Raw genomic sequence first — 72,089 nt, 5'->3', positions numbered from 1 at the left:
AATCCCTGTCCCTATTCCGACCCCTTCCCCAAACCCTTACCCACTCCGCAGAGCAGCCAAACTGCTGTTTGGTGGCAGCCAGTGGGAAGCGCTGGGAGGGAGGTGGAAGAGCGGGGACGCGGCGTGCTCAGGGGAGGAGGTGGAATAGGAGGCAGGGCCTGGTGGCGCGGGAGGGGAGCTTGGCTGCCAATGAGTGCACAGAACCCACAAATATTTCCCCCTGGGTGCCCCAGCCCCGGAGCATCCATGGAGTCAGCGCCTATGGATGTGTTCGGGTGGCTGGGAGACACGGGGGCAGCAATTGCAAGTCCAGGTTTACAGTGCAGTGGAGTGGCTCACACGTGGGCTTGTAAACACTGAATTCATGAGCCCAGGTTCCACAGCCCTGGGTTTACAATGCAAGGTAGAGTCATCCAGAGAGCCTCGGCTGGCGGTAACAGCTCCTGGGGGGAGATCCGTGTCCAGGTCCCTGCTCTGAATCAGGAGGAAGGGGCATTTGAAAACATGACCAGGGGAGGGCCCTGATCGCTGGGCAATCAGGTATAGCGGCGTGTGCCTCTCCCTCTGCTTTTCGTACTGGAAAGGGCTGACCTGGCCTAGGTGCAGGAGCACTGGACCCTCTGTAGAAATGTGTGGGCAGGGGCATGAGGCCCCGTCTCCTGTGGCCCCACCCCTTTGTGGCCACGCCCCCCACTCCACTTCTTCCCCCAAGGCCCAGCCCCCTCCATGTTCCCCCACCCCCCACTTCTCCTTTTCTCCCTGAGACCCCACCCCCCCGGCGAGGGGCCAGCACCGGGAAGAGGCTGATCAGCGCCCCTGCCATGAAGTGCAGCTCCTGCCTGTGCCACTCCGTGCCTGCCCAAGGCTTGCAGGATTTTTTTTTGGGGGGGCAATGCAGCCCCCTGCCCCCAAACTACTCCCATGTTAAAAAGTGGGGTCCCCTGGCTCCCCCTTTCCGGTGCCCCTGCCTAGGCGCCGAACTCCAGGAGAGTGTTCACGGCTGTGAACCCCAAGCAGAAATAGGCCCCACCTTCTAGCCTGGATTTAGGCACCTAATTCCATCAGAGGGGCGCCGCACCCCTCTCCGCAGCATTTCCAGCTGGCTAGCTGAGGCGACTCTGCGAGTGTGCTGGTTTCTGTGGATCCCGTTCTTAAGGACCTACTTGGGGCTGTGAATTGCACTGGGGGGCTGACAGATGATTGCCATGCCCATGTCCCTTTGCGGCTCGAGCCCAGAGTGACTTATACGGGGCCATGCAGCAGGACATTGATAGGAAGGAGACCCAGCCATCCTTACCCCCGGTCAGACCTCATCCAACCCATGAGACATCACTTATCCCTCAGAGCTAGGTATGGAATCCAGATGTCCTGTCCACTGACTAGGAAAGGGGGACTGGGAAGCAGAATTCTTGTGTTGTGCAGCCAGCTCAGGGACGGGAGAGGGGCCTAGGAGTTAGAGCAGTGCGGGGCAGGGAACTAGGGCTCCTGGATTCTATCCCTGATTCTGGGAGGGGAGTGGGATCTAGGGGTTAGAGCAGAGAGGGCTGGAAACTAGGGATCCTGGGTTTTATCTAGGAAGGAAAGTGATATCTGATGGTTAGAGCACTGGGACACAGGACTCCTGAGTTCTGTTTTTTCTGACCCTCTCATTCCACTAAGCGCCAATGGCCACTGGAACAGAAGCTGATGTTTGGGGAGCTGGATGCCAAAGAGTTAGTACAAATCGCCAGCTACCAGCCTGAGCTCTGTCTCTGTGTAGCAGTCTACTTCCCAGTGGTTGTTCGAGAAAGACATGCCGTCTCATTTTGCTCTGTTACATTGTCTGGAATAAGCTCTTTCCATGATGAGATATGGAACGTGTTGCCTCTGTGCTAGAAGCACATGAGGGTGATTAACCAGCAGAACAAACTCTTCAGGGAAGCAGTGGATTTTCCATCTCTTGATGGCTTCAGACCCAGCCTGGAGGCCTTTCTGGAAGACAGTTTAGTTAACACACAAGTCACTGGGCTCAATCCAGGGGTGAAATTCGCTGGTCTGGGTTATCCTGGAGGTCACATTGGATGATCAAATGGTCCCTTCTGGCCTTAAACTATTTATCTATACACTGAGAACCATGTCATGGAAATGAATGAGTCTGAGACAAGGTCAGCCATGGTCCCGTTGGACAAGTGTCCCCTTTGGCAAACCCACCTCAACTGGCATTTATAGGACCCTTTGATGGCAGCCTCAGAAGAGAGGCCAACTGACAAGCCTGGATGGGGGAAGTTAAGTCTCTTTGGATAAGGTGCTTGGCTGGGACACGGGCGTCAGTCCTTTTCTCAGCCACAGACGCCTGACCCTTGAGGCTCAGGGCAGTCAGGTGCCTTTGGAAATCCCAGCTGTAGGGCTCAATCCCTGAGGGGGGCTTAGACTCAGAATTGTGGTGCCTAACTGGTTTAGGTGCCCTGTGGAATTCACAGCCTATTTGATACCTTCCCTCCAAAAAAGAAGCAGTGTCTTGCTTTCCTTCCATAGCCTAATGGTTAGAGCACATAGCTGGGGTGTGGATAGCCAGAGTTCAAATCTCTCCTCTGCCTGATTTGAAGTGTAGGGGTTTGATTCCAGGTCTACCATATCACAGGCCAGTGCTTTGGGTATTCAGGGTGATCCATCTGGTGGCCTGCAGGCTGATTTCATGTTGCTCCCAAAAGCCTCCGCCCCACCCACCCAACAGCAGCAGCTGCTGGAGACACATGGCAGTTGCAGACCCTTGTGGCATAATACATTCTCTACAAAATGGCATCCTCCACTTCACGTGAGGTCCTGCCGCAAGGAGGTGGCCATTTTGTAGCCCATGTGGAAGTGCCCCAAAACTAACATCCAGCCCACTGCACTGGGAAGATCAGACCATCCACCCATCTGGTGGAGGTGGTCCACTTTATATCACACAATTAAATATTCCTTGGGCCAGAAAGATGGGAAGAATAAATCTACAGTCAGGTGAGTAGTGCACTCATCTGGGTGTGGGTAGACATGGGCTCCGCTTGCTGTGATAAAGATTATTTAACTAGTTTATAAAAGGTGGAAGTGATCAACAGAAGAGATTGAGAAGTGCCCATTTCAGAATACCTCATAGCCCCCTTGTTAGGGATCTCTCCTCAGATACAGGCTTACCTGGGTCTGAATTCCTGCTCCCCATTAGCTGGAGGGATGATTTGAACCTGGGTGTCTCAAATTATAGGAGATCATTCTCACCCCTGGTTAAAAGGTAGGGAACTGATTGGTTAGGCCCATGCCCACCTTTGATTAGATGTTGAAAGGTGTCTGGCTGCGTGTGTGTGTTCCGTCTGTGTGCCACCCCAGCCCTGTGCAGACAGCTGGCATGGCAGACCTCGAGCAAACCATCCAATGACTACAAGATCTGTTAAGGGACGAAGGCACCCAGCCAGGTTTATTGTTGATGAAGTATGGTACTAGTTTCAGAGTAGCAGCCGTGTTAGACTGTATCTGCAAAAAGAACAGGAGTACTTGTGGCACCTTAGAGACTAACAAATTTACTAGTATCTCACAGACTATCGGACCACTAATATATGTATGCCCGTAACAATGGACCAGCTCAGTGAACGGCGGGACTTTCCATTCTTTCATGGGCCAGACAAAGATACTCCCTCTGAGATACGTCTATTTACACCGATACAAATAAATTAGTATTGCCCTCTGACCTAGTCAGTTACGATCCCTTGACATGGATAATTATCACCCATCACCTTGTACATGTTGGTTCGATTGAACATCTCTATTCTGAACTGTCATCCTGATGTTATCTTTTAGGAGGGGTTGGTACGTTCCTGTTATCCTCGGGGAATGTTTTTGTACCATCCTTGATATTGGGATGTTCTGGTACCACTTAATATCGGGATGTGTTTGCATGAGTACTCTGTGACTAGCACTTCTTAGGAATGTGTATTTCTGCAACATCAGCCCTGTTCTTGCCAGTTTCTGTGAGCAGGTCCTGCCTCATACCAGGCCTTTAATACAAGGTGGGGAGGGCCAAAGCGGAAGCCCAAGGGATTCAGCCCCAGCCAGGGGGCTTGTAACCTGAGCCTTACCACCGAGTTCACTGGTTTCAGTCCCAGGCCTCAGCAAGTCTAAGCCAGCCCTGTTGACTCCATTTAAATGGGGTCCTGACCCACAGTTTGAGAACCGCTGATGAAGCTAATTGCCGGTGATGTTTGCCCGAGGACTGTGTGCTGTCTGGAGGCTACCCAAAAATGTATAAAAGGTTCTTGGGCCCTAATCCATTTAATCTCAGATCTGCTTATGCTTCATTGGGGGAGCTTGAGCTGCAAGACTAAGATCTCCAGTCCCAGCTGGACAGCCCTTATATTGAATATTTGGACAATTGGACTATAACCTGATTAACTGATTCTGAAAAGGACTCTTTGCAATTCTAAAAGGACTCTTCACCATCTCGCCTATGAAACTGACCTAAAGACTCTATTCATGTCTGTATGTACAACAATCTTTTAACCTCTCTCTTTCCTTTTAAAATAAATTGTAGTTTATGTGGGGAGTTATTACTATCTCACATCGAGTCTGCCTGGTAGATGCCAGCAGAGACGCACACGGAAAACCCCAAAACCACAAGCGTGCAGTTTTTTACTGACAGAGGCAGCCAAGTGCTCAATAACAACCCCTTATATGGCAACGATGGTGATGAGTGAGGGTAAACATGAACAGGGACAGGGAGTTTAGCAGAGAAATTAGAGGGCAATTATTGGGCCAAGACTGAGACCAGAACTGCCCATCTGGGGAGGGGGAGGGCTGATGATTACAATAAAGGGGAACCGAAAAAGGCTGCAGTATAAGGTGGGTAGAAAGCTGGCTAGATTGTTGGGCTCAAGGGGTAGTGATCAATGGCTCCATGTCTAGTTGGGAGCCGGTATCAAGTGGAGTGCCCCAGGGGTCAATCCTGGGGCCGGTTTTGTTCATCATCTTTATTAATTATCTGGATGATGGGCTTAATTCCACTCTCGGCAAGTTTGCAGATGACACTAAACTGAGGGGAGAGGTAGATATGCTGGAGAGTAGGGATAGGGTCCAGAGTGACCTAGACAAATTAGAGGATTGGGCCAAAATAAATCTGATGACGTTCAACAAGGACAAGTGCAGAGTCCTGCACTTAGGACAGAAGAATCCCATGAACTGCTACAGACTAGGGACCGAGTTGCTAGGCAGCAGTTCTGCAGAAAAGGACCTAGGGGTTACAGTGGATGAGAAGCTGGATATGAGTCAGCAGTGTGCCTTTGTTGCCAAGAAGGCCAACTGCATATTGGGCTGTATTTAGTAGGAGCATTGCCCGCAGATTGAGGGAAGTGATCATTCCCCTCTATTTGGCATTGGTGAGGCCTCATCTGGAGTACTGTGTCCAGTTTTTGGGCCCCACACTACAAGAAGGATGTGAACAAATTGGAGTCCAGCAGAGGGCAACAAAAATGATGAGGGGGCTGGAGCACATGACTTATGAGGAGAGGCTGAGGGAACTGGGATTGTTTAATCTGCAGAAGAGAAGAATGAGAGGGGATTTGATAGCTGCATTCAACTACCTGAAAGGGGGTTCCAAAGAGAATGGATCTAGACTGTTCTCAGTGGTGGCAGATGACAAAACAAGGAGTAATGGTCTCAAGTTGCAGTGGAAGAGGTCTAGGTTGGATATTGGGAAATACTCTTTCACTAGGAAGGTGGTGAAGCACTGGAATGGGTTACCAAGGGAGGTGGTGGAATCTCCTTCCTTAGAGGTTTTTAAGGCCTGGCTTGGCAAAGCCCTGGCTGGGATGATTTAGTTGGTGTTGGTCCTGCTTTGAGCAGGGGATTGGACTAGATACCTCCTGAGGTCTCTTCCAACCCTGATATTCTATGATTCTATGACCTTGGGGCTCACTCTTCGGGATGTGGGGGAGGTAAATGGGTGGTGCAGCTTTGCTTCTGCAGGATGTAGCTGAGCTTCTGCTACAATAAACCGAGTCATAACCAAAGACTCGAGTCTCTGTGTGTTCCTGTGTGTCCATTGGTCATGTCTGAAGACATAGGATACCCCAACAGTTTAGTTAATAAGAATTGGCTCTACGTATGTATTTGGGTAAGATCTGAAATACTCAGTGACCTGGTGGGTGATGTGTCTGATCCTTTGGAATTGGTAGAACTTTTTATATGATGAACAAGAGTTTCAGTAATCCTCACCATATTTGCTTGGCTGGGAGGAAGCCCAAGTACGCAAAAGAATGCTGCCTCCATTCCAACAACACTAATGTGTTTATAGCATGCTGCTGAGCTGTTTTTAGTTAAAGTCTGCAGCTCTGGGGGCGCGGCCCAGACCCTGTATTTTTGGTGCAACAGGCTAGCATGTCTGAATCAACAAGGCAGGGTTCTGGATTCCCAAGCTGGCAGGGACAACAGGATCAGAGGCAATTTCAGAGCATCAGGTGCCAGTCCCAAGGAGATCTCTGTGACCGAACCTATCAGAGACCCCACCTCCTTGCCATTACTGAATATCCCCTGGTTTATGCATCCAAGGATGGTATCTGCCTGCTTAGCTCCAGCATTCCACTGAAATCTCCTGTTTGGATGGGTTCCACCATGCTCCCTTTTGTAGTTCCTGCTCTCCCGGACACAGCTCCTGTCCTGCCAGTGTGAATGACATCCCTTTTTCCTCTATGTTTGACCATGCATTTCTGTAGCTTGGAGACAACTTCCACCCTAGCAATCTTTGTGTTCTCTGCAGACTTTGCCAGCAACAAGTTTACATGAATTTCCAGATCATTGATACAGATTAACAGAAGATACTGTTAATATTGTAGCAGATTATTAATAACAGAACATACTGAAGATATTGTAGCAGATCATTGATACAGAATAACCTCAGTCCCAGAACAGATCTTTGTGGGGCCCACCAGCAACACCCCAGTGGATGCTGATTCCCCATTGAGGATCATATTTTGAGGCAAATCAGTCAGACCATTTTGGAGCCATGTTGAGTGTTTAGAGAGCTACTTTCTCAATTTGAATGTTGGGTGGTAGTTGGGCAAACTCCTTATGGGAATCCACATATATATCACATCAGCATAGTCACCTTAATGAACCAGACTTTTAATGTTGCTCAGAAATGACAGAATGGTCATTGAACATGGACTGTTCTCCAAGAATCCATGTTGACTAGCATTAACTCTATTTCCATCTTTTATTATCTGCCTATTGGCAGATCCAATCTCATTCATTCCATTATTTGGCTCTGGATCCCTGTCTTGGAATTGGTATATCTGATGAATGAGGCATAGGATCTGTCCATCCAGATATCAGTGTCACTATCTAGAACCATTCCAGAACCTCCCTAGATCCATTCAAAAGCAATACAGATGCATGAATACCCAACTAACTCCATTTAAATTCATGCTAGATTCACTTCAGTTGATGCTGTTCCATTTTAGATCTATCCATACCCACATAGCCACCTGTAGATCCCTTCTAGATTGATGCACATCCTTGTACATCCATTTTAGACCCCCCCATACATGCATACTCGATTCATCTAGCCAACCTAGCAGTACTGGATGCACTCTCACTCTGTACCCTAATGGTAGCTACAGTAGGGGTCACCGACCTGACTCAGGGCCAGCAGAGGGGTTGCCTGGGAGCATCGATGTCTGGTCCCTGAAAAGGTGGGATGCAGGAATGACTGGACCAGTGATGCTCCTGGTTCTCTGTGTGTGAATCTTGATAGGGGGTCAACACCTCCCCTGACAGGCCAGGGACCCCGTGGACAGGGATGGGGCTGAGCCCCCTTGGGGGCTGATAAACTCAATGAGGATGTCACTTTGGGTGTCACATACACAATGTCTGGGGTGGGGAGCTGGTATCAGGGTGATCAGAGCCACCCGCCTCTATCTCACACACAGGGGCACAGGGGTGTGTTTTCTCACCCAGCACCGATACCGATCAGTGTTACCCACAGCCCACGTACACAGGAGAGCTGGGGAAGGGCAGAACTTGGTGCTTGGAACAGTGACAGCAGCACAGAGATGACCTAGAAGGGAAAAATCCCTGGTCTCATTCTGCACCCCCTGAACCAGCCAATCCCCTGCCATGAGCCTGTATCAGACCTAGCCCCCGGCCCAGGGGAAGGGTCCCAAGTCCATTCCCAACTCCCCTGAGCCAGCCTGTCCCCCATCCTGGGGCCAGCATTAGTTTCACCAATGCTGCATAGAGAGGCAAAATCCCTTCCCTGATCCTATGTCCCTGTTTTTACAGCCCGGGTCCTATCCCCTCACTCCATGTGCCCTGTGATCTGCTCCCTGCCCCATTTTCCTAGCACCCTCATCTTCCCCATGTCCCAATCCCCCCACTGTTTGCCCACACCTACTGCTTCCTGAATCCCACCCCATCTCTCCTGTGTGTCCTGGTGTCCCCTTGGGTTCTTGCCCTCATCCCCACCCTGTGTCTGGTCCCCTTGTATTGTCCTACCTATTGTTCCACCTGTTAGTGGGCTTATTCCTTCACCCTCTCACTTCCCTGGTCCTTCTCACATGAACAGAGAGCAACAATACCCGACGTCCGAAGGTGCAAACAATTCAATGTTTATTGGGGTGAACTTCCAGCAGGCATGATTCCAGTTTCCTTCCTCAGTGTCCCCTTCCCAGCTCTGACACCACAGAGCCTTGCCTGTGTCCCTGTTCCCATTCCCCCACAAGCAAAACATGATTCCAATTCCCCCACACCCATTCCCTGTTCCCATTCCCCCCCTACTTCCTACACCTAAATACACCTACATTCTTAAAGTATAGGCCTTTGCAAACGTGCCTAAGTATCTATAGCCTAACACCACCCATGTATTTCATTCCCCCTGCCTCATATTGGGGACCTTCCCTTTTACTCTCGAGTGCTCTTTGAATTGACACCCAGAATAATTTGCTCATGGTAGGGTTTCAGGAAACCACAGGAGGTTGCTCTGACTAATGCATTCTAGCAGGGAAACTGAGGCTCGGGTCTCCGGGATTCTCCCCTCCAGTTGATCTGTGGCCAGTGAAGCAGGGTCCTGTCTGTGGACCAATCATTTCAGTTGGATTTGAAAATTTAAAAGCAGCTGGCTCTGGGTGATGGACATGGTGATGCAGAGAGGCCATAGCTAAGAGGAGTGAAGGCCCCTTAGCTAAAATATAAGAGTTACGGGGTGCGGAGGAGAGTGGAGCTTTGCATTTATCTTTATTCTTAAAATCTTTCCCATTTTTTGGCAGATAGTGCAGTAAAACCATCTCAGTTCTTCCCCACCCCAGTCCTATTCTGTCCTTTGGACTTTAAACTTGAGATCCAGTCATTTTAAAAGCAAGAAGAATGAAAAAATAAGTTCCAAACCAGAGTCCCGCTTGCCAATTTTTGTTGGTTTAACAATCACATTTCCTGTTGTTTGCAAAGCACGCTGCTCTTTCCCCTTGAGAGTAGATTCTGACAATCTCAGGAAACTGACTAACCATTCAGCCAATATCAGAGGGGGAGCCGTGTTAGTCTGGATCTGTAAAAGCAGCAAGGGTCCTGTGGCACCTTATAGACTAACAGACGTATTGGAGCATGAGCTTTCGTGGGTGAATACCCGCTTCGTTGGATGCATGAACATTCAGTCAGTGATATTGTTTCTTCCCATGGAATGAAAGCACAGAAAATAAAATCAATTCCCCCCGCCCTTTTATCTCTGTCGTTCTAGGAAGCTTTAATTGTATTCATAATAACAGATGTGAAGCAATCTGACATATGCTTACTCAGCTAATGGCATCCCAGATGTGACACTAAGGGCTTTTATACACACATAAGTTGTGTATAACTATCCTGAGTGTGTTCAAGCAGTGCAGATCCAGTTATACAGTTATAGACTTGGCAGCATTCGGTTTCCATTTGTTCTTTTATAACTTTGGCCAATAATATTGATGGTTTTTTTTCAGCATTTAAAATTTTGTTATCAATTTAAATTTTCAGTTGTGTGAAATGATGTCTTTTAAGTTTTTAAAATCTATTTAAATCATCATAGTGGCAGGAAATTATGAGGAGGCCAGACAATAATTATTGAATGATACTGAGATTCAAAAAGCTAAAGCTTTCTAAGCCAGTTTTAGCAGCGATGTATTCAGCATTTATTCCAAGAGCTTTGATATGCATTAAGTTGGGACTCTAATGAATTCTCCAGCAGCACTTTGCCTACCTGTAAGTTTTTATTATTATCGCTGGAAATATGTTTTTGCAGGTTCATGTGCGCACGGTGAAATCAGTGCTTACCACCATTTACCAATCAAAATAGAATTTTTCCATGCCTCAGTACTGTTGTGTATTTGGTTGTCATGGGTTTTGTTACTATGGCAACTGAGTTAGACTATTAAGGGATAGCTCAGCTGGTTTCAACCGGCTGAGTGAGCTCTCTGGTTCTGTAAATAAAATGGAGGTTTTGGTTAGCTGTCTGCTCTCTGGCCTCAAGTGATTGCTTCCTACACCGGCTGCCCCAAGGATACAACACTGGCGACGAGGATGGGATCCTGGTGCTGCTCCAGTAACAGAAGGAAGTAGAAGTCAAGGTAAAGACCAAACAAAGAAAAAAAGCTGCTTGTTGCACTGACTGTGAAAGTGAAACTAAAAATCATGGCTACTCTGACCAGGCCCCTGGAGCCTTTTGATGAGAATACAGAGCAGTGGCATGTGTATACTGAGCGTTTTGAGCTTTTTGGTATTGCAAATGACATTACAGAAGCGAAGAAGGTGCCAATATTCTTAACTGTTGTAGGGGCTAAAACCTACTCTCTGCTACGCAGCTTACTACACCCTGTTAAGCCTGAGACTAAATCTTACAGTGACATTGTGGAAATCCTGGGGTCTCATTTCTCCCCAAAACCACTGGTAATTGCTGAAAGATATAGGTTCCACAAAAGAGACCAAAAGGAAGATGAAACAGTTGTACAATTTGTAGCCATTTTAAAAAAGCTAGCAGAACACTGTGAATTTAAAGAGATGTTAAATGATGCCCTGCGTGACAGGTTAGTGTGTGGCCTCTGCAGTGAAGCTATACGGAAGCGCCTACTGACAGAGGCTCAGCTTACATTACAGAAGGCTGTTGATATTGCTGTCTCCATGGAACTGGCTACAAGGGAGGCACAATACATCGGTGCATCCCCTAGGGTGCAAAAAGTGTCACAAGAACGGACCCACAAAATGGTGCAGAGTCAAGAATGTTACCGCTGTGGTAAGCTGGGTCACCAGGCATCAGAATGCTGGTGTAAGGACCTGGTGTGTCGACACTGTGGCAAAAAGGGACACATTGAGTGTGCCTGTAAACAAAAGAAAAAGAGGCCTGTGGTCTGGCCGACAAAAAGAGGAACCTTGCATACTCTAGAGCAGACCCAGGATGATCAAGGTGACACCTCCTCACAAGAGGAAATGCCACTGCATATTTTGTCTTTGGCAGCGGGCTCACATGAATACTGGGTAACCCCCTTATTGGAGGGCAAACCTATACGCACGGAACTAGACACCGGTGCAGCTGTCTCGCTGGTTCCGGAGACTGTGTATAAGGAAAAGCTACAGCATCTTCCGCTTAAGGCAACAAAAACTGTTCTGAAGACGTATACAGGTGAAGCTGTGCCCATGTTGGGCACTATTGATGTTAAGGTGGAGCTCAATGGACAGGCGGCTAAATTGCCACTGTTTGTGGTGAGAGGTGACTACCCAGCCTTAATGGGTAGGTCTTGGCTTGGGAAGATTCAGCTGAACTGGGCAGAAGTGCACCGGATGACTAAAGAAGAAACCAGTCTAACCCCTATACTAAGGAAACATGCTGCTGTTTTTGGAGATGATTTGGGAAGTATGAAGGGAATCACTGTGACATTGAACATTAAACCTGGCAGTCCACCAAAATATCTGAAAGCCCGAACTGTGCCATATGCCATCAGGCCAAAAGTTGAAGTGGACCTGGAGCGCCTGGTCACCAATGGAGTCCTAATACCAGTTACCCATAGCTCATGGGCCACTCCTATCGTTCCAATAGTGAAGAAAGATGGCTCTCTCTGGATTTGCGGTGATTTTAAAGTCACTGTCAACCCAGTGTTGTGTGCAGAGCAATACCCGCTTCCCCTCTTCGCAGGCCTGGCTGGGGGACAAAAGTTCAGTAAGATTGATCTGAGTCAAGCATATTTACAGATGCACGTCGATGAAAAGTCCCAAGAGCTGTTGACTATTGTGACTCATATCGATAGTGTCGCCTACCCTTCGGAATCACATCGGCTCCCGCCCTGTTCCAGAGGGCTATGGACCAGATCTTGTGTGGCTTGTCAGGAGTTCAGTGCTATCTGGATGATATCCTGGTCACTGGAAGAAATGAAGAGGATCACTTAAAGAATTTAGAGGCTACCCTACAAAGACTGGAAGAGTATGGCCTACGAGTTCGCAAAGACAAGTGTGAATTCTTCAAGCCCTCTGTTGAATATTTGGGACACATCATCGATTCTGCAGGTCTTCATAAGGCCCCTGCAAAAGTTAAAGCTATTGTGGAGGCTCCCCCACCTCGAAATGTAAGCCAGCTACGCTCATTTCTAGGACTACTGAACTATTATGGAAAGTTCATCTCACAGTTAGCCACACTGCTAAAACCACTTCATGAGCTCCTTGGGCAGAACAAGGCCTGGAAGTGGACTGAAGCCTGTGATGTTGCATTTAACAAAGCTAAGGATGCATTGTTAAATTCTGAAGTTCTAACGCACTTTGATCCATCCTTACCCCTGCAATTGGCCTGCGATGCTTCCCCTTATGGAGTGGGAGCGGTCGTGTCACACATTATGCCTTCGGGAGAAGAAAGACCTATTGCTTTTGCTTCACACACTCTATGCAAAGCAGAAACTAACTACGCCCAAATCGAACGTGAGGCATTAGGAATTGTTTTTGGAATTAGGAAGTTTCATCAGTACCTGTTTGGGTGAAAGTTTACTCTTCTTACAGACCATTGACCTCTGACATCAATTTTTGGACCCTACACAGGCATTCCCCCATTAGCTGCTAGTCGTATGCAACGTTGGGCATTGATACTTTCTGCACACACATATGAAATCAAATATCGGAAATCCACTCTGCACGGCAATGCAGATGGCCTCTCAAGGTTGCCTTTACCGGTCAAACATCAAGATAGTGCCCAAAAGGAAATCTTCTACTTTGAACAGGTAGAGAATACATCCATCACTGCTGCTCAGATAAAGAAGGCAACCCGCGTTGACCCAGTATTATCCCAAGTTATGGACCTGGTGATGCGTGGAAAAACTCGACAAACCTCTCCGGTCTCACCCGACCTTGTTCCCTACATGTCCAGGCGGACGGAGTTATCGGTCCAATCTGGTTGTTTGTTGTGGGGGAGGCGTGTCATTATTCCACCACCCCTGAGATCACAGATGTTAGAACAGCTACATTCCGGTCACTGTGGAATAGTGCGCATGAAGGAAATTGCACGAAGCTATTTTTGGTGGCCTACATTGGACAGTGTTATTGAAGAGAAGGCAAAAGCTTGTATGTCATGTCAGGGTGTAAGAAATGCACCCCAGTGGGCACCCCTACACCCATGGGACTGGCCTGAAAACCCGTGGCAACGTATTCACGTTGACTTTGCTGGCCCCCTTGAAGGAAGCATGTTCTTGGTGGCAGTAGATGCCCATTCTAAATGGCCGGAAGTCTCTATAATGCAGTCCACTACTGCAGAGAGTACTATCCAAAAACTACGAGGACTCTTTAGTCGTTTTGGTCTGCCAGAACAACTTGTGAGCGACAACGGACCGCAGTTCGTCTCTCAGGAGTTTCAAAATTTTATGAAGGCAAATGGGATACACCACATCACGTCAGCACCATATCATCCGTCCACCAACGGATTAGCTGAAAGATTTGTGCAGACAATGAAAAACGCTTTGAAATCAGCAAAGGGACAACACTCCATTCAAAAGCGTCTGGATACCTTCTTACTTTCCTATAGAAACACACCTCATGCTACGACCCAGGCTTCCCCAGCCTTTCTAATGATGGGACGACAGCTGCGCACTTGCTTTGATCTGCTGAAACCTTCTGAACCCAGACAAACTGTGCAACATCAGCAGCAATATCAAGTCATCAGACGGGCACCCAGAGCAAAAGACCGAACCTTTAGCCCAGGGCAGCCAGTTTTGGCTCGGAATTATACTTCCAGATCTAAATGGGTCCCGGCCACAGTCATCACTCAAACAGGACCTGTTTTCTATACAGTCCGGACTGCAGAGAATCTTACCTGGCGGCGACATGTAGATCAGCTGTTGCCAGGTCATGCCAGTCTTCAGGACCCATCTGCAGTTGAGGGGTCTGACTTCACCCCTCCTGGTGAGACACCGAATCATGAGTCACCTGTTCCTGACTGTTCTCCTCCATTACTGCCGGCAGCTGAGATACCCCTTTGCCCAGCACGAGCTGATACCACCTCCTCACCTATTTGTGCTGCGGACCCTGAGCCCCTAGTACTTTCGGGTGCAACAACACCAGAAGTTCGCCGTAATCCACCTAGAGACAGAAGGCCTCCTCATCGGCTGGATCTTTAGTTAGGGCGAACCCACGGTTATGGGGCAAAATAATCCCCAGGGTTTAGCCGGGAATGGAGGCAGTCTACCCTCCTTCTCTAGTTTAGTGTGTGTTTTATTTAGTGGATGTTCTTATTGGGGGGGAGGAATATGTTGTGTATTTGGTTGTCATGGGTTTTGTTACTATGGCAACTGAGTTAGACTATTAAGGGATAGCTCAGCCGGTTTCAACCGGCTGAGTGAGCTCTCTGTCTCTGTAAATAAAATGGAGGTTTTGGTTAGCTGTCTGCTCTCTGGCCTCAAGTGATTGCTTCCTACACCGGCTGCCCCAAGGATACAACAAGTACACCTATTCCCATACTGGAAGAGGATTACCGCCTCTCTTATACCTGTAAAACTGACTTCACACGAGGGGTCTGTATTGATATAATTATATCAAAGAAAAAATCATCCAGCCCCAGCTCGCATTGTTATACCAGGACACACACTGTGTGTAGAAGAGACCTAATTTTGGGACAGAAGCAGCTGACCCTCGTAACTTTTAATTTCCTGGCTCTCATTGCCTTGTTTTCAGAACAGCGACACTAGTTTTTGGCAGAGAGTTTTGGCTCTATGAAGCAAAGCCATGGTATTGCTAGCAAGCTGGCCAGAGCTCATCTCATCCAGGTGAGAGAGTTCAGCGTGAGGATTAAGCATGAAAATTTACCAGCCCTGGCAAAAATAAAACCTTTCTGCTCAGCATACAGAGGGGCGGGATAGGCCTAAAATATGTTGTGTTCACTTAAAATGACTTTCCAGTAGTTTGTGCAGAGAGGTTAGATGGTGCGGTTTAGTGGTAGGGAGCGACACATGGCATCAGGTTTCATTCTAACCTTTTTGCTTTTCTGTATCTCATTTTCCTCAGCTGTAAAATGGAAGTTGAGACTTCATTTAGGTTGTATAAGAGCTTTGATACTTTCTAATGAGAGGCCTGTCAGGAGGGATTTTTTTGCTGTATTTGTTTTATTTTTCCAGGCCTTTTATTATGATTTATTGTGTGTTCTCTGGTATCATTTAAACATCCCTATCGCGGGCTAGGATCTCATTGTGCTGGGTGTTGCAATGTGTGAAGTGCAATGTTTCATTCCCAGCCCTGAGCAGCCTCCCTCCTGTCATTTCATCAGCTTCCGATTTTGTTCCAGCTGCTTTTTCTTCTGCCGCAGCTGCCTGGAAGACCCGCACAAAGCAGCCAAGTCAAAGAGGCTCTCCTACATTTCTGCTGAGTGCACTAACCGCCAGGATAGATGGTATGCTGTGGCAGTGCCCTCTACATCTCTCCTCTTCTATCTGTTCCACTGTGTATAAATAATTAACCAGCTGACACAGCAGGGACCTGGCCATGGGCTGTCTCCTCACAGGGGACTGCCCTGACCACTGGTCTATATAGTCAATTACTGCCTGGCTACTTATTTAATTATTTATACAAATGGAAAAGCGCCTACAGGAACAACTGAATGAGGTCAGCCCCAAACTAGCCCAATGGTTACAATATTTTCCTGGGAGGCAGGAGAGAGGATTTCATCCAGTTACCTGTATTGAGCCCCATGATTTGTGTTTGGTTAAATCATTTCCCAGAAAGGCAGCCAGTGTGGATTGGAAGCCACATGAGATGCAAAGTTCACCACTTCCCTTAAGAGTTATCCAATGGTTATCCACTGGAAATGGGTTCCTTATTTGAATTTGAATTGCTAGATCAAAGAGACCTATTTTTATAAAACCATCCTCACTGCCATTAATTATATTCCAATCATTTAATTCTTTATCAATTTTCCAGGGATCAATGTTAGGCTAACCAGCCTATTTAACTAGGTGATCTCACTTTCCATATTTGAATATTGTCACAATATTAGCAGCCTTCTAGTCTTCTGGAATTTCCCTTGGATTCCAAGATTTATTAAAAATTAACATTATTGAGCCAGAGACTTCCTTAGCCAACTCTTTTAGGACTCTTGGGTGCAAGTTATCCAAGTTTACTGATGTAAAAATCTTTATCACTATTAGATAATGTTTAGCATCATCCTTCATTACTAAAGGACTGGAAAGTAGTTCAGCATCCTCACAAAAACATTATCGAACTTCTTTCCAAATTCAGAACAGAAATATTTGCTAGGATTTCTTCTGTTCCTAATATACTTTAAAAAGTCCTTATTTTCTCTAGTCCTACCATTTGTGTAGTTTTCCCTGATGTCTTTAGCTTTCCTTATCAGTGTTCTACACATCATAGTTTTTATTTTATATTGATTGTGCTTACTTCCCCTTTTTACATTTGTTCTATGTTGCATTTTTTCTATTGCTGCATTCAATTCACCACTCAACCATAATGGGCTTTTAGCTAAGGTTATCTTCTTTCTTTTGAGACATAATGCTTTACTGATTGATTTAACGTAAGTTTCAGAAACCTCATATTTTACATCTATAAAGGAATGATCTGTTTATTGCAGAAAAAATGATCTCCACTGAGAAGTTAGGAACAAATTGTAGCAAAGAACTAGAATTAGATTTCTGATCCCTTAGTTGAATTGTTAGAAATTTGACTGCTTTGGAAATTGAAGCTATGCAGTTTGTCAAGACACAAGCCAACAATTGCTTATCTAAGGAAGTATCACAGTGGAACAGCTGAACATGAGCCATTCTGGAAAAAACACTAGTTTCACTTTTCATTCTTACTCACGGTCCGTAATCGTTCACATATCTGAATGTACTCACTCAGTCTTCAGACTTCACTATGTCCTTTGGGCTGGGAACAATCTCATCAGAGGTGAAAATAGCAATTGCCAGAAACTTCATAGAAATATGGAAAAAACATTTTAGTCTTATATCGACGTCGGTATACTCACTTATTTTGGTAGTGCTTGAAAAGATAATGGAATCTGATTTTAAATGCCCAGAAGAGCTGCACTTGAGACGTTCGTACGCCGCTTTACATTTCATTGCACCAGCTCTGACTTTTTTTATATTAGGCATAATTTTCCAGGCAGCATCTGGAAACAAATTCTACTACCCTTGCAACAAATGCAAAAGTTACTGTACAGATAAGCTCGTGGATTGTAGCGGCTGCTGCATTTTCTTAAAGGCTTTTTTTCCTGCTGTCTTGTGGGTAGTGATCCTTCTTCTGGATGGAAGATATGTTAGCTGCTTCAATAAGGGCATCACAGCATATCAGTATTCCCAGGTAAGATTCACCTCCCTTGAGAGATGAAATAATGTTGCTTTCATTCAGCCAGTTTCTTGAGTTGCTCCAGAATTTAGCCACTTGTGTTTTATATTATGCAGGAAAAATAGTTTCTATTAAAAAAATTAGAGGAAGCCAGGATCTGCCACCAGTTGCTACACAATGTGAGCCGAGGTTTCATTATTTCTTCAGCTTTCTAAAGGGATGCCCTTCCTTGATTGTAGAACTCAGGCAAAGAATAAACAATATATATATGATTACTCGTTACAAAAAAACATCTGAGAGGTGGAAGCTAGACAGTGAGTGCAATTATCTGGATTCATTTCGCTGGGGGTCACAAAATGTACGGAATTCTTTTTCACTAGTTTCTTTTCCTGTATGGATGGGAAATGTCTCGATAACTAAAGGGAAGTTAGTGGTTTTTCATTTCCTGGGGCAATCCCATATGTTTGAGTCCTTGAAGTAATGTAGGTCCAGATTCTCAAAGAGACATGGTGGATGAGGTAATGTCTTTTATTTGATCAACTTCTGTTGGTGAGAGAGACAAGCTTTCAAGTTTACACTGAGCTCTTCTTCAGATCTGTGTAGCCCGAAAGCTTGTCTCTTTCATTAGCAGGACTTGGTCCAATAAAAGATATTCCCCCACCCACCTTTTCTCTCTTATATCCTGGAACCAACGCAGCTAAACAACTCTGTAAAGAGATTGTTAAATGTATTCAGGCACCTTTGAGGAGCTGGGTGGGTCCTCTTTGTCAGCTTTTGTTTGCATATTCCAGGGGAGTTAAAATGCCTTATTTCCAGTCTGAATTTCTCTGTCTTCTATTTCTGGCCTTTGGATTTTGTTAGGCTTTTCCCTGCTAGATTGAAGAGCCCATTCTGAAATATTTGTTCCCCAGGTAGGTACTTACAAGTGTGATCAAATCACTCCTTAATCTTCTCTTTGATAAGCTAAATAGAGTGAGCTCCTGGAATCTCTCACTATAAGGCATGTTTTCCAATCCCTTAATCATTTTTATGGCTCTTCTCCAAACCCTCTCCAATTTATCAAAATTTGTCTTGAATTGTGGGCACCAGAACTGGACATAAGATAACAGGAGCGGTTGCACCAGTGCCACATACAGAGATATAATAACCTCTCTACTCCTATTCGAGATTCCCCTGTTTATGCAGATAAGGAAGCCAAATGTAATGGTCTCTTCTGGCCTCAAGTCTATGATGATCATTGTAGCTAAATATAAATAAAAGGATTTGTCCTCTAGACCCTTCTGGTGAGATATAAACAAGTTATAAAGAAAAAGTCTAATGTAAGTAACAGGTTTTAACATATTGATTTTTTTTCAAAGATTTCTGGACTCGTTATCATTGTTCTTGTTGTCTTGATCGGTTTGATATACAAGTGCTGCTGCAAAAAGGGCTACAGGGGAAAGATAACAGTGGATGAAGCTGAAATCGAGAATCTAGCAGAGCAAAAAGCTCATGAGTATATTTTAAAACGGAAGGAAGAGGCTATCTGGCAACTCCTAAACGATGAACACTTAGCTGACCCAGAAACAATTTTGGAATCTATTGACAAGAAATCAGTATATCGTATAATAGATAGAGTTTGTAACATTTCAAGAGAAGGCTCAGGTGACCAAGGAGGAATGGCCAACAGTTCACCTCAAGGGACCTCCAGTCAGTTACCTCAAGAGACCTCCAGTCCGTTACTTGAAGAGACTTCCAGTCCATCACCTCAAGAGATACCAGAAAACAAGTTGTTCAAGGGTATGCATTTTTCTGTATTTTAATATGACACCACAGAAAGTCTGGTAACTGATTAATATACCAGTAATAACACCAAACCATGACTACACAGCAACTGCAATCTACTAAATGCACAAATACCAAAGTGGAAAATAAGGAAGGACATGCATCCCCAGCAGTTCTGCTCCTCCAGCCTCCCCCTGCAGTTCTTGGCTTCCTCTCCCAGACTAGGGGGGCTGTAGTGGGTTCCCCTCCCCCATTCCAGGCTGGGGAGGGTGGCTCCAGGGGCTCTTCACCCTCCTCTGCCTGGCTGGAGCTCCAGGGAGGGCAAAGTGGAGGAGCTGTCCTGTCCTGTTGTTCACAGGAGGAGAGGAGGAAATGGCAGTGGAGCCATCTTGAATTGTTGAGCTCTTAAGGTCCCTCTTCCCCTCCCATGAGAATGGTGTCTGGATGCCAAGGGAGTGGGGAGAGGGAGAGAGCTCTGAGTGCAAAGTTCCAGATTCATAGCAGCACTACAGCTCTGCTGGATGAGATTTCCTGAGGTATGTGTAAACATGTGACACAGGGTTCAAATGTGTAAGTCTTACAACTCAGGTGTGAGAACTGAAGTGTCTGAGATCTCCAGTCCTCCATTTCACGAGGTCTCCAGCTCTTCACCATAAGAGATCTCCAACCCTTCACCTCAAGGGTTTTCCAATTCTCCACTTCAAGAGGTCTCAATACCTTCATCTCAAAGGATCTCCAACCTTTCACCTCAAGAGGTCTCAAAACTTTCATCTCAAGGAACTACAGAGTTCTGATTTCTAATAGTCATGTAATCTATAAGGGAAAAGCTACAACACAACCTCATAACCTGCTTCTCTCAATTTCAGAACAGCAGAAATGGAAAACAAAGAGAAATTAAAATGAAGGCTGATTAAAACTCTGTCCATATCTAGTTAAACAATGGCCATAGGGTGACCACTCATCATTAAATGTCTTCCGATGGCCAAGTACGTTTTTGAAATGTAAATAGAAGTTTTCTTCTGTTCAGGAAGAAAATCCGAGAGACTGCCAATAATCCGCTCAAGATGCCTGCAGCTGTTAAATAATTCAAATACAAGCAAACGTGGCTCATCTGTTTTTCACATGCACTAGATTTGGTTTAGAATTTACGTTCATATTTTTACGTGCAAGGCATTTAAAAATAAAGGCCCCACTCTGAAACTCAACCCTTGTCTCACTGGTTTGGTTTGGCTTGAATGATCTCACTCAAGGAACAACACACATAGTCAAATTCATGGAATAGCCAAAAGCTGATTACAATGCCCAGAGCAGGTGGGTTGGACTAGTCTGAGCCCAGTCCTCACTCAGCTATACTGGCCAGGGGGAGTTAACTTACACTGCTGGAGTGTGGGAGGCAGTGTAGCCTAATGGATAGTGCACAGGGATGCAAGACACCTGGGTTCTAATTCCAGCTCTGCTACTGGCCTGCTGGATGACCTTGGGCAATTTGCTGCATCTCTCTGTTCCTCAGTTTCCCCATGTGCACAATGGGCATAATGCTACTGACCTAATGCACCCATAATGCACCCTTTATAAAGTCCTTTGAGACCCATGAATGGAAAGCACTACACAAGAGCTAGGTTTTATCCTTATCACAGTAGGAATTGGTTTTTCCTGTGCCACAGAAATCTTAGAGATTTCACCAAATTTCACCATCAGGCGAAATCTTGAAATTTTTCTCCAACCAAAAATCTGGGGAAAATTATTGCTTCATGTCGATTAAAATGTATCAGACATTTCAAAACATTTTGTTTCAATTTTAACCATTTTACATTTTAAACCTTTTTTCTATTATAGTTAGCTTCCATTCAGAAATGTATCTGAATTGCCTGAAAATGTCACATTCCAGTTTCTCTGTCATGTACACTTGTCACAGAATGTGGGGGAGTCAGGGCCCTGCACCCCCCCACTTCCTGCAATTCACTGTGACTCTCAGCCAGCCAGTAAAACAGAAGGTTTATTTAGACAACAGGAACACAGTCCAAAACAGGGTTTGCTGATACAGACAACAGGACCCCCCTTTAGTTAGGTCCATCTGGAGGCCCCGAGGAGGCCACAGCCCTGTTGATCGGGGTGGCCCTCTCCATTTCCCAGCCAGCTCCCAACCTGAAACTCCCTCCAGCCTCTCAGCTTTCCTTCTGCTCCTCTCCAACCCCCCTCCTGGGTTCTCATGTTACATGCTCAGGTGTCCTCCCTTCCTCAATGCCGGCAGTCCCAGCCAAACTCCCCTGCAACCTTCCCAGGTCAATACTCCCCACTCAGTATTCAAATAACACATCAAGAACATTCCCACTTTGTCACAACACTGGTCTATATTTGTATGCCACCCCCACACAGTGTGGGGCTCTGCCACCCTGTGGTGGTGGCATGACCACCTAGACATCGATGAGAGCACTACAACCTAGGTTGAAAATCTTTTAGTTCAGGTCGTAATGGCCCCTGTGCTAGGATCCAGACAGATGGAAAGACTGTGCGTTACATATTAATAGATTTGTAGATTTCCCAGTCACATAGGCCACTGGCCATCTGTTTCTCTTCTCTGATTGGATGAGTGTAGCTCCCAGAAGCAGTGTTCTGCCATGAATACTCAGTGATGAGATCGAAATTCACTTTCCCTACACGTTCCTCTCTAGAATGGAAGATAATCTCAAAGGGCAATCAGATTCAAAACACAGAGGATTTCCCTCTGGGCAAAACTTTAAAGTTACAAAAAGAAAACCAGGAATACACCTCCCTCTCAGCACAGAGAAAATCACAAGCCAAAATAAAAGTAAGCTAATGCATTCCCTTGCTAGTACTTACTAATTCTAATGGATTTTGATTGCTTGCTTTCTTGATCTGTCTCCGGCAAGCACCCAGAACAGACAGAACAAAGCCTCCTATCCACCCCAGATTTGAAGTATCCTGTCCCCTTATTGGTCCTTTTGGTCAGGTGCCAGCCAGGTTACCTGAGCTTCTTAACCCTTTAAAGGTAAAAGGATTTTGTGCCTCTGGCCAGATAGGATTTTATAGTATTGTATACAGGAAGGTTGTTACTCTTCCCTTTATATTTATGACAGCCCCTATTTAGCTGGGCACTGCACAGACCCTGACTGAGATCAGGGCCCCGTTGTTACATGCATTGCACAGACCCCTATATGCATTTAGATTGTTTTGAAATACAGTCTGAAAAATCCCTGTATGTTTTTTATAAATAAAATGGTATGGGTTGATTTTTAAAATTTATGTTTATTGGAAGTATTGTACAATTTTTTTCCTATGCCTGGTTAAAAACTAGGTTGGTTTGCTGTATTTTTTACACTTTGGTTTTATTGTGAAAAAGTTTGCTTGTGCTGCACCCATGTGGTGGAAGCGGAAATTGCGCTTGTTTACATTAGTTGTTTTTCAGCTGATTATGTGTAAAGGTTTTGAAATATACATATGCAGGGGTTTAAAAACTAGTTTTGCTTGCTATTGTTAGGAAAAACACACACGGGTTTATGTTTTAAAAGCATCTTTCTTATGAGTATTGGCAGATTTATCAAGTGTTATTCTGCAAGAAGAAAGATCGGAGGGGAGGGCTTTGAAAAGGGCCAAGTAAACTTTGTCTAAAGCAGCTGCAGTTTCCAAGGGTGGGAACAAAGAAACCATTTCCCCTGGTTCTGAGGAGCCCAGAACATCCAGAGCCTTTATTATACAGAACGACCCATCATTAAAAAGAGCTCACATCCCGGTAGCAGTTGTACTATCCGGGGACGTGGGTAAGCGACACAAAGAGGCCAAAACCTCCGATTCTGAACAGCTCAAAGCCTCCACTGCACATAAGAAACCAACTTTAAAAAGGGCAAACAAACCGGTGACAGCAGCAGTGTCTAGGGCTGGGCGTGAGCAGGGCCAAAGATTCAACCCCCCTGATTCTGATCAGCCAAGAGCCATTGCTACAAATAACAACCCACCTGCTGGTTTTGTTGCATCAGTTGCTGTTTGTAATGAGCTGTTTCGTACTTGTGCGTCTCTTAGGCGTTTAATGGATAAAAAGTTTTCAAAGTTACATCTTGAGGCATTTCAAAAACAGCCTTCTCCAGAAGAAAGGGAGGCTTTAGACCAAAAGAATAACAGAGACACATGCGATGATTGTAAAATTGGAGAAAGCAGTGAAGGGTGAAGGGTGGCTGTGACTAAACATGAAACCTAAAAATGTAAATGGGGCTGAGAAAAGAAGTGGGAAAGATCTAAAAGACTCAGGAGGTTTTGGGCAATGAAATTTTAAAAGGCCAGAGCGTTTTTAAGGAGGGAAATGGACATAGACCCCCCTATCCCCTCGTCTGACGGTGCAGGCAGGGCTGGCTCCAGGCACCAGCTCAGCAAGCAGGTGCTTGGGGTGGCCAATGGAGAGGGGCAGCACATCTGGCTCTTTGGCGGCGGGTCCCTCAGTCCCTCTGGGAGTGAAGGACCTGCCGCCGAATTGCTGCTGAAGAATAAAGCGGCGGCGGTAGAGCTGCTGCAGATCGCCATCGCGACTTTTTTTGTGTGTGTGCGCGCACTGCTTGGGGCAGCAAAAATCCTGGAGCCGGCCCTGCTCAGAAGCAACCCAGGAGCAGCCCAAAGCAACTAGGGGTTACCAGGGAATTAGGACCTAAAAGTTTTTAAAAACAATAAAATGTCTGTGGGGACCCTGGTTACAGGTCTGTACTTAAAGAGATTCAACCTCTGTGTCATTCCAAGACAACATAACCTGTGCAACCTTGAGTGTATTGCCAGTTACACACAAAACTAAGATGCAGTAAAGGCTGATAGTGTGTATCAGTAATTTAGAGTAAACTATATTAGAAGGAATTTGTAATTACCCCAAAAGAAAGCACTGGAAACCAGGAAATTGACAGTTAAGGTGAAACTAAAAGGGAATACAAGGCACTAGGACCATTTCCTGACATTTTGGAATTGATTGGGTGTGATTTTCAAAACTTGCCATGTTAGATAAATACAGACAGACAGTCAAGGCTGAATCCCCACTCTGGAACTTTGAGTGCAGAAGGTGGGGGCCCCCAAGGACTCTAAAAATTAACACTGGCCACTCCAGGCTTGTATTAAACTCCCAAGGTTACAGGTTTTTTCTGACCTTGGATTGGTAAATGCTGCCACCACCCAAGTGCAAAACCCCTCTGGGAATCCAGGAAGGCGCTTGGGAATTCTTCCCTGTGGGGTACCCTCAAGCCCTTTCACCTCCGACTACGGGGAAGAGCTGAGAAAGAAACCAAAGGAAATCAGCTGTTGCCACCAGATAATTAAATAACGTGCACAAACCTCTTCGGACACAAAAGTCCAACCCTGTTCTTAAAAAAAGGGAAATTTTATTAAAAACAAAAAGAAAGAAAACATCTGGAACACAGACCGAAACCCTTGGATCATAAGAACAATGAAAAATCAATTGAGTTCTTAAAAGGAGAATTTTAATTAAAGAAAAGGTAAAGGAATCACCTCTGTAAAATCAGGATGGTAAGTACTTTACAGAATAACAGAAGATTCAAAACCACAGAGGATTTCCCCTCTAGGCAAAACTTTAAAATTACAAAAACAGGGATAAATCTCTCCCTTAGCACAGAGAAAATTCACAAGCTAAAACAAAGGACAATCTAATGCATTTCTTTCTATTACTCACTATTTCTGCAATATTAGATGCTTAGTTTCGATATGTTTTAGGAAGATGTATTTTTCCTGCCTTGTTCCCTTGTTGACTCCAGGAGACACAGGTCAAAAAAACTTTCCCCCACAGATTTGAAAGTATCTTCTCCCCTTATTGGTCCTTTTGGTCAGATGCCACCCAGGTTATCTGAGCTTCTTAACCCTTTACAGGGTAAAGAGAAATTAACCCTTTATAGGGTAAAGAGGGATTTTATGCTACCCTTAGCTGTATGTTTATAACAGGGGCTTTGTCATATATAGGTGCCTATTACTCTCCACCCTCTGCCCCGATTTTTCACACTTTCCATCCTGTCACCCTAGCTGCGAGGAAGGCAGAAAACTCCCTGGTCCTCCACCAAATGGGAGAAAAAATACATTTCTGACCTCCAAATGGGCAATGGACTAGACCTGCAGCATCTGCCCAGCCAGGTTCCCATTCCTAGCTCAGGATGGGAAGGGTGGGGCTGCTGGAACAACATTAAGAGGGTCCAGGTGGCCCCCACTCTGGGTTAAATCCTTGGAGCTGGGACATGCTGGCCAATCTGCACCCTCGTCCCTAGCTGGCCAGTGAGTGCCAGAGACTGCCGGGGGGAGGAGCTACCTAGTGTCCATTAGCGTGTCCCCCTTCACTGCTGGCCCCATCAAGTTCCCCCCACCTGTTAACGCAGGTGCCAGTAATTCCAGCACAGTCAGCCTTGGACAAGCCAGGCCTCTTGCCTGAGCCAATCAGAAGCTATTGTATAGACACGTGGTAGAATTGCATTTCCCTGAACCAATCATAGTGTGCCACAAGGCTTGGCTATAGACCGCTGTCTTATTTCATAAATGCCTCTCTGGAAACAAAGGAATGAAAGCCAAATACGATACCTAACACAAGTTTATGTAGAAATATGACAGCCTGAAAAAAATTAGTGTAAGCTTGGTTTTTAAAGTTTTACCTAAAGGAAAACAGCTCTAAACCCGTATTCATTGTAAACACTAAAAACAGCTTTAGAATTACACACTTCTGCAAAACACACACATGGAGGTTAATTTAAAAGAGAAACCAGCTTCTATAAAACAGTTGATAACATTTTTACAAGACATGTGCAGGCTACTTCTCCGCCACGTTTCCCCCCCCCTAAATTTTTAAAAACCTAAATGCTGTTAAAACAAATCAAGTTTTAACAAACAAACTTTTAAAAGTTGAACATGAATAAAAAACCAGTATAGGTCTTTTTTGACTGAGATGAGAAATACTGTAACATAACAAAAAGATCTGTCTTTACAATCAAATCAATATTTTGTAAAGATACAGCTAAGTAAAAAATGTTTAATATACATTACCCTAGCCTTTCAAATCATAGCATTAGCTTAATTTTAAAGTGATGCCTACAAAAAAAACAAAACCCACAGCATAATCAAACAAACATTTTTCTGCTTGTAAACTGTAAAGGAAGTTTTAGATGGCAGGGTAGAATATACAAATCCTCAACTGAAGGAGTTTACAGTGAAATTTTATTTAAAGCACAGAGGGAAATCTTACTATTGAGAACCCATATTTACATATGTGTTTCAATTAAAAAATAAAGTTGAAAAAGAGAAAAGCCATGCATGAGCATGAAGGAATTCTAGCAAAGAGAGAGAGCTGAGCATGGGGTACAATGGAAGGAGCATGATTTCCCATGGTCCCTACTGCTTTTTAAAAAATTGAACACCAAAATGTCACCATCTGGGAGTGATCAGTTCAGGCTCTCTGCAAACTCAGGCAGAGGCCACTATATTGTGTACACCTTTTCAAGATTTTCTTCCCAACAATGATGCACTGAACTGCTATCTGAATAATCACAAGTTAGAAATAACACAAGCTCCAAAGTTCAAAGCAACCTGAACTCTGGGTTTTCATTCTTTAATATATTTAGTAAGACTTAAAAAAAATCTGACCATTTCTAACATCTCAGTTCTGTGCTCAGGTATTCTGCTGGTGATTTGAGTGAACACAGACTATCAGGAGAAGAAGAGGAAGAGAGAGAGGAAGAAGAAGAAGAAGATCTGAATGTTTTAATGTAATCTCCTCACTTCTGTTTTCAGCAGAGATGGACTCAGGAGGCAAAATCCAGATCCCAGTTTCCCCAGAATTCAGACTGGAGATTTTAATGCATCCCCTTAACATGGAGGGACAGCAATGTCTCCAAGGTTGCACTGAGACATGGATTTGAGTGGGGATTGTTGAGACAAGCTAGCTGCCATGTTTCAATATTAAACTTTTTCTGACCTCCCCCAAAGGGACACAGATCTGAGGTTTTCACTCAGCCCATCACAGAGAGAGGGGCTGCAAGGATGTTTCAATCTGGAATTGGGGAAGTTCAAAACCAAGCAAATGATCTGCTGACATAAAGTAGCCAGAAAACACTGAAATCAATTCCACACTTAATTTCTATAACTAGAGTGGAACAGTCAGAATATACCAGTGAGACTGGCCCATGGTCCTAGAAACCAAACTGGGCTAAGATATTCATGAGGAACTAGTGATTTGAGGATCCCAACTTTAAATACCTTGAAAGTGCTTGATTTCCAGAAGCCAGGTCCCCAGAACTTTCAGAAAATCCAATATCTCTCTCTCTCTCTCTCTCTCTCTCTCTCTCTCTCTCTCTATCTATCTATCTAATAAATTAACACAAATGCATGTTTATTTCAGAAATGCTCCACAGAGATCCAGCTTTTTATAGGTATAAATCACCCCTTAAGTGAATTGCCCAAATGAATCTGAGGAATATCTGCACCAGAGCTCTTGCAGTCTTCATCAGCCTCTTCTTCTTTCTTCATTACAAAGAAAGTTTGGAGAGTTTGCGGGCTAGAGAAAATTGTTCTTGGCAAGTTAAATTTTACCATGTCAGAAGCCAACTCTACACTTAATGAGCCCCAAGAGGTCCACTTACAATCTCAACTTCCTGAGAAGTTAGCTGTTTTCATTTCCTTTAGAACAATTATTTCTCCATGAGTTGTACCAGCTGGTATATATCCCCCAGTGTTCCAGGTGTTTTTCTTTTCTGGGACAGAATAAGGAGCAAGCTGGGTAAAGTCAGCTACTGAAAATATTCCCAGCTTATTTTGTTAAGAGCTTTAGTGAGATGCCTATTTCTGAATGATATTTGAAGATGAGTCTCCCACCAGCAAGGATTCCTAGGTTATCAGTTTATTTATTTATTTGTGTGTGTGTGAAATAGATTTTATTTAATGTATCTATTTATTTTGTGTGTATGTTTGTGGTGTGTGAGAAATAGATCATTGGCTTTTTAACAGGTAGGACTTGTGTTTGGAAAATATATCTCAGTTAGAGTGTGCATATGTTCAAAGCTAAATTATCAATATGTTATATTGTGATTTCCCTTTTATATAATTAGATTGTTGTTAGGAATGTAGGATGACAGATTATTTCCTCAGTTATCAGTCGAAATCTGAAAGTGGTGAGAACATGCATGGTACCATCACTGAATCTATCTATCTATCTATCTATCTATCTATCTATCTATCAGTAATGGTACATTATTATAATACCAGATGATGGAACCTGACCTGGTCATTCCTGTGGAAACATCTACTTTTTAAAATTAAGGAAAAAATATAAATATAAACTCACCATCTTACAGACATGTATCAGAGGGATAGCTGTGTTAGTCTGGATCTGTAAAAGCAGCAAAGAGTCCCGTGGCACCTTATAAACTAACAGACGTTTTGGAGCATGAGCTTTCGTGAGTGAATATGAATCCAACGAAGCGGGTTGTTAATTAAGTCTATAAGGTGCCACAGGACTCTTTGCTGCTCTTACAGACATGCTCATTGTACATCTTTGGAAGGTCCTGGCAGAGGGAACGTCAGCCATGGCTGGGAAGAAGAATGATTGGTGAGAGAAACCATATTGAACACAGCCTGTACCTTGCTAGATTAAGTTTTAGACTTTTAGATGCATGTTTTCACTTTTATTTCCTGGTAACCCTTTCTAACTTTACCTCTTATTCTTGAATTCACTTAAAATCCCATCTTCCTTTGTTGATGAACTCATTTCACTGAACTATAAACCAACTCAGAGCCGTGTTTAAATAGAAGGGTGTATTTACCCCAGTTATGTTAATAAGCTGTGATGTGCTTTTGTGTCTTTAGTGGAACAAACACACTTTATTATTTCTCCAAATGGCTCAGGAGGGCTGGGCACTTCAGGGCACGTAGTTTTGGGAAAATTCAGGCCTGGAGTCACCTCACTGGGTGTAACCATGGCTGGTGGAAGCTGCAGTGGGGCTGCAACTAGGGTGGTCTAAGCACAGACACTCATGGTGTGACCTGCATACTGGTAGGCTGGTTGTGAGCATCCCAGGCTGGGAGCTACAGCAGCAAAGCATCATGAGGCATCCAGGTGGCAGGATAAGTGTGACACAACCACTCAATATAGTCATATTGGCCCCCCCAACCATAACTCGCAATTGGAAGTAAATTACCATTAACCCAATTTTTTAGATTGGGGAGTAACTGAGTCACAGAGATATCAAAGTCTCATGGTGTCCAGGGCCCGTATTCCAGCCCCTCTCCCCTTGTGTACTATCGCAATGTTTAGTACAGATGATGTTGATGGCTCTCTCTCCCTTCTTTCCTGGAAGGCAACAAGGTATGGTGCTGGCCAACCAAAGCTCCGTGAGAGAATTTGTCCTTCTGGGGTTCCCTCACCTGCATCACCTGGACTTCCTGCTCTTCCTGGTGCACCTGATGATTTACCTCCTGACACTTGCCGGGAATGTGTTGATCATTGCCATCACCTGGGCTGACCACCGCCTCCACACCCCCATGTACTTCTTCCTCAGGAACTTCTCCTTTCTTGAGATCTGTTTCACCAGCGTCATCGTCCCCAAGATGCTGGCCAATTTCCTCTCAGAGGACAAGACCATCTCCTTTGCCGGCTGCATCGCCCAGGCCTTCTTCTACCTCTCCCTGGGAGTCTCTGAGTTCCTTCTCTTGGCAGCTATGTCTGTGGACCGCTACGTGGCCATTTGTTACCCACTGCACTACATGGCCATCATGAGCGGCAGGGTCTGCACTTTCATGGTGCTTACTTCTTGGTTTGGTGGCTTCTTCTTCATCATTGGCCTCATCATGATGATCTCCCGGCTCTCCTTCTGCGGCCCCAACGTCCTGAACCATTTCTTCTGTGACCTGGGGCCCCTCGTCAGCCTCTCCTGCTCCAACACACACCTGGTGGAATCAATGGACTTCCTGGTAGCAGCTGTTGTTTTACTGGGTTCTTTGTCCATCACCGCGGTCTCCTATTCCTACATTGTTGCTACCGTCATCCGCATCCCCTCAGCCAAAGAGCGACGTAAGGCCTTCTCCACCTGCTCCTCGCACATCACCGTCCTGAGCATCTTCTATGGCAGTTGCATCTTCATGTATGTCCGTCCGAAGCAGCGTGATGGACTGGATATCACCAAAGGGGTGGCCATCGTCAACACGGTCATCACTCCCATGCTCAACCCCTTCATCTACTCGCTGAGGAACAAGCAGGTCATACAGGTCTTGAAAGACACTCTGTGCTGGATAAAATAGATAGTGCTGCATATGGGGAAAATAATGATTCAGAAGGTTTGGAAGGGGGTTTAATTAATACACTAAGGCCTGGTCTACACTAAAAAGGGGGTTCGAATTAGGGTACGCAAATTCAGCTACGTGAATAGCGTAGCTGAATTCAAAGTACCCTAATTCGAACTACTCATCCGTCCAGACGCGGCGGGGTCAAACTCCGCGGCTCCCCCGTCGACTCCACCTCCGCCGTTTGCAGTGGTGGAGTACCAGAGTCGACCACGGCGCTTCCCGAGTTCGAACTATCGCGTCTAGATCAGACGCGATAGTTCAAACTCCGAGAAGTCAAACTCACCGCGTCGACCCGGAAGGTAAGTGTAGACTAGCCCTAAAATGTACTCAAAGTCTTTGAGATTCATGAGAGATTAGGGAGGTGCTTAATTAATAAACTGAAATGTGCTTCAGACTTTGATATGCACTGGATTACAGGGAGGACTTAATTAATACAACGAAGTTCAGCCAGAACTTCAGGATGTGCCTGAGGGTAGTCGTGGCTTCCAACTCCCAGCCAAGTTAGAGAAAGTTGGAGGAACAGTTCTACAGCAGGTGCCCACTAATTCAGCTTGAATTCTTCTGAAGGATTAGCTGTGCTTCCCTTTGCTATAATGCAGCCTTCTCTTGGTCTGTCTGACCTATAGATGAGTGACACAAACAGGACAACACAAGAATGCTTTCACTTAAAGCTAAACTTTACTCGTATCAAGCACTTACACACGTCTGCAACAAGTTAGTAAAACACCGCAAACCCTTGATAATTACCCCAAAGCTGAGTGTGGCTTTCGTGTGATACAGCAGCAGCCCATCTGCCGCTGGGGAACACAAGATACATCCAGAGAGAGAGGCCAGTCCCAAAACGAGTCCCACCTGTCTCAAGCTATTTCCTCTTATTTATACAATAGTAATTAAAGAAACCTTGTTAAGTAAGCAGTTTCAAGCAAGAGGTTCCTTCTGATTATTGATTAACCAGGTGTGGGTCTTTCCAGAACTTGCAGCCTTGAGACCTCAATAGATATTCATGAGGGTACATCCTGCTCTTTTCAAATGCATGTATCAGCAATTTTAATACCATTCTTATCGGGGTGGACACGGGGTCAAGCTGCCCTTTCGGTGGCACCCTAAATCCCCCTCCCCTCCTGCCTTGGTCAAGCTGAGACTTGCTTTTAACAGCTTGCTGACTAGGCTGTCTTTAGCAATAACCAAAATAGTGGTTTCAGGCACTTTACTGGTTTGCGAAAGTCTCCCCGTACACTGTTATGGGGGAAATAATGATCGACTGAAAGATGTTTTAACTCATTGAGAACTGTGGGTTGTCACAGATGTTTGTGATGATGACTGGGTTAGAGATTCCTTTCCACTCACCAGTCAGCTAAACTGAGAAGCATAAAAGAAATTCCATCAGCAATTAGAAAAACAGAACAGATGGTAAAATTAAAAAAGGGAAAAGATTTTTCCCTCCAAAAAGAAGTTTCTTTGTCTCACACAGTATGAAAGACAGAGGGCTTGAAAATTGGTCTGGGTAGTGCAAAATTGTGCATCCCATCAGTTACCTAGGAGAGAGAGACAGAGGCCAGTTACACCAACAGGGGCAATGCTCTATTCTGTATAGCACTGTGCTAATCTCTGATGGATAATCTTTGATTAAATAATTTAATTTGACCCTGTTATTTGACAATTACGAATTGTTATTAAATTGAAACATGCAAAATGTGGCCATCCTAGAAAGGATCCCTTATGCTGTCATTATAAATGATGATAAGTTTAATTTTCATGTTTTATAGACTCATAGACTTTAAGGTCAGAAGGGACCATTATGATCATCTAGTCTGACCTCCTGCATAATGCAGGGCACAGAATCTCACCCACCCACTCCTGTAACAATCCCCTAACCTATGTCTGAGTTACTGAAGTCCTCAAATCATGGTTTAAAGACCTCAAGGTGCAGAGAATCCTCCAGCAAGTGACCCATGTCCCATGCTGCAGAGGAAGGCAAAAAAACTCCAGGGCCTCTGCCAATCTTCCCTGGAGGAAAATTCCTTCCTGACCCCAGATATGGCAATCAGTTAAACCCTGAGCATGTGGGCAAGTCTCACCAGCCAGCATCCAGGAAAGAATTCTCTGTAGTAACTCAGATCCCACTCCATCTAACATCCCATCACAGACCTTTGAGCCTATTTACCTGCTAATAATCAAGATCAATTAATTGAATGACTCATTGTTTTCAAATTGTCAAGGTCTCACTCTATTGTGTTTCTTTTTCTGTGGACCTTACATTTGGGCCTTTAGTATTTAGAGAGTACTGGATTATTTGTGTAACCCTTCTGCCAGGCCGAATTGATACCAGCAAGGGCCGGGTTCAATACATGGGGTCCCTTCCCTACAACGTAATGCAAAACCAGCTTGAGCCCCCACCCAGTGACCTGGGAAAATCTTACACACACCCCTGGAGCCTCGAAGAGGCAATACTTCCCCTCTCGAAAGCATAGAGTCTCGGTGTAGCAGAAAATGTTTAATAACATGAGATAAACAACATAGCATTAAATTGGGAAAACACCTCAACTAGAGTTCATAGACCAAACCATGAGCAAAGACCCATCCCAGGAAATTGGGCCGTGTCCTCTTCCCTGGGCTCTTGAGTCCAGCAACCCCCAAATCACCCCAAGACTCCAAAGTCCAATACCCCAAATGTCCCTAGAGTCCAGCAACCCAAAGATCACCCACAGTCCCAAAAGTCCCGCAACCCAAAAGTGTCTGTCCCAGGTCCGTGCTGCCCCAGAGTTCAAGAGTCTATCTGCAGGGGTTTCCCGCCCACCAGCCTGGGTAGAAAGGGCACCTTACGTGGTCCGGGTCCAACTGCCCTGCCTCTCCGTGGGATTCTGCCTCCGCCTTCCCCACTAACTGCTCAGCTCCGCTCCGCTCCGCCAGCTGCTCTACTCCACCAGCCGTCCCGTGATCCGCTCCAACCGTCCCACAAACTCCTCCACTCTGCCCAGGTGCTCTGCTCCACCAGCCGTCCTGTGATCCACTCCAGCCGTCCCCACAAACTGCTCAGCTCCACTCGCTCCGTGGGCCGCTCCAACCATCCCACAAACTGCTCCACTCTGCCAGCTGCTCTACTCCACAATATAGCTTCAGGATCCCCCACTAGTTAGCACAGCTCTTTAGTGATTTCAGCTCTTAGTGAGTTCAGCTCAGGAACCTGTAACTTAGATTCTTAAGGGAATCAAAAATCAGCTCTGATATTCAACAGTGAAGAGAAAAGAAGGTGCAATTGATGCTTCTGGCTCATACAAGGAGCCCACTCCCTTGTCTAGTGAGTGCCACTCAATTGATGGTGAGACTCCCTGTCACAAAGCAGTTTCACAGTTCCTCATCTACACAATCAGGGTGACAATACTCCACTCCTTCTGCCCCAACAACAAAGAAACTGGGGATCCCACATCTGCCAAAGCAACCATCCCAGGCTGCCGTGGGCTATGGCAAGCGGGGTGGGTGTGCCTATGCAAACACGATCAGCCCCTAAAATTCTTTTCCATACTCGCCATAATTCACCACCAGATGTCAGGGTAGAGCTCATCCCGACTCTGCTTACATTTGTGTGGAATAAATACACATAGAAGTGTTAAAGAAAGCCTTCAGAGAAGTGTCATGCAATTCCATGTAACATATCTTCCATTAAGTGTGGGTTTTTTTTGGTCTATTCATTAAAATTAGGTTAGATTAAGGTTGTTTTATCATTATTCCACATCCCTAGGTGTCTTTAACCATGGATTCCTCAATCCCAGAACCATTGGTCCCAGATCACAAAGGAGATAGAATCACTATGGTTCTGGAGAAATCACAGCACCCCCAGGATTTATGCAGAGTCCCTGCTGTTGGCTAGGCATGTGGGGTCCCACCTACTGGCCCCGCCCCAGGGTTCCACTCCAGGCCCTGCACGCAGGGCCCCAGCTGCAAGACCTGTGCCCGGTTGTGCATGCAGGGTCCCAGCTGCTGGCCCCGCACCAGGGGTACTGCTTCTGGACTCGCATGCCGGGCTGCCAGCCCCACTCCTGGCCATGTATGCAGGTTCCCAGCTGCCAGCTCCACTCCCAGCCGTGTATGTGGGGTCCCAGCTGCTGCTCCCACATGCCGGGCTCTGCTACTGGCCCCACACCTTCCTCCTGCTGTGGTTCCTGCCTTGGCCCCCTAACCGCTATCTATGTCCCCCCTTCCTGGAGACCCGGCCTTGCTCCTGGACTCAGCTTTGGGGTGGGGGGAGTGGTGAAGTAAAAAGTTTGTGGATAGTTTTGTTGGACTTCAGCACCCCCACTATAAAAGTGTTCCAGTGCTGCTGATCTTATGCCCATATTGGAGCTCCTCAATCCCAAGTATTTCTCCTCTCTTCTCTGGTGCTGCAACTTCCTCCTTAATGATGGGTATAGCCTGGTCCCATTGAAGTAAATGGAAATTTTGCTATTGATTCAGTGGTGTTGGGTTCACTGCTAAACACTCTGCTACCAGGAAGATATTGACAAACTGGAGAAGAGCCGCGAAGATTATCAGGGTTGGAAGGGATCTCAGGAGATCATCTAGTCAGCATGTAGGAGGAAAGATTAAAAGAGCTAAATCCAGATCAGCTATGAGACAACTGTGGAGCAGGGCTGGAGGGGGTATTGCAGACTGTGTAAAGGCACAGCTGAAAGAGGAATTATTGAGAGATGTTATCTATTTCGCAGTCATAGGTATGGGAAAGGGACAATCTAACATGGGTGACAGTAAATATTCTCTTGGGAAATTACAACCTGCTCTATTTTCAGTACATCTGCCTGTGAGAGTATCTTCTGTCCTTGTCCTGTTACACCCTGGAAAGAGAGAGAGAGTTCATAGGCACAAACAGACTGAGCTGTGGCAACACCTCACTTCTAGATGCCTAGCTAACTAGTGGAGTCCCCAAACCCTCACTTTGGCATCCAGGCACCCTACGTGGGGAGAGCCAGGGGCCTGAGAAGGAGATCCACAAAAGCCAGCATGCTAGGTTGGGACCTGCCAAAGTTAGCCAATGGGAGATGCCAAGACAAGGGGTATTTACTAAACCCTGCCCCTCTCAGGAAGTTCAGTGCCTACATCCAGGCAGACACCTCCCTCTGGTTGGGATTCTCAGTTGTGAACCTTCTCTTGGAGTTAGGCATCTAGGTATTTTTTGCAATGAGATGGGTGTGGAGAGAACTTTTAGCATAGTTATGGCACTCGCACAGGAGACCCCCAGCTCAAGCCCACCCCGTGTTCAGAAGGGATTTGATGAGGGCTCTGGCATCTCATAAATGAATGTTCTAATCGGTGGGCTATGGGATATTGTGTGGTGAAGCTGTTCCACTCTAGATAAATAATGAAAGATTCATTGGAGCAGAGGGACTGAAACTGGGGTTTCTGCATCCTGGATGGGTGCTGAAACCACGTAGCTATAGAGTCATTCATATGCTGACCTACTCTCTCTCTCTCTCTCTCTAGTCCATTCTCTCTATTTATTCAATACAACGTGGAACATCTTCAAAGGCAGAGCTCTTCAGGAGCTGTATAATAGTGTATCTCACTGTCTGGGGGCTAAGGCACTCAGCTGTGAGGTGGCTGATCCTTGCTGCTACCAATAATGCAAAGTACATGTCCTATTCATGACTTCAACATTAAAATAAGTCCCAAAAAGAAAAGCCATTTCAAAATGAAAGCTTCAAAGGTGTCATTCTGATAAGATCTGAACAGAATTTTTATCAAAATGCTTCATTTCATTTTTTTTCCAATGTAAAATTTCATGGAAATCGACATTTTCCCATGATTTCAATTAAACACCATTTTCTGGGGGGAAAAGAATATTCCTTCCAAAAACCGTTGACCAACCTTAATTATTATTTTTAACTATCCTAAGATGATTCCCACCAAATTAGTTTAATTTAGCATCATCGGTTTTGTTTATTATGGGAGTAGTGAACAATGTACACATACAAGAGATTATCAGCATTTCAGTTTTGTTCTGTATTTAGTGATAACACCTCTTGGAATGGACTCCATGCACTCCACCCTTGTTGGGACCCCTACCGTATCTTTTGAGGTCACCACCAAACTTTTGTGATTCAGCTGATCATATTTAGATTCCATCTTGATTGTCCTCAACCTGGCACCACCACTAAATGGAGTTAGCCAAATGGTCACCGGGAACGGACTCAGGAGGTGACACTGCCGGGCACAAGCTGCTCTTTTGATGCCAGTAGCACAGAGCAGTTCAAAGGGAGGGAGCTGGTACAGTAAGCTGCCCCTTCCCCGCCCCCACCCTCTGCTGCCCCCTAGTGCCCATTATACAGTATAGCTGCCCCTCCCCCGCCTCCACCCTCTGTCGCCCCCTAGTGCCCATTATACAGTACAGCCGCCCCTTCCCAACCCCACCCTCTGCTGCCCCCTAGTGCCCATTATACAGTACAGCCGCCCCTTCCCCGCCCCACCCTCTGCTGCCCCCTAGTGCCCATTATACAGTATAGCAACCTTTTCCACATCCTTTCTCCTCTGCTGCCATATGGTAGTCATTATATGGTCATTTTGTCATCAGTTGCCTTTTTGCCACCCGGTGGCTATTACAGTGAATAGATTCAGATATTCCAAGGCCAGCAGGGACCATCTAGTCTCACCTTTTGTATCACACAGGCCATAGAATTTCCCCCAAGTAATTCCTAGAGCAGATTTTCTACAAAAAACATCCAAACTTGAGTTAAAAATGGTCAGTGATGGAGAATCCACCACAACGTCGGTAAATAGTTCCAATGGTTAATTTTTCTCACTGTTAAAAATATATGCCGTATTTCCAGCCTGAATTTTTCTTATTTCAACTTCCAGCCATTGGTTCATGTTAGACCTTCCTCTGTTAGACTGAAGAGCCCATTATTACATATTTGTTCCCCATGTAGATACTTATAGAGTGTGATCAAGTCATCCCTTAATCTTCCCATTTTTAAGCTAAATAGATTGAGCTCCTTGAGTCTAGCATTATGTCATGTTTTCTAATCTTTTTATTATCATTACTTTTCTCTGAGCCCTGTCCAGTTTATCATCATATTTCATGAATATTGAGCACCAGAACTGGACACAGGGTTCCAGCAGTGGGTTGCACAAGTGTCAGATTTAGAGGTAAAATAACCTCTCTGCTCCTACTCGAGATTCCCCTGTTTATGCATCCCAGGATGGAAATAGCTCTTTTGACCACAGTGTGCTACTGGGAGCTCAAGTTGAGCTGATTATCCACCATGACCCCCAAAATCTTTTTCAGAGTCACTACTTACCAGGATAGAGCTCCCCATCCTGTAAGTATGGCCTGCATTCTTTGTTCCTCGATGGATACATTTGCTGTTAGACATATTAAAACACATATTGTTTGCTTGTGCCCACTTTACCAAGCAATCCAGTTTGATCTGAAGCAGTGACCTGTCCTCTTCTTTATTTACCACTCCCCGAATTTTTTGATCATGTGCAAACTTTATCAGTGATGATTTTAAGTTTCCTTCCAGGTTACTGAGAGTTAAATAGTGTAAGGCCAAGACCCTATCCCTCCAGAAACTCTGCAGAAACAAACCCACACAATGGTGATTTCCCACTTACAATTACAATTTGAGACTTATCTGTTGACAGTTGTTAATCCATTCCATGTGTGCCATGTTAATTTTATATCATTCTAGTTTCTTAATCAAAATGTTGTGCAACACAGTCAAATGCCTTACAGAAATCTAAGTATATTACATCAACACTATTACCTCTATCAACCAAATTTGTAATCTTATAAAAAAAGATATTAAGTTAGTTTAACAGGATCTATTTTCCATAATCTATGTTGATTAGCATTAATTACAATAGTCTCATTTAATTCTTTATTAATCCAGTCCCATATCAGTCACTTCATTGTCTTCCCCAGGATTGTTCTCAGGCCAACAGGCCTACAAGTACCGAAATCCCATTTAGCCTTTTAAAAAAATCTGCATTACTTTTTCTTCCAGACCTCTGGAATTTCCCCAGTGCTCCAAGACTTATTGAAAATTACCCAGCTCTTTAAAAACTTTTGGATTCAAGTTATCTGGACCTGCTTGTATAAACATGTCTAACTTTAGTAGCATCTCTTTAACATCCTCCAGAGATACTAAATGAATGGAAAGAGCTGTATAATCACCATATGATGAGACCATATCATCAGCTTTTTCCCAAATACAGAACAGAAATATTTATTGAACACTTCTGCCTTTTCTACAGAATTATTGATAATTCTACCATTTCCATCCAGTAATGAACGCATATCATTGTCAGGATTGTTTTTGTCCCGGAGATATTTTAAAAATCCTTCTTATTGTTCTGAACTCTGCTGGCCAGAGATTTCTTCTTGTGTCCATTTGCTTCCTTTATCACATTTCTACAATTCCTAATTTTTAATTAAAAACCTATTTTTTAATCCTTATCTTCTATTTGCAAGTTCAGTATATTTTGAGTGGTAGAAGGCATAAGAGTTTAAAGAATAAATTCAGGGTGGCATAATCATGAGAGGTGGAAGAACTGTCTAGTATATAAGTCACTGGTCATGAGCATTGGGGATCTGATTACAATTACTGGCTCAACCACAGATTTTCTGTTACAACCACAGATTTTCGGCTGTAAATCGGGATAGTAAATTTGAAATACTACCCTATCTCAGCAACCAACATCCCTTTGACCTATATTAAGGAATATTGGGTTAGTTGCCAGGAGGTGCCACATAGGTGCAAATAAATCTGTGAATTTCATAGCATATATTATTGTGCAATGCCTCATAACTCCCTTAGAATCATTTGAGAATTCAAGACTAAACTCATTTTTTACTTTATATTCTCACTTTGGCTGGGTGCAGGGAATTAGCTAAAATATGCCTTCCCATGATCAGTAAGTAAAACCCAGTTCATTTTTTTAAATTTTAGTTTTTAGTATTGATGGATATTACACTATCAAATCTTTGCCCCTCCTCGTGTGTTATAAGCTCACACTACCAGAGACCTACCAAGAAATAAGCACTGCACAGATCCTGAGTATTAAAAAGTGCATCAGCTCCACTCATCACCTTTCAGTTAGGAATTCTTCTAAAATCTGCACATTTACAGACAATTTTTCTCAGCGCCTCCTTCACCTTTTTGTTCCTCAGGCTGTATATGAAGGGATTGGTCATAGGGGTCAGGATTGTATAGAAGATAGAGAACACTTTGTTGAGGTCTCTGAGCGTGTTGGTTTTGGGCAGCAGATACACGATCATCAGCGTCCCGTAGAACATTGTCACCACAATGAGGTGCGAGGAGCAGGTGGAAAATGTCTTCTGCCTGCCAGTGGTGGAAGGGATGGTCAAGATAGTGGAGATGATACAAACGTAGGACACCATGGTTAATGCAAATGGAGGCAGGGTGAATAGAATAAACAGGATTGTAATGACAAGCTCTATCAGGTAGGTGTCAGTACAGCACAGATTGATTATTTGTGTGGATTCACAGAAGAAATGATCAATTTCATTGGGACCACAGAAATTTAGTTGTAACATAAGGCATGTTATGATGGCAATAGCCAGACATCCATTTATCCATGACCCAGCTGCTAGCTGGCGGCAGAATCTGCCATTCATAAGCGCTGCATAGTGCAAAGGTTTGCATATCGCTAAATACCGATCGTAAGACATCACTGCTAGGAGGTAGCACTCGGTAGCTGCAAAGAAACTGGCAAAATAAAATTGCACAATACACCCACTGACAGAAATGGTTCTGTCTCCAGTCAGGAGACTGGCCAGTACCCTGGGCAGGATGGTGGAGGTGTAGCAGGTCTCCAAGCAAGACAAGTTCCCCAGGAAGAAGTACATGGGTGTGTGAAAGTGCTGATCAGCCATAACTAGCACAATGATGAGGATGTTCCCGGCCATGGTCACAATGTATATAATAAGAAACAGCAGGAAGAGAAGGATCTGCAGTTGTGGGATATTCCTGAACCCTAGGAAGATGAACTGTGTGATAGCTGTTTCATTTCCCCATTCTCTGTTTGCCATCGCATGTGTCTAGGAGGGAAAAAGAAGAAGAGAGAAATAGCTCTTGAATTTGATCACACAAAACATATTTAAATTTTACTCCATCCTATTGTGGCTTACAGGTGGGGACACTGAAGCTGATGGTTCAATAACAGAGCTTGCATTTTGACTCAGCTTACAAAAAAAGTATTGATAGGCTTTCCTCAGCAGGTTTAACAACCTGTCATCCTCTCTCAGCTCAGACAAGGGACTCATTACGATGGTCAAGGGTCTGAGTACTGGTTGGCTATCTAGACTCACATACAGATTTGGTTTGTGTAGCCTCACATTTCATCTCCTGACATACTAAACCAGGACAAATTTTGTCCAAGTGTGGGAGACCATTTCTGAGAAGTGTTTGACACCACAAGTCTAGGCGTGGTGGTCAGATTAAGTGAGGCTATATCTAACTGTCCTTTCTGTCCTTCAGATCTATGAATCTAGCAGGTCTATGAATCTATCTCTATGGTTATTTCACATTATGACCAAGTTCTAAAATACAAAAATATCTGAGTGGACAACGTATTAGTATTATGAAAATACTAATAATGGCTAAAAACACTTTTCATTGTGTGAGTCGAAGAAGCTGAAAATGTGATTAAATTATGTACAGTCCACAGTTGAGAATCCACTCTCTAACATGAATATGTCACATATTCAGGCTGTGATTTTCATTGCATACTAAGCAAATTAGGTATCCAACAAGTTGGCCACCATAGTCCTAGTTGGGAATTTTTCAGTGAAATGTGTTGTTGAAACCAAAACTTCCCATCAAAATGCATCAAATTCAACTTTCAAGTACATAAAAGGTTGTTACAATGAGGAGGGAGAAAAAAATGTTCTTCTTCAGCTCAGAGGATAGGAAGAGAAGCAATGGGCTTAAATTGCAGAAAGGGAGGTTTAGGTTAGATATTAGGAAAAACTTCATAACTGTCAGTGTGGTTAAGTACTGGAATAAATTGCCAAGGGAGGTTGTGGAATCTCCATCATTGGAGATTTTTAAGGACAGGTTAGACAAATACCTGTCAGGGATGGTCTAGATAATACTTAGTCCTGCCATGAGTGCAGAAGACTGGACTAGATGACCTCACAAGATGCCTTCCAGTCTTATGATTCCTTTAACAACCTTGATGGGGAAAAAGAAGGGATTTGAACTTGGGCCTTCTACTTCCTAAGTGAGAGCCTTAACCACAAGCTATAGAACCACCCTCCTTTATGGTCCTGGGCCCAATGGCTATTCATTCTCATTCGCAGTGGCACTTCCTAGTTATGTCTCATTTGACCGTAAAGGGAATTTTTTTTGATTAACTGAATATTTTCATAATTTTTTATGCAGTTGCACCCAAAATGATTTATTTTTCCTGATAGTTTTTGGCCCTGCCAGTGAACCAGAAAATGAATTATTTGCTTAGCTCTAGTTTCAAGATCTCCCGCTGTTAAAGGCTGATATTAATAATGCCTGGTGTTGCTATGGGACGATGGTATAGCTCAGGAGTGTTCTGTGCCTCAGACCATGCTCTCCTCCCCAAGAGACAGGCCTACACCTGAACTCCTCTCAGAGTGGAGCCCCTGTGGGTTACCCCCCATTTAGACCGGGTCACGAGGTTTACAACACCCCTTGTTTCACCAGCCATGTTTACCAGCTGGATTTGGCCCTGCTACGGAATCCTCGCTGGGAACTTGTGATCAGCATGAAGTTGTATTGACTCAGGCTGGTATGATTGATTGGTACATAGAAATGTGATTCAAGCAATAAAAGCCTAGAAGCATAATATTTTAAGGAACAGCATGAAAACCAGCCGAAATAAAACAGAGTATATGGTCTGTAGATTCAGCGATACCCTGTCAGAACACAATGGGAGCCAGTCAGCTATTATCAAAGGTACAGAACTTCAAGTACCTAGGTTTGATCATACAGAACAATGAAGAACACAACAATGAATAGGAGAATGCCTATCAAATTGAAAAGCAAAATCCACAAGACAGTAATAAGGCCTACACTTTCATATCATAGAATCATAGAATATAGGGTTGGAAGGGATGTCAGGAGGTCATCTAGTCCAACCGCCTGCTGAAAGCAGGACCAATCCCCAACTAAATTATCCCAGACAGGGCTTTGTCAACCCTGACCTTAAAAACCTCTAAGGAAGGAGATTCCACCACCTCCCTCGGTAACCCATTCCAGTGCTTCACCACCCTCCTAGTGAAAATGTTTTTCCTAATATCCAAACTAAACTTACCCCACTGCAACTTGAGACCATTACTCCTTGTTCTGTCATCTGGTACCACTGAGAACAGTTTCGATCCATCCTCTTTGGAACCCCCTTTCAGGTAGCTGAAAGCAGCTATCAAATCTCCCCCCCATTCTTCTCTTCTGCACACAAAATAATCCCAGTTCTTTCAGCCTCTCCTCATAAGTCATGTTCTCTGGACCACTAATCATTTTTGTTATCCTCTGCTGGACTCTTTCCAATTTTTCCACATCCTTCTTATAGTGTGGGGCCCAAAACTGGACACAGTACTCCAGAGGAGGCCTCACCAATGTCAAATAGAGGGGAATGATCACTTCCCTCGATCTGCTGGCAATGCTCCAACATGCCATTAGCGTTCTTGACAACAAGGGCACACTGTTGACTCATATCCAGCTTCTCATCCACTGTAACCCCTAGGTCCTTTTCTGCAGAACTGTTGCCTAGCCACTCGGTCCCTAGTCTGTAGCAGTGCATGGGATTCTTCCGTCCTAAGTGCAGAACTCTGCACTTGTACTTGTTGAACCTCATCAGGTTTCTTTTGGCTCAATCTACTAATTTGTCTAGGTCTCTCTGTATCCTGTCCCTACCCTCCATCATATCTACCATTCCTCCCAGTTTAGTGTCATCTGCAAACATTCTGAGGATGCAATCCATGCCATCCTACAGATCATTAATGAAGATATTGAATAAAACTGGCCCCAGGACCAATCCTTGGGGCACTCCACTAGACATGGAGCCATTGATCACTACCCGCTGAGCCCGATGATCTAGCCAGCTTTCTATTCACCTTATAGTCCATTCATCCAGCCCATACTTCTTTAACTTGCTGGCAAGAATACTGTGGGAGACCGTATCAAAAGCTTTCCTAAAGTCAAGGAATAACATATCCACTGCTTTCCCCTCATCCACAGACCCAGTTATCTCCTCATAGAAGGCAATTAGATTAGTCAGGCATGACTTGCCCTTGGTAAATCCATGCTGACTGTTCCTGATCACTTTCCTCTCCTCTAAGTGCTTCAAAATTGATTCCTCGAGGACCTGCTCCATGATTTTTACAGGGACTGAGGTGAGGCTTATTGGCCTGTAGTTCCCCAGATCTTCCTTCTTCCCTTTCTTAAAGATGGATACTACATTAGCCTTTATCCAGTCATCTGGGACCTCCCACGATTGCCACGTGTTTTCAAAGAAAATGGCCAATGGCTCTGCAATCACATCTGCCAACTCCTCTAGCACCCTTGGTTGCAGCGCATCTGGCCCCATGGATTGTGCTTGTCCAGCTTTTCTAAATAGTCCCAAACCACTTCTTTCTCCACAGAGGGATGGTCACCTCCTCCCCACACTGTGCTGCCAAGTGCAGTAGTCTGGGAGCTGACCTTGTTCGTGAAGACAGAGGCAAAGAAAAGCATTGAGTACATTAGCTTTTTCCAAATCCTCTGTCACTAAGTTGCCTCCTCCATTCAGTAAGAGGCCCACACTTTCCCTGACCTTCTTCTTGTTGCTAACATACCTGTAGAAACTCTTCTTGTTACTAAGAACATAAGAACGGCCGTACCGGGTCAGACCAAAGGTCCATCTAGACCAGTATCTGTCTACCGACAGTGGCCAATGCCAGGTGCCCCAGAGGGAGTGAACCTAACAGGCAATGATCAAGTGATCTCTCTCCTGCCATCCATCTCCATCCTCTGACCAACAGAGGCTAGGGACACCATTCCTTACCCATCCTGGCTAATAGCCATTTATGGACTTAGCCACCATGAATTTATCCAGTTCCCTTTTAAATATTGTTATAGTCCTAGCCTTCACAACCTCCTCAGGTAAGGAGTTCCACAAGTTGACTCTGCGCTGCGTGAAGAAGAACTTTTTTTTATTTGTTTTAAACCTGCTGCCTATTAATTTCATTTCGTGACCCCTAGTTCTTGTATTATGGGAATAAGTAAATAACTTTTCCTTATCCACTTTCTCAACATCACTCATGATTTTATATACCTCTATCATATCCCCCCTTAGTCTCCTCTTTTCCAAGCTGAAGAGTAATAGCCTCTTTAATCTTTCCTCGTATGGGACCCTCTCCAAACCCCTAAACATTTTAGTTGCCCTTTTCTGAATCTTTTCTAGTGCTAGAATATCTTTTTTGAGATGAGGAGACCACATCTGTACACAGTATTCGAGATGTGGGTGTACCATGGATTTATATAAGGGCAATAATATATTCTCCGTCTTATTCTCTATCTCCTTTTTAATGATTCCTAACATCCTGTTTGCTTTTTTGACCGCCTCTGCACACTGCGTGGACATCTTCAGAGAACTATCCACGATGACTCCAAGATCTTTTTCCTGACTCGTTGTAGCTAAATTAGCTCCCATCATATTGTATGTATAGTTGGGGTTATTTTTTCCAATGTGCATTACTTTACATTTATCCACATTAAATTTCATTTGCCATTTTGTTGCCCAGTCACTTAGTTTTGTGAGATCTTTTTGATGTTCTTCACAATCTGCTTTGGTCTTAACTATCTTGAGTAGTTTAGTATCATCTGCAAACTTTGCTACCTCACTGTTTACCCCTTTCTCCAGATCATTTATGAATATATTGAATAGGATTGGTCCTAGGACTGACCCTTGGGGAACACCACTAGTTACCCCTCTCCATTCTGAGAATTTACCATTAATTCCTACCCTTTGTTCCCTGTCTTTTAACCGGTTCTCAATCCATGAAAGGACCTTCCCTTTTATCCCATGACAGCTTAATTTACATAAGAGCCTTTGGTGAGGGACCTTGTCAAAGGCTTTCTGGAAATCTAAGTACACTATGTCCACTGGATCCCCCTTCTCCACATGTTTGTTGACTCCTTCAAAGAACTCTTATAGATTAGTAAGACACGATTTCCCTTTACAGAAACCATGTTGACTATTGCTCAACAGTTTATGTTTTTCTATGTGTCTGACAATTTTATTTTTAACTATTGTTTTGACTAATTTGCCCAGTACCGACGTTAGACTTACCGGTCTGCAATTGCTGGGATCACCTCTAGAACCCTTTTTAAATATTGGCATTACATTAGCTAACTTCTAGTCATTGGGTACCGAAACCGATTTAAAGGACAGGTTACAAACCTTAGTTAATAGTTCCGCAACTTCACATTTGAGTTCTTTCAGAACTCTTGGGTGAATGCCATCTGGTCCCGGTGACTTGTTAATGTTGAGTTTATCAATTAATTCCAAAACCTCCTCTAGTGACACTTCAATCTGTTACAGTTCCTCAGATTTGTCACCTACAAAAGCCAGCTCAGGTTTGGGAATCTCCCTAACATCCTCAGCTGTGAAGACTGAAGCAAAGAATCCATTTAGTTTCTCCGCAATGACTTTATCGTCTTTAAGTGCTCCTTTTGTATTTCTATCGTCAAGGGGCCCCACTGATTGTTTAGCAGGCTTCCTGCTTCTGATGTACTTAAAAAACATTTTGTTATTTCCTATGGAGTTTTTGGCTAGCTGTTCTTCAAACTCTTCTTTGGCTTTTCTTATTACACTCTTGCACTTAAGTTGGCAGTGTCTGTGCTCCTTTCTATTTGCCTCTTAACATCCTTTGCTAGCTGCAACTCCAAGTGTGATTTGGCCTTCCTGATTTCACTCCTGCATGCCTGAGCAATATTTTGATACTCCTCCCTGGTCATTTGTCCAATCTTCCACTTCTTGTAATCTTCTTTTTTGTGTTTAAGATCAGCAAGAATTTCACTGTTAAGCCAAGCTGGTCACCTGCCATATTTTCTATTCTTTCTATACATATGGCTCTGACTAGTGGGGATTGAGGAAAACACCGGGCAGATCTTTAATAGAATCATAGAAAATTAGGTTTGGAAGAGAGTGCAGGAGGTCATCTGGTCCAACTTCCTGCTCAAAGCAAGAACAAGCCCAACTAAATCATCCCAGTGAGGGCTTTGACAAGCCGGGCCTTAAAAACCTCTAAGGATGGAGATTCCACCACCTCCCTAGGTAACCCATTTCAGTGCTTCACCACCCTCCTAGTGAAATAGTGTTTCCTAATTTCCAACCTAGACCTCCCCCACTGCAACTTGAGACCATTGCTGCTTGTTCAGTCATCTGCCACCACTGAGAACAGCCTAGCTCCATCCTCTTGGGAACCCCCATTCAGGTAGTTGAAGGCTGCTATCAAATCCCTCCTCACTCTTCTCTTGTGCAGCCGAAATAAGTTCCCTCACCCTCTCTTTGTAAGTCATGTGCCCCCAGGGGTGGCTCTATGTTTTTTGCTGCCCCAAGCACGGCAGTCAGGCGGCCTTCAGCGGCCGGTCCGCTGGTCACGCGGATTCTGCGGCGTTTCTACGGGTGATCTGCCGGTCAAGCGCCTTCAACGTCCCCGCTGCTGAATTGCTGACAAAGCCACGGGACCGGCGGACCTCCCGCAGGCATGCCGCTGAAGGCGGCCTGACTGCCGTCCTCACAACGACTGGTGCGCCGCCCCCCGCAGCTTGCCATCCCAGGCATGTGTTTGCTGCACTGGTGCCTGGAGCCACCCCTGTGTGCCCCAGCCCCCTAATAATTTCCATTGCCCTCCGCTGGACTCTCTCCAATTTGTCCAGATCCTTTCCGTAGTGGGGGACCCAAAACTGGATGCAATATTCCTGATGGGGCCTCACCGGTGTCGAATAGAGGGAAATAATCACTTGTCTCTATCTCCTGCCAATGATCCTCCTATTGCACCCCAATATGCCATTAGCCTCATCAGATTAACCTCATCAGATTTCTTATGGTCCAATCCTCCAATTTGTCTAGGTCAGTCTGGATTCTATCCCTACCCTCCAGCGTATCTACCTTCCCTCCCCCCAGCTTAGTGTCATCCATGAACTTGCTGAGGGTGAAATCCATCCCATCATCCAGATCATTAATGAAGATGTTGAACAAAAACAACCACAGAATGGATCCCTGGGACATTCTGCTTAATACCGGCTGCCAACTAGACATCGAGCCGTTGATCACTACCTGTTGAGCCCAACCATATAGCCAGCTTTCTATTCCCTTTATAGTCAATTCATCCAATCTATACTTTTTTAACTTGCTGGCAAGAATATAACAGAAATGAAAATATTAATGTGGATGCTTGAAGTCACAAGGATGGACCATGCTTGGAAGTGCAAAGGTGGTACCGATTATCGAAAGGCTGCGGGAATCCCGGCTTAGATGCAGGGGCAGCTCCAGGCCCCAGCACGCCAAGCGTGTGCTTGGGGCAGCAAGCCGTGGGGGGCGCTCTGCTGGTGCCGCGAGGGCGGCAGGCAGGCTGCCCTTGGCGGCTTGCCTGCGGAGAGTCTGCTGGTCCCACGGCTTCAGTGGACCCTCCACAGGGACACCTGCGGGAGGTCCGCCGAAGCCGTGGGACCAGCGGACCCTCCGCAGGCAAGCTTGGGGCGGCAAAATCCCTAGAGCCACTCCTGCTTAGATGATTTGGCCGTATGAAGAGAAGATTGGAAGAATATGTAGGATAAAATAGAGTGTCAAATTTAGAAGTGGAGGGCAAGACCCAAAACTAGATGGATAAATGTTATAGAAAAGGATCTGATTAGCTGAGTTTCCAAGGAGCTGGGACAAGACAGACAGGAATGGAGAAGAAGAACTCAAAGATCCAAGCCCATATAGATGAAACTAAGACTAGAATTATAGAATCATAGAATATCATGGTTGGAAGGGACCTCAGGAGGTCATCTAGTCCAACCCCCTGCTCAAACAGGACCAAACGCCAACTAAATCATATTGTCTTAGTTAGAAGATGCATATTGTCTTAATTAAATGTAGCCTTTCCTTGCCAGTTTAAGCATGTTTCACTTAACCTAGGAACACCTGCAAGCAGTGGGGCTAGATGAGACAGGTTGCCCCCTGCAACTATGGCCTGTCAGCCAGTCTGGCATGCCAGCCAATTCCTCACTCCCCCCTTATTCACAGATGTACAGATTTTAAGACAAGAAGGGACCATTGTGATAATCTGTCCTGCTGCATAACATAGGTCTTGGGACTTCCCTGAATCAATGTCTGTTTGAACTGGAGGAGACCTTTTAAAGAAATATCCAATCTTGATTTAAAAGTTGTCAATGATGGAGAAGCCACCCCAGCCCTAGGTCAGCTGTACCAATGGATAATTACCTTTGCAGTTAAAATTTACACCTTTTTCCAGACTGAATTTGTCTAGTTTTAACCTTTAGTCATTGGATTTTGTAACACTTTGGTCTTCTAGATAATTCCTTGAGCAGATCTGCTAGACTACCAGCTAAATTTCTGTTCCTTATGGAGGTCCTTATAGACTGAGTCACCCTTATAGATTGAGTCACCCTTTCACCTTCTCTCTGTTAAGCTAAATCAATTGCGCTCCTGCAGTCTTGCACTCTACCGGCTTGTCGACACAACGGGAACTACCGAGGCACAGCTGTGGCACCGTAGCTATGCCGTGCTGACCCTGTAGTGTAGATGCAGCTTCCTGCAATGGGAAGAACTTTTCCACCCCGAGCAATGTATCTATGTCAACCTAAACTGTAAGTAAAAGTCAGGCCCAAGGCAGGTTTTCTAAACTTTAATCATTCTCTTGACTCCCTCTGAACCTGCTCCAAGTTCTCGGCATCCTTCTTGAATTGTGGACACCAAAACTGGACAATTAGCAGTTGCAGCCGTGTCAAATACAGATTATATTCTCCCTTCTCCCACTTGAGATTCTCCTGCTTATACAACCGAGGATCAGATCAACTCTTTGGCCGTCCTTTTATCCACTACAAAACTCAAAACTCCTGCCAGCCGATCCCATGTAGATTTGGAGAATGGCCCCTTGCCCCTCCCGACTGGTTGCTTGACATTGGCTTGAAAGAGGAGCCAGGTAGCCTTCCAGTGTAGGCTCATATACTACACTCCTCCCATACCCTGTAATACTTTAGCTCTATCCTTTATCTTTTCTCATTGTACTAAAAGCCCCATCTGGTTGTGGGAAATGAAACACACAGTGTCTTTGTTCACTGTTTACACATATTAGTAAGGATCTCTTTGTTCACCTATATTAGTATAAGAGTATCAAAAAAGTCAAATCCAAAATTCTATCTCAGGCTGACAAACAAGCCTATATACTAACACAATGTAGTAGCAATCTGGGATTGGATGCTCACCTCTAATCACAGGATAGCTCAAACTTGACTCAATGAGCTATTATTTCTCAGGGTTTCATGTCCATCACTCTGGTTCCATGGCCAAGATTCTTGTCAAACCTCGTTCTTCAGGAACTTGATTTTCTCAGTAAAGAGACCTGCATCTCTCTGAAGGAACAAGTATATTTGGAAATATACTTCTTCTTCTCTATTTACAAAGAACAGTTTTGTGTTATCTGGTGATGCCTTCACACGTTTTTAATAAGACTCCCCCCACATAACCTAGTCCCCTGTTGATTAATTTTAGGCTTCCAAAGCGCTGTTGCTAACAATGCCCAGTGTGATTTATTTAAGTGATATTTGTTTATTTAAGTCAAATGATCCCAATGGTAAAACATTTCAGATAATGATGAAATGCTAGTTTACATTTTTTGGAAGACCCTTGTCCCAGGTGATGGGCTGTTACAGTGCACTATCCCTTTATTAATGTTCAATAACTCTTTTTCCTACCCTTGGCTCCCTTCTGCCACCTGGTGGTCAATGAGCCATATAACAGCCCAGTTCCCATCCCTAACATGTTGTTATCCAGCGGAAATGCATAGCATGGAGGTCCATGTCTTTCCTGGCCACTTACACTGATGCTCTCTAGTTTTTGGTGTAAAGCTTTACTTCTCTTGTTACTTTCCTCTGATGGCCATTTGACATCCTTTTGTAACTTCCTTTTTCTTGCCTCCTCCTGTATTAGCAAACAGTGGACATTCAACTATCCGTCCAGATGTAGCCACGGCCCAAGAACCTAAATGTGCTGGAGACTACCCAGAACTTCCTATCCGGCAGGTAATGGATAATATACTCCAACAAGGCCTGAAATCAGAAGAACCACTATGGAGCACACGTGACCAACTCACGTCTCTGGATCCGGTCAGGGAATGGCAAAGTGTCTGGACCTCATCTACCCTTCCAAAGAAGCATATAATTACTGACCCAACAAGCTGCTCTCCTGGTTTCAACCTGCCACACGGACTTTGGACAACATTGACCTGCGTCTGAACAAGCCATAGAAGATGTGGCTACTTGATGCACAAGTGGGAAATCAAAGACACACCTATGAGCAACTGCAGTGAGACCCTCCAAACCATTGACTGTACCATAACATAGTGCCCCAAATACAGATTCCTGGGTGAATTGGGTGATCTCCACAACCTCATGGAGAAAGTCTTGAAATGGCTTCTGGACCACCACCTCCATCTGTAGAATGTTGCTTTGCAGATGCCATACATTTGTGCGAGGGAGACCTCTCTTGCAACTCCCTCTTGATTGTCAGTTGGCAGTGTAGCTTCATCTTTCTTGGCCTTCCATTTCAGCTGCTATCCACTGGCCAGTGAGTACATCACTGCCACACCTTTCCCAATCCTGGCACACGTCTGCCCACTAGTGGTCTTAAAGAGCACATCTGCACCTTTCTCATGTCTTCTCTTCTGCTGGGTATGCTCTATTCTGAATGATAGCCACTGGGAACCAAATCACACAACGGCACGATTACAGCAATAGTGAGTATCACAGCTGGTACAACAGCAATTGCTCTTGGTCGTTGAGCAGTGGGGTTCCCCTCAATCCAATGCATTTCCGTGAATGTGGGGTCTGTTTCCAAGGGCACTGGCTAAATGTAGGCTACTCTGAGTGCCCCTCCAGTGGGCAGACAGACTGAGATAGTTAATTGGATCTAAGGGAGTTAGTGCCCAAACTCCCATAGGCCCGTAGGATAATCCCATTCCCAATGTTCAGGCCCTACAATTCTTCTCACTAGTGGCCAGTTTCTCTGCCCTGGCCATACCCTGATATGTCCCAGTGACTGAGGCAGCGCTGCTGTGTTTGGCATCACAGGAGTTCTGTGTGTTGGGAGGTGGTAGCCACTTCCGCTAGCCACACCTTGCCTCACTCCAGAGGAGAGGCCTGCATGGAGCAGTAGAGCTGTGCACAGCACCCGGGAAGGACTGGAGACCGTGCACTGAGAACTAACCCTCACCAGCTTTGCACTTGTGGCAACCATTTTTAGGGATATTCATTGAACCAGCTTCCTCCCTTTGAATTGCTCTGTGCAGCTGGCATCAGCAAAGTGGCTTGTGCCCAGCAGCATCACCTGCTGAGTCTCTTCTCGGTGACCATTTGACATGCCCAGCCACAGGAACAGCTTCGGTTCTATGTGTGCACCCCTGGTAGTGTCCCAGCAAAACCCCAGCTGGGTCTGGACTGTCTCCATTGACCTGTGATCTGAGTCTGGATCTTTGTGTTTGCCCAACCGCCCCACAACACTGGGCCCAGTAAGTTTTCTTCTCTTGCCTTGCCTGAGATGGTTACAGCTGGGCTTAGCAATAACGATGCTGCTGGTGAAGTGTGCAGGCTGGCTGTTTGCATCTGCCATCTGTGAATGCAATGAAGGGTCATGATTTGGTGGGGGTATGTGGCATAGATGGTGAAAGGCTCAGGTTCAGGTGTGGGAGATTTCTCCTGCTTATGTCCCTACATGAGGTCCAAACATGTTTGTGTCTATTAAACATGGCTTTTGTCTTCCCTAAACAATTTTTGGTGGACAATTTTGGTCAACATTTTACTTTCTTCTCTTTTTTCACTGAATTAATGATGATTTTTGTCTGCTGTTCTCAAAAATCTGTTTTTTTCTTAACCTCTCTTTCCCCATTCCTCCCTTCTTTTCCAATTAAAAATAAAAGGAAACAAGAAAAATCTAATTTTGTTTATTTGAAAAACTGAACAAATTCCATGAAAAATATCCCAAATTGATAATTTCATTTGAAAATTTTTCATGTAAAATCCATAACAATTTTTATTAGACTCAACTGTAGCCATTTGAAGATCTCTTCATGGTCATTTTTTTGCCAGCTATTTTTCTCACCCGGGAATTCTGTTATTTTTTTTTAATCTTTCCCTTTTCCACTTAAAAAAAAACAGAAAGGAAACAAGAAAAATCCATTGTTGTTTCACTGAAAAATTGAAAAAAAAAAGTCCATGAAAAATATCCCACATATATCATTTCACTGGAATTTTTTCACGGAATACTTTCAAAAGCCATACAACATAAGATTTGCATGTCCACGGTTAATGAAAATACAGCCCGTTGTGTTAATCACTTTTATTTAATATTAGGAATCTGCTAACATAGAGAAATATTAAAATATGACTGGTAAAATGCACAGAAATTATCCTTTGCTATTAAGCATCCCTGACTTAGCACCTATGCCTTTATAACAGCTTGGTTTGAAACATTAGAATTTAACAACTTTCTCTACCACTATCTGAATTTACCACCACTACCAAGAAAAAAAAATTAGACTGTAAATATAAGGCTCAAAACTTAAACAGTTTGAAAAATAGTAAAGAATGTCTGGTGAAAGTTTTGGAATAAGTTTCATTTTGCAGCTTTCAGAAAGAAGGGATTTTTCATGTATTTGAAACATTTTGGACTTTTTTTAACATTTGGTGTTTTGTCACTGTTTTTTGTTTGTTTCTCCACCTTGTTCCCCTCTTATTCCCCCTGCTTCCTCATCCCTTAATTCGTTTTTTTTCATGTTACCACTGGAAATTAGGGAAAAAGAGGTGAAAATGGGGGAGTGGAAGGCAAACAAAAAGCAAACACTGATATAAAAAAAGCCCAAACTTGAAAACATACACACTTTAGTTTTGGGGGTGCCATGAAAATATTGGAAAAACAATAAATTATAAAATTTCTGTTTCAAAAAGAAAATTTTCCATGTTGTGTGGGGGGTAGGCATTCGATATCTGCTCTGCCAAAAAGAGAACGCATATCAGAAATTCTCAGTGTGTCATCACTTTAGTAACTCATCTTTCATTTGACCTAAGATAGAGATGACATAAAGTGAAATCCAGCCCCACTGAAGCCAAGGGGGGTATTTACCATTGACATCAATAAGGCTAAGATTTCATTTCATGGACTTTGTGCCTATAACTCAGTAAATCAGCTCAGGTCATCTTGGTTTGTTTTCAGCCTAAAAGAACTGGCTAGGGATGTCTGAGTTCTTGAGAAAGCAACACATTTATGGATCACTCTGCTCAGGGCCTCCTTGACCTCCTTGTTTCTCAGGCTGTAGATGAGGGGATTGATCAGCGGGGTCAGGACAGAATAGAAGACAGAGAACACTTTGTTCAGGTCTCTTAACGTGTCAGATTTCGGTAGCATGTAGACAATAATGATAGTCCCATAGAACGTCGTCACCACGATGAGGTGCGAGGAGCAGGTGGAAAAGGCCTTTTGTCTGCCGCCGGTGGAAGGGATTCTCAGGATGGTAACAATGATATAAACATAAGACAGCAGGGTTAACAGAAACGGGAAGAGCGTGCAAAGAGATGCCAGGAGCAAATCCAACACCAAGATCAGGTTGGTGTCACTGCAGGCCAGTTTTATTACTGGGGTGAAGTCACAGAAGAAATGGTCAATTTCATTGGGGCCACAGAAGGTTAGTTGTGACATCAAGCATGATATGATGAGAGTGGCCAGACAGCCGCTTAGCCAAGATCCAGCTGCGAGCTGGAGGCAGACCCTGCCGTTCATAAAGGCTGTGTAGCGCAGGGGTTTACATATTGCTAAATACCTGTCATAAGACATCGCGGTCAAGAGACAACATTCTGTAGCTGCCAGTGAAGCAAAAAAATAAAATTGTGCTATACACCTAGGGACAGAAATGGTTCTGTCCCTAGTCAAGAGACTGGCCAGCATCTTGGGCAGGATGGTGGAGGTGTAGCAGGTCTCCAAGCAGGACAAGTTCCCCAGGAAGAAGTACATGGGGGTGTGAAGGTGCTGATCAGCCACAACTAGCGCAACGATGAGGACGTTCCCAGCCATGGTCACAACATAGATCACTAGGAACAAAGGGAAGAGAAGGATCTGTAGTTCAGGGACCTTCCCGAATCCCAGGAGGACGAACTCCGTGATGGGCGTTTTATTTCTCCAGCCTGCGTCTGCCATGGGGTGAATGCAGAGACAATTAAAAAAACCCTGCAGTATAATCACAAGAACAAAGTTAAAACAGGACTCAAGCATCGGCAATTAATCTCATAAATGTTCAAAAACTCGTCTACCCCTCATCGTTACCAGTCCATCTTTTGAATCCAAATCACAGAGGCAAATACTGGCTATCTCAAGTCTAGAAACCAAACCTTTATTACCACCCCTATCTTATCAGATCATGAATCAATGTAACGGCAGCCAAATTCTCTGGTGGCCCAAGTACAGACCTGGCAGCTTACACCATTTATTGATCATATCCCATTTATTCTGCCATACTGGAGAAGGGCAATAATAGTTCAAGCCTGAATATCCACCTCTCTCAGTGAGTGGAATGTGATGGGCTAGGGAAAGAACAAAACCAATGAATATTAAATGGTAAGGACAAGTTTTTTTAAAGTATTTAGGCTCCTTACACCTATTAAAATCCATAGACATTAGGTGTCTGAATACCTGTAAAAATCTGATCGTAAGTGACTCTCAACCTGAAGTTACAGCAGAGGTACCCCTCTGCTATAATACCCAATAAGATGAAGATTTTCAAAAGACCCTAAGGGAGTTGGGTGCCAAGTTTCACATGACTATTAAGGGAATTTGAGCTCCTAACTCACTTAGGCACCTTTGATAGCTCATCTTAAAAATTTTGGATGAACTTTTCTTTGTAATCTAGTGGATTTAGACCATTTCTTCCTTGGAAATGAATGGAAATTAATATCTGCCTATAGCTTCTTGGTCAATATGTCACTGTTCTTTCTGGAAAGAGTTAATTCCATCCATACTCTCACTAGAGATCATCTTAACATAGAATCATAGGACTGGAAAGGACCTCAAGAGGTCATCTAGCCCAGTCCCCTGCATTTATGGCAGGACTAAATATTACCTACATAAGAATGGCAATACTGGGTCAGACCAAAGAGCCATCTAGCCCAGTATCCTGTCTTTCAACAGCAACCAAAGACAGATGACCAAGAAGGAATGAACAGAACAAGTGATCATGAAGTGATTCATGCCCTGTCGCTCATTCCCAGCGTCTGGCAAACAGAGGCTAATAGCCATAAACAGAGCCAAAAATCTAGACCATCCATGGCAAGTGTTTGTCTAACCTGCTCTTAAAAATCTCTAATGATGGAGATTCCACAACCTCCCTGGCAATTTATTCCAGTGTTTAACCACCCTGACAGGAAGTTTTTCATAATGTCCAACCTAAACTACCCTTGCTGCAATTTTAGCCCATTGCTTCTTGGCCGATCCTCAGAGGTTAAGAAGAACAGTTCTTCTCCCTCCTCCTTGTAACAACCTTTTATGTACTTGAAAAATATTATCTTGTCTGTTATCATGACTTATGAGGAGAGGCTGAAGGAACTGGGGTTATTTAGTCTGCAAAAGAGAAGAGTGAGGGGGGATTTGATAGCAGCCTTCAATTACCTGGAGGGGGGTTCCAAAGAGGATGGAGCTCGGTTGTTCTCAGTGGTAGCAGATGACAGAACAAGGAGCAATGGTGTCAAATTGCAGTGGGGGAGGTCTGGGTTGGATATTAGGAACACTATTTCACTGGGAGGGTGATGAAGCACTGGAATGGGTTACCTAGGGAGATGGCGGAATCTCCATCCTTAAAGGTATTTAAGGCTGGGCTTGACAAAGCCCTGGCTGGGATGATTTAGTTGGGATTGGTCCTGCTTTGAGCAGGGGATTGGACTAGATGACCTCCTGAGGTCTCTTCCAACCCTAATATTCTGATTCTATGTCCTCTCTCGGTCTTCTCTTTTCCAGATTACGGAAACCCAATTTTTTCAATCTTCCCTTATAGGTCTTGTTTTCTGGACCTTTAATCATTTTTGTTGCTTTTCTCTGGACATCTTTCCTGAAATGTGGCACCCAGAAGTGGCCACAATACTCCAGATGAGGTCTAATCAGCTCAGAGTAGAGCAGAAGAATTACTTCTCGTGTCTTGCTTACAACACTCCTGCTAATATATCCCAGAATGATGTTTAGGTTTTTTGCAACATGTTAAGAAAGTTTTTGTAATGTCCTAGCTAAAAAATCAGGTGAAGAATGTTTTCCCCACACGATCACAACCATCTTTAGCTTTATTTGAGGGAGAGTTTCTGATGTGTCACCTTTACACTGAAGGAATAAATATGGCTATTCCCCTCCACCTCCAATTTTGGCCATGAGCAAAATTGGGCTCATTTATTACTCTAACTCTAGAGTGTCAGTCACTGTTTCAAAGTCAGCATCAGCTGCTAAGATACAGACATGAAGATGACAATGGGAAGGAGACATACTGCCCCTAACATCACAGCAGCAGAGATAGTACAGGTTTGTTACACTATGGCTTTGATCTAGAAAAAAATGTAAGTTTGAGCTGCACTTCCATCATGTGAAGGGTTTAAATGCTTTGCTAGTGACACTCTTCATTAGAGTTTAAGGCCAGAAGGGACCATTGTGATCATGCAGTCTGACTTCCTGCATAACACAGCCAGAGAACTTCCCCCGAATAATTCCTAGAGCAGAGCTTTCAGAAAAACATCCAATCTTGATTTAAAAATTGTCAGTGATGGAGAATCATCCACAACCCTAGGTAAATTTTCCAATGGTTAATTACTCTCACAGTTATAATGTATGTCTTAATTTCCAGTCTAAATTTGTCTATCTTTAACTTCTAGCCATTGGATCATGTTAGACCTTTCGCTGCTAGATTATAGAGATCATTATCAAATATTTGTTCTCTACATTGCTCCTTAAAGATTGTAATCAAGTCACCTCTTGACTTCTCTTTGTTAAGCTAAATAGAGTAAGCTCTTTTGGTCTCACTATAAATCAGGTTTTCTAATCCTTTAACCATTCTTGTGGCTCTTTGAACTGTCTCCAATTTATCAACATCCTTCTTGAATTGTGGGCACCTTAACTGACACAGGATTCCAGGAGCAGTCGCACCAGTGCCAAATACAGAGCTAAAATAACTTCCCTACTCCTACTCGAGATTCCTTGTTTAATTGATTACATCAGTTTTATGGAAATTGAGTTAAAAACTGACGTAATTAAGTCCTGTATGGACACATCTCTGTTTAAAGCTGTTATTGGTTTGCTTTGCATCTATAAGTACCAACACAAGCTAAACAGATATAAGCCAGGGTTTAAATTGAGTTAAGAGTGTCTGTAGTGCACAGGCTGTCTTGTCAAGGAAAATTGGTTGAGTTTAGTTTGTTGTGAGCTAACACATGCTAGCCAAACCTGACCAAAATGTATTGTTTTTTTCCTGGAGTAGATGCAAGCTAGAACATTTAGCTCAAATATATACCTGCCCCTGGATATTTCCACTACATGCATCCGACGAGGTGGGTATTCACCCACGAAAGCTCATGCTCCAATACGTCTGTTAGTCTATAAGGTGCCACAGGACTCTTTGCTGCTTTTATTTAGCTCAAAGTTACTCTTGTCATATTCTAGCCTAGGCATGGCATGTGTTCAGGAGATAGCGCTAGAGCGTATGTCTGTTAAACCCAGCCACTTTCCCTACTCAATACAAACAGGGGTTTTGCACCAATTTAACTACATTGATTTTAATTCACACATGGCACTAAATCAGTGCAACTTTTGTGGGTAGAACAGACCTTAATGAGTCAGATTTTTAAAGGTATTTAAAATTATTTCAATGGGTAAATGCTTTTGAAAATCCCACTGGGTGCCTATTGTGTTTAAAAATCTGGCCCGGTGTTGTTAGTTCTTTCAGGCTGCAATTTCTTAATGCTTAGTTATTTAGACCTGTGCAGATAACTCAGATCTACTGAGTCAGAATTGCCCAGGCTCTTGCTCTGGTGGAAGTCTTTTCTGAACTCCCTCAGTAAAAGCAAGAACAGCTCAATAAAGCAGAGGGTATTGGAAGATTAAGCTTTTCGCTATCTATTGCATATTGTTTAATGGCAAAATAAGGTGTGACATGGAAATCAAATCAAATCAAATTTAAAAAAAAAAGGAAGACATCTATAATTGTATTCCAGGCTCCACCATGAACTTTTGATCAATATTTTCACTTTAAAGATTGATAATAACATTAACAGGCAGCTGAACTAAAATTGCTAATGTCCCTAAATCTCTTAGTGAGAATGTGTCTCAGTGCAGTGTCAGGGTAGGGATCATGATTACCTTGAAGCCAATATCAGCTGAGGTTTTTATCTCTTGCTGTTCCTCAAAAAGTCGGATTCTGGTAGTAAAGATACTTGTGTATTCCTGACGGGATGAACAGGTGCTGCAATTTTGTGTGAAGGATACTCTATTTACAAAGGGCAGAATGCCTTCCTGTATTTGTACCCTTGACAGGTGATAGTGGTGCCTCCCTTGAGTCTACACCTGAAGGGAACTTGCAATGCTGGAGTCTGGGGAGCTACTGCTCTGTTTCCTGTGCAAACAAGACAAACAATGGCCCTGATGCAATCAGCCTCCCACACTTAGAGAACACCTGACATCTGCTGCCTGATGTACATGACGATTGCTTTGTATGAACATGAATCAGGCCTGAAGAATCAGGTGCTCAGGGCTTCACAGTGTAATCAACACATAGAACGTGTGACAAAGTTCCTCCTCTGCCTTGCTGGGTCCTGCGCTTTCTGGCGGATTTGCTCATCTCAGAGGTTCACGGCAGCCCTCTGCTAGAGGCTCAGACCTGCCGTTCACTCAGCTCACCTCATCACTGCCCAGCATGGGGGAAAGGAAGAACAATCTCCACAGTGTCTGTTGTCCCACCTAGTGTGTTGGGGACAGGCCAGATCCCTTTCCAAATTACACCTTCCCTTCTGGTGTTTCTCACAGACCAGTTCAACTCATCCTGTGTCTGATCAGGAGTTGGGGGGATGAGGGGAACCCAGCCTCACTCTCTACACCGGGTTCCAGCCTAGGGCCCCGTGGATAGCAGCTGTCTACAATGTCTCCTGTATCAGTTGCGTGACAGCTACAACTCCCTGGGCTACTTCCCTATGGCCTTCCCCCAGCACCTTCTTTGTCCTCAGTGCAGGATCTTCCTCCTGAAGCCTGATCATGCTTGTACTCCTCAGTCCTCCAGCAGCACCTTCTCACTTCCTGCTCCTTGTGCGCCCTCCTTTAACTGATGGGAGGTCCTTTTTAAACCAGGTGTCCTGATTAGCCTGCCTGCCATAATTGATTCTAGTAAGTTCTAATTGGCTCCAAGTGTCTTAATTAGCTTGCCTGTCGTAATTGATTCTAGCAGGTTCCTGATTGCTCTAGAGCAGCCTCTGCTCTGGTCACTCAGGAAACAGAAAACTATTCATCCAGTGGCCAGTATATTTGCCTTCTACCAGAATCCTGTACCCCACTCGTCTGGGTCTGTCACATAAGTTAAATGTAAGGTCAATTTAATCCAAGGAACACTCTGCAAACAGACTTTCCCAGCATCAGCTCCAGTTCCAGCTTTGTCTCGGTTGTTTACCAGACTTCATGCCTTGCCTGGGACTCTAGACAGAGACATCTAGTGGGGGACAATGAAAAAATATATTTTCCCTATTTTACTTTGATCCCATTGATATTTATTTATTCCTTCATTCAGGTAGCTCATTAGCTTGCAGCACACTTGCAGTGCATTCCTTAGGCCTGGTCTACACTATGAGTTTAGGTCAAATTTAGCAGCGTTAAATCGATTTAACCCTGCGCCCGTCCACACAACGAAGCCATTTACTTTGACATAAAGGGCTCTTAAAATCTATTTCTGTACTCCTCCCCGACGAGGGGAGTAGTGCTGAAATCAATGTTGCTGGTTCAAATTAGGGTTAGTGTAGATGCACTTCGACGGTATAGGCCTCTGGGAGCTATCCTACAGTGCACCATTGTGACCACTCTGGACCGCAATCTGAACTTGGATGCACTGGCCAGGTAGACAGGAAAAGCCCCGCAAACTTTTGAACTTCATTTCCTGTTTGCCCAGCGTGGAGACTTGATCAGTACAGGTAACCATGCAGTCTGAGAATCGAAAAAGAGCACCAGCATGGACTGTACAGGAGGTACTGGATATGATCGTTGTATGGGTAGACAGTTCCGTGCTAGCAGAACTACATCCCAAAAGACAAAATGCTAAAACATTTGAAAAAATCTCCAAGGGCATGATGGAGAGAGGACACAATAGGGACCCACTACAGTGCCGCGTGAAAGTTAAGGAGCTCAGACAAGCGTACCAGAAAACCAAAGAAGCAAATGGATGCTCTGGGGCAGAGCCGCAGACATGCTGCTTCTATGCTGAGCTGAATGCAATTCGCGGGGGGGGACACCACTACCCCACCCCTGACTGTGGATTCCGAGGAGGGGTTACTCTCAGCCATGCCTGAGGATTTTGCGGACGGGGAAGATGATGAGGAGGAGGAGGACGAGCTTGAGGAGAGTACATAGCACACCATTCTTCCCAAAAGCCAGGATCTTTTTCTCACCCTGACTGAAATAACCTCCCAACCCTCCCAAGGCGGTATCCTGGACCATGAAGCCATGGAAGGGACATCTGGTGAGTGTACCTTTGTAAATATAAAACATGGTTTAAAATCAAGCATTTTTTAATGATTAATTTGCCCTGAGGACTTGGGATGCATTCGCGGCCTGTACAGCTACTGGAAAAGTCTGTTAAAATGTCTGGGGATGGAGCAGAAATCCTCCAGGGATGTCTCCATGAAGCTCTCCTGAAGGTACTCCAAAAGCCTTTGCAGAAGGTTTCTGGGCAGTGCAGCTTTATTCCGTTCTCCATGGTAGGACACTTGACCACACCATGCCAGTAGCAAGTAATCTGGTATCATTGCATGACAAAGCCTGGCAGCGTACGATCCCGGTGTTTGCTAGCATTCAAGCAACATCCGTTCTTTATCTCACTGTGTTATCCTCAGGAGAGTGATATCGTTCATGGTAACCTGGTTGAAATACGGGAATTTAATTAAGGGGACATTCAGAGGTGGCCGTTCCTACTGGGCTGTTTGCCTGTGGCTGAAAAGAAATCCTCCCTGCAGTTAGCCAAGTGTGTGTGTGTGAATTGGTGCTAAGCTGTTCACGTTTTGCTAGCAGGGATCTTTCCTGATACCAGTCACATGGTGGGGGGAGGGGTAAAGCAATCATCCCAGAGAACTGGCTGAGGCAGTGGGTTAGTTTGGTTTCTGCTTCTGCACGTTAACAGGAAAGCCGCAGCACTCAACGGGCCTTGCTTAGTATGTGGGAAAGGAGGGCGCTGCTTTTATGAAGGTTGCAGAAGCCAAAAGATTATGGCTTACCATGTCCACATGCAAGCTGAATTCTGTTGCCCGGCCCTGCATCTGTGATCTCTAACACCAAAGCCGCAGGCACTCAATATTAAGATGCAAAATGCGACCTTGTACCGAAATCACATGTGCTATATAATGTGAATAGTGTTGTTCACCGTGAAAGAGTATACCCATTGTTCTGTAAAATGTATCTTTTTAAATACTTCTCTCCCTTTTTTCCCTCCTGCAGCTGCAAATTTTTCAAGCCTCCCTCCTCTGTCTTGAAGGGTGTCTCAGATAAGGCGGCGGAAAAAACGCATGCGCGATGAAATGTTCTCTGAGATCATGCAGTCGATCCGCAATGAAAGAGGTAATCTGAATGAGTGGAAGGGCACAGTATCACAGTACAGGAAAGTGGCCAATGAACATGAGGACAGGAGGGACGCTCGAGATGAGAGGTGGCGGCAGGAAGATCAGAGGATGCATGACGCAACGCTGGTGCTACTGTGGGAACAAACGGACATGCTCTGGTATCTGGTGGAGCTTCAGGAACGGCAGCAGGATCACAGAGTGCCTCTGCAGCCCCTGTTTAACTGCCCTCCCCCCTCTCCAAGTTCCATAGCCTCCCCCCTCACCCAGACACTCAAGAATGTGGTGTGGGGGGGGAGGCTCTGTGTACCCTGCCACTCCACCCCAGTGGACAGCCCAAGCAAAAGGCTGTCATTCAACAAGTTTTGAAGTGGCTTTTTCCTTCCCTCCTCCCTTCCTCCCCCCCAGGTGTCAGTTCTGTCCCTATTTTTATAATCAATTAATAAAGAGTACATAGTTTTTGAATGAGAGTGACTTTATTTCCTTAAAAAGCAAGCTATGATTAAAGGGGGGAGGGTGGGTGGCTTACAGGGAATGAGTCAACCAAGGGGGCGGGTTTTTATCAAGGAGAAACAAACAGAATGGTCACACCGTACCCTGGCCAGTGATGAAACTGGTTTTCAAAGCTTCTCTGTTGCGCAGCACTTCCTGATGTGCTCTTCTAATTGCCCTGGTGTCTGGCTGCATGTAATCAGCGGCCAGGTGATTTGCCTCAACCTCCCACCCTGCCATAAATGTCTCCCCCTTACTCTCACAGAGATTGTGGCGCACACAACAAGCAGCAATAACAATGGGGATATTGGTTTCGCTGAGGTCTGAGCAAGTCAGTAAAGTGCACCAGCGAGCTTTTAAATGTCCAAATGCACATTCTACCACCATTCTGCACTTGCTCAGCCTATAGTTGAACAGCTCATGACTACTGTCCAGGCTGCCTGTGTATGGCTTCATGAACCATGGCATTAAGGGATAGGCTGGGTCCCTAAGGATAACTATAGGCATTTCAACATCCCCAACAGTTATTTTCTGGTCTGGGAAGTAAATCCCTTGCTGCAGCCAATTAAATAGACTAGAGTTCCTTCCTGGCCATCCCTCATTGATGTTGGTGAAACGTCCCTTGTGATCCACCAGGGCTTGCAGCAGCATTGAAAAATACCCCTTGCGGTTTATGTACTGGCTGCCCTGGTGGTCCGGTGCCAAGATAGGGATATGGGTTCCATCTATCGCCCCACCACAGTTAGGGAATCCCATTGCAGCAAAGCCAGCTACTATGACCTGCACATTTCCCAGAGTCACTACCTTTGGTAGAAGCAGCTCAATGATTGCTTTGGCTACTTGCATCATAGCAGCCCCCACAGTAGATTTGCCCACTCCCAATTGATTCCTGACTGACCAGTAGCTGTCTGGTATTGCAAGCTTTCACAGGGCTATAGCAACTCACTTATCAACGGTGAGGGCTGCTCTCATCTTGATATTCTGGAGCTTCAGGACAGGGGAAAGCAAGTTACAAAGTTCCATGAAAGTGCCCTTATGTATGCGAAAGTTTCTCAGTCACTGGGAATCGTCCCACACCTGCAACACTATGCGGTCCCACCAATCTATGCTTGTTTCCGGGCCCAGAATTGGCATTCCACGGCATGAACCTGCCCCATTAACACCATGATCTCCAAAACGCTGAGGCATGTACTTTGAGAGAATTCTGTGTCCATGTCCTCATCACTCTCATCGCCATGCTGCCCTTGCCTCCTTCTCGCCTGGTTTCCCAGGTTCTGGTTCAGCATAGACTGCACGATAACGAGTGAGGTGTTTACAATGTTCATGACTGCTGCATTGAGCTGAGCGGGCTCCATGCTTGCCGTGGTATGGCGTCTGCACAGGTAACCCAGTAAAAAAGGCATGAAACTGTTGGCTGCCATTGCTTTCATGGAGGGAGAGGGGTGCCTGATGACATGTACCCAGAACCACCCATGGCAATGTTTTTTGCCCCATCAACCATTGGGATCTCAACCCAGAATTTGAATGAGCAGGGGAGACTGCAGGAACTATGGGATAGCTATGGGATAGCTACCCACAGTGCAGCACTCCAGAAGTCGACGCTAGCCTATGGATGCACACCGCTGAATTAATGTGCTTAGTGTGGCCGCATGCACTCGACTTTATACAATCTTTGCCAAAAATCAAATTCTGTAAAATCAGAGTAATCCTGTAGTGTAGACATAACCTCAGCTTCAAAGCTCACAAAGACATGGGCATCTGCTACATGAGGCTCCATTTTGAACCAGACACCTGTCAATACAATGAGTCCTTGGGACAGGACCTTGATGGCAGCACAATCTGTAAATCCTTGGACTACTCTTATTCCACAAGCAAAGATAATCAACATTAGCTTTTAGCAGCAGAGAACATGCTTACATGTCATATCTTATGCTGCTAACAGGTCATGCTGATTCTTTTTACGAATTGAAGGCAGATCATCGCATGCACAGACTAATCATTTATTTAAAATATTTTGATGTTGTCTATATAGCCATTGCATTTGGCCATCATGGGATTTTCTCCAGAAACTGGTGATCCAGGAGCTGATATATTTAGCATGACCAGAGCCATCCCATGATTACCTTTAGAAAAATGTTGGTCTAACCTCTGCAGAATAATAAGATTATACCCACATATCAAGATTATACCCATGTATTTTTGACTGTAAAATAAAGCTCTATTATTCCCTCCCCTTTTAAGAGAAGTTTTTATTGCAATGGCCTCAAACCTTTTAATAAGTTTCCATTTCAGCCTACCTCCCAACGTTTGGTCCGTGGAACCCAGAGGTCTATAGACTATGTCTGAGGGGTCTATGAAAGGTTATAGTTACCATAGAACAGCAGTTTTCAATCTGTGGTCTGCGGCTCCCCAGAGGTCTATGTCTAAGATTTCCAAAGGGGTCCGCACCTCCATTCAAAAATGTTTAGGGGTCTGCAATTGAAAAAGGCTGAAAACTGCTATATTAAAGTAATAGTCAGGGACCCCAGTCATGGACCAGCAACCCCCATGGTGCTACGCACTGTACATAAACAGAACAAAATGATGGCCTCTGCATCAGAGAGCTTCCAGTCTAAGCAATGAGTTATGAGATTGGACTTATTTTCTGAGCGTACTTCTCCATCTGCATCCTGCAAACCGAGTGGTTAGATCAGCCACGGTGGCTGTCACTTCACATTGCCTTTCATCAGACTACTGGGATGCTTCTCCCGGTTTGTGACAGAACATAAATGTATTGAAAGTATTATCTCTTAGGTATGTTCATCAACCCAACCTACATTTATTACCTAAAATAAAGATACCCTGTGTGGTTAAGATTGTCACAGTTCCGCTGCACCTGCATTCCCCCGTCCAAGAAAGGACATCTATTCTAGGCTCCCAGCTCCTCAGCCATCCCCTCTCTTGGGTGGGGGTTTGTGTCTCTCTCCCGTCTGACTGGGGTATTTCCAGGCTGCACAGACCCTGGCTATATTGTGATATCTCCAGCAAAAGACAACCTGTCTAAGCAGGCCTGCTTCGTTTCTCTCCTCAGAGACGGTACACGGTGTAGTTGCCCACAGATGTTACCACACATCTCTTCCTAAGGAAGCCCTTTTATTCTTAAGGTGAAAGCATTACAGAGAAAACACATTAAGGACTGCCGAAGAACCTACACCAATGCTAATCAGCAGAGATCACCCCAACTCCAACAAGGCTCCTGTTGGTGGCAAGTCCCTCAAAGCCCATACAGGGCTGTGCCCTGTCATCACATGTTCCTCACAGCTTCAGCTCCAAACAGGCCCTCAGTCTTAAGGGGCCTCAGTGGGCTAAAGTCCTACCAATTCTTCTCTAAGGATTGGGTCCCCTTGGAGCAGAGGTCCTGCCCAGGTGCTGGGTCAGGAAAGTGGCCTAAACTCAGGCTGTTTAGTTAAAAGTCCTTTCTTGGTCTGGTGGTCCCTGGAGTACCCAGTTTGACCAGCCTGTGTGGTAGCTCTATGGAGGTGTTACAGCCTGAGAAAATTTGCCTAATCATTTTTCTGCCCCCGCCCCCCCACGCCTGGCCACACACCCACCCACCATTGTTCTTAGTTCCTGGAGTGTCTGTGGTCATCCTCTCCCAAGGAATTACATAGAGTCTCTCAATAGTACACACACATTTGATTTTTAACACAGTGAACTGTTTAAATACTTATACTTAATTCAAAAAGGTTTGTCCAGGTTATCATTGTATCCGTCACAATGGTCTTTTAGCACCAGAACTTCCCCACGTTGCCCCTTCTTATATCAAGGGGGTGTATTTACACCCAATCACAGCAAAATCCCATATTTAGGCACCACTGTGATCCTTAAAACTCCTGCTTGGCTGACACCGAGCCCTGTAGATGCCTAAACTCCATGGGTGCTGAAATTTCCACCTTAAGAGTTTCCTGTTGCTCTGTTTCTGCCTATGGGCATGTGTGTTCCTGCTTCACTCTAGATGGCCAGGTGCCTGTCTACCACCTAAAGCACAGGATGATCCTCAAACCAGGGAAAGATATTGGTCTCTCCGCCTACCTCGTGTGTGGGGCCTGATCAGGTACACATGTTCTGAGCATGTTTAATGGCCCATAAAACAGCACGGAGCTGGAGGGTGGGGAATAGAGTGGAGAAGACCAACCTAGACTATAATTTCCTAGGCACAGTGACTATCTTTTTCTTATGTTAGTACATAGGGTTACTAGGATTCTACTGTCATAATAAAATAATAACCATAATAATTTACAGATTCATAGATTCCAAGCCCAGAAGAGACCATTGTGATCATCCAGTCTGACCTCCTGTATATCACAGGCTAGAAAACGACCCCAAAATAAATTCTAGAGAAGACCTTTTAGCAAAGCATCCAATCTTGGCTTAAAAATTGCCTGTGATGGAGACTCTACCAAGACCATTGGCAAATAGTTCCAATTATTAATTACTCTCACTGTTAAAAATTAATATCCTCTTTCCAGTCTGAATTTGTTTACCTTCAACTTCCAGCCTTTAGATTCCAAAATGAAACATTGCTCACATAACACTGTGGATATGGTCTTACTAGGATCCACTTTTTCTTATCTTCCATACTTTGGAGCAATTGTTGATGCTGGCATCATCATTGCCATTATTGGGCATCTAAGCTAAAACCCGATAGAAATGCATGGGGAAATTTACCCATTAAAGAGCTATCATTGAATGTAGGACTTTTCAAAGCAGCCTAAGCCAGTTCGGTGCTCAACTTCTATTGAATTTCATTTATCTTTGGTTCCCTGCCCTAGGCTCTCTGCAAAATCAGAAAGGCAGAATCCGCTTCATGTCTGGATGGTTTTTCTTCCTAACCACAACTAATGGAAACAATTTTAAAAATTAACACAGCGATAAGGGAAAACAAGATGGCAACTTGGAAGAAGTAATGGCATACTATACTGATGCAAATATCCAGCTGAAATCCTGTTTATATAAACGTGTAGGGGAAGGAATACAAGAAGACCACAGTGGAGTTTCTTTTACAACAAATTAATCTGAGAAAGAGGATAATAACATTGACTTTGTTTGTGAAATGCTTTGAGATTTGCTGATGAACATTCCTGAATAAGACTTAGGTATTATGATTATGATTAGTAGTAGTAGTAGTAATGATCAATCAATGTTGCTTTGCCACTTAGCAGCTTTGCATATATTAACTGAGTAGCAATTTCCACTGAACTGAAAACATTTCAGTAGTCCTTTCAATTGGGACATAAGCTTGGGTAGGAATTCAATTCTCAATAGAGAGGGAAGTGTGACATTCTATACCTTGGGGGAGCATACTGTAACCCCCATATTCCTCATTTTCATATAATCATGATCTCACATATAAAGCATGTCTTGTAAGATATCAGGGGAAAGGTTATGATCTGATTAAAGTCATTTCTGTATCCATATATGTGTATTATTAATACATATGAAATTATGAGAATTGCGTTGTATGATGGTCACTAAAACATGCTGTAAGTTGGGGAATCAGCCAGATATTAGCTCCCCAGAGGCAACAGCAAGGAAAGTAACCAACAAAACATCAACAGCCATAGTCCAACAAGGGAGCTACAATGCAATGACTCATCTGCATGAGGCCACACCAGGGGAATTGCTCAACCTTGCTTGGAGAGATTCAGCAATGCCCCCCAGACATGCCTGGACTTGTGCTCCCCAAACACATGAACTGAGGGTATAAAACAGACAGAGTGCACACATACGGGGCCCTTCTCCTGCCCTCACCTTTGATGGAAGCAACTAAGACACTGAGAAGAAGACAAGACTCCAACAGAGGACATTGTCCCAGATTTAAGGAACAAACCTGCATATTAAAGACTGCAATATCCAGTGGGGTGAGAAAAACTGCTTAATATAGTTGCTGCCCAGTCTAATAGGGCTGAGAGTTTAGACTGCGTGCTTATATTTTATTTCTTTTGGTAACTAACTCTGTCTTTTTGCCTATCACTTAATATCACTTAAAATCTATCATTGTAGTTAATACACTTGTTTATTTATTCTATCTGAAGCAGTGTGCTTGGTTTGAAGTGTGTCAGAGGCTCCCCTTGGGATAACAAGCCTATTACATATCAATGTCTTTGTTAAATTGACAAACTCATACAAGGTTGCAGCATCCAATGGGCATAACTGGACACTGCAAGATGGAGATTCCTAATGGTTGTGTCTGGGACCGGAAATATTGCCTAGCGTCATTCAATTTCACAATCCAAAGAGCAGCTTACATGCCAGAGGCTGTGCGTGAACAGCCCAGGAGTGGGGGCTCTAACTGCAGAGCAGGGTAAGGCTGGCTCCCAGAGTCAAGGATTGGAGTGACTTAGCAGATCACTGGTCCAGATAACACCAGGGGAACATCACAGGAAGTATGGGGCAAGGGCTCCTTTTAGCCCTACATTTCTGTGATTATATGGGTTTATGTATATATAACAGTATAAATATAGGACCATGGCACCACACATGTGCATTATGTATTGGTTGTTTGCAGTGTTGTTGTAGCTGTGTTGGACCCAGGATTTCAGAGATACAAGTTGGATGAGGTAGTATCTTTGATTGGACCATATTCTGTTGGTGAAAGAGACAAGCTTTCAAGCCACTGTGTAAGAAGACTGGAAGGTGCTACTGGAAGGTGCTCATGTATTACAGTGATAAGCAGGGCCGGCTCCAGACCCCAGTGCGCCAAGCGCATGCTTGGGGCGGCATTTTGCCGGGAGGGCGGCAGGCAGCACCGGCAGACCTTCTGCAGTCATGCCTGCAGGAGGTCCACCAGAGCCGCGGGACCAGCGGACCTCCCGCAGGCATGACTGCGGAGGGTCCGGTGGTCCCGCGGCTCCGGTGGACCTCGTGCTGGCATGACTGCGGAGGGTCCGGTGGTCCCGCGGCTCGGGTGCACCTCCTGCAGGCATGCCTGCGGATGCTTCACCGGAGCCGCAAGACCAGCGGACCCTCCGCAGGCACGTCTGCAAGAGGTCCCCCGGAGCCGGAGGACCGGGGACTGGCAGTGCGCCCCCTGCGGCATGCTGCCGTGCTTGGGGCGGCCAAATTCCTAGAGCCGCCCCTGGTGATAAGCATAGTATAAAAACTATCTATCTATCTATCTATCTATCTATCTATCTATCTATCTATTTCATGTTTGTAGGCACCAAAGGGATTTGGATTCTCAATTATCCCCCACCCTTCCTCTCTAATATTTTTAACATTGGCCATTATTTTCCACCTCCCCTCCCCATTAATTATAGGGTTGTTTGGATTCAAAGACGCTTACTTTAAAAAAGAGTCCCATGAGAAAATATATGTTTGTCTGGTGGAAATTTTCCCATGATGCTGGCAGAGGGGATGAATTTAATAACTTCAGTAAGCTCTCATTCATTTGAATCTGCAGCAAAATTGCTGAGAGACAAGGTCAGTGCTAGCATCAAGTGTTACTGGAAAAATATGTTTAAACGAGGACATAAACCAATAGACTTAAGTTTGGTAGACAGTGAAGAGGAAGAATGAGAAATAGAGGGGATAAAGAGATCAGTGGGAAGAGGGAAGGACTAATAAGAGATTAAAATAGGTCTGGTTTTAGAGAGAAGGAGGTGTTCAGAGAAAATGTTAGATAGATAGATAGATAGATATTCAGTGTCGTTGTAGCTGGGCTGGTTCCAGGATATTAGAGAGACAAGATGGGTGAGGTAATATCTCTAATTGAAACAACTACCGTTGGTGAGACAGATAAGCTTTTGAGTTTACACAGATCTCTTCTTCAGGTCTGGGAAAGGCATTCAGATTGTCACAGCTAAGATGGAACACATTGTTTATCATAAGTAGTTATCATATATTTCCAGGGAGCATTCGAAGTGAAATGGCCAGTTAACATCTCTTCAGTCATGGCAGGGGTGTGGGGGAAGAGAGGGGGAAAAAAGCTGTGGTAATGTAAACTTTTCAGTCCATGATTTTTACTGGCTAGCAAAGTTATGAATTTAATCTACCATGCTCATCTTTTGAAGGCGTTGTCCAGCTTTCCTTTGAAGGCAAGCACTGAGAAGTAAGCTATAGAGTATTCATTCTGTGAAAAGTGTTCGCCCCTGGGTGCTATGGTGTTTTTGTCTTTTATCATTTTTCTCTGTGTGTTCATTTGAGAGCACAGTGCTTCTCAGGTTTCACCCACTTAGCTGTTATTGGGGCATTTAGTGCACTGGATGAAGTTCACTACATGTTGTGATAGGCATGTGTAGGAGCTATGGATATCAAAAGATGTGTTGTGAGAGGTGTTGATCATTGAAGCAGTGGAGATATGTCTTCAGGTTTTGCATCTGTTCTGGCAGACTTTGGGCTGCTTTGAGTTGATGGGTATTCGTCTGTGGTGAGCTTTGTGTTGGTGGGTCCCGGTCTGTGTGGAGTTTGTTTCCGATGATGATCTTGGAGAGTTTGGGAGCTTGTGTGAAGGCCTCAAGAGGGGGTTCAGGAAAGAATTTTTTCAGGACATGGCTGGAGGAGGTTTTATTTCTGTATTGAAGCAGATTCACTCTGGGTATTTGGGTGAACCATTTCATGGTGTTTATCTACTTCTCTGTTAAAGTGTCCTTCTTTGCTGTGTGGAAGTAGAGAAAAGGATAA

General features: G+C 44.5%; 2 protein-coding genes across 2 annotated transcripts; one reads left to right on the top strand and one right to left on the bottom strand.

Moving 5' to 3' along the window:
• Nucleotides 1-29,886: 29,886 nt before the first annotated feature.
• LOC123348439 (olfactory receptor 49-like) lies at nt 29,887-30,816 on the top strand. Its single transcript, XM_044985971.1, has one exon. The coding sequence runs from the start codon at nt 29,887-29,889 to the stop codon at nt 30,814-30,816; it is 930 nt and encodes a 309-aa protein (XP_044841906.1).
• Nucleotides 30,817-54,297: 23,481 nt separating this feature from the next.
• On the bottom strand, nt 54,298-55,284 carry LOC123347436 (olfactory receptor 6N1-like). The gene has a single exon (XM_044984854.1). The coding sequence runs from the start codon at nt 55,180-55,182 to the stop codon at nt 54,298-54,300; it is 885 nt and encodes a 294-aa protein (XP_044840789.1). The 5' UTR covers nt 55,183-55,284.
• Nucleotides 55,285-72,089: the final 16,805 nt, after the last annotated feature.

The sequence above is a fragment of the Mauremys mutica genome, chromosome 13, assembly GCF_020497125.1.
Source record: "Mauremys mutica isolate MM-2020 ecotype Southern chromosome 13, ASM2049712v1, whole genome shotgun sequence".
NCBI lineage: Eukaryota > Metazoa > Chordata > Testudines > Geoemydidae > Mauremys > Mauremys mutica.
Note: the sequence above shows the minus strand (reverse complement) of the source record. Positions and strands in the feature narration are given on the sequence as shown.

What these genes read in the sequence shown, in the direction of transcription:
- LOC123348439 (XM_044985971.1), top strand. Translation starts at nt 29,887, where the DNA reads ATGGTGCTGGCCAACCAAAGCTCCGTGAGAGAATTTGTCCTTCTGGGG.
- LOC123347436 (XM_044984854.1), bottom strand. Translation starts at nt 55,182, where the DNA reads ATGGCTGGGAACGTCCTCATCGTTGCGCTAGTTGTGGCTGATCAGCAC.